The 72,089-nt window shown below is 37.4% G+C and overlaps 2 protein-coding genes and 1 long non-coding RNA gene across 4 annotated transcripts in view; 1 reads left to right on the top strand and 2 right to left on the bottom strand.

The window, feature by feature from the left end:
• Positions 1 to 4,039, bottom strand: part of LOC139146087 (uncharacterized) — a 5,843-nt gene extending 1,804 nt beyond the window's left edge. Inside the window, exons 1-2 of the long non-coding RNA XR_011555074.1 lie at positions 3,896 to 4,039; positions 25 to 93 (exon numbers count right to left, since the gene is read on the bottom strand). This is a non-coding gene — a long non-coding RNA (uncharacterized lncRNA). The remainder of the gene's footprint in view (positions 1 to 24; positions 94 to 3,895) is intronic.
• A 36,017-nt stretch (positions 4,040 to 40,056) lies between these two features.
• On the top strand, positions 40,057 to 42,771 carry LOC139146001 (Golgi-associated plant pathogenesis-related protein 1-like). The gene is made up of 4 exons (XM_070717449.1): positions 40,057 to 40,087; positions 40,944 to 41,207; positions 41,753 to 41,824; positions 42,415 to 42,771. The coding sequence occupies exons 1-4, from the start codon at positions 40,057 to 40,059 to the stop codon at positions 42,570 to 42,572; spliced, it is 525 nt and encodes a 174-aa protein (XP_070573550.1). The 3' UTR covers positions 42,573 to 42,771.
• A 538-nt stretch (positions 42,772 to 43,309) lies between these two features.
• LOC139144723 (uncharacterized) lies at positions 43,310 to 71,788 on the bottom strand. 2 transcript variants are annotated; one of them, XR_011554846.1, is made up of 6 exons: positions 71,555 to 71,788; positions 68,201 to 69,904; positions 61,761 to 61,941; positions 61,063 to 61,320; positions 54,402 to 57,368; positions 43,310 to 45,171 (listed from the first exon to the last, which is right to left on the bottom strand). XR_011554846.1 is itself a non-coding variant. In XM_070715448.1 (5 exons), exons 2-5 carry the CDS (start codon positions 69,896 to 69,898, stop codon positions 55,132 to 55,134), a joined length of 4,374 nt encoding a protein of 1,457 aa, XP_070571549.1. In that variant the 5' UTR covers positions 69,899 to 69,904; positions 71,555 to 71,788; the 3' UTR covers positions 53,730 to 55,131. The 2 variants fall into 2 exon arrangements, 1 of the variants encoding a protein (XP_070571549.1); XM_070715448.1 differs by lacking the exon at positions 43,310 to 45,171 and having other exon boundaries at positions 53,730 to 57,368.
• Between the last annotated feature and the right edge of the window lie 301 nt (positions 71,789 to 72,089).

Raw genomic sequence — 72,089 nt, 5'->3', positions numbered from 1 at the left:
TGTACTATTCTTTGAACTACTTACCTGACAAAATATACCTTTCCGATGTAATCTAACCTCCAAGCCTAGCCGAACTTTGGACACGCATTGCATCTAAAAAACAAAAAAATGCCCATTGATGTTTTATTTTAAGGGTCGTTACGCAGATGGACTAGTTACGCGGGTTACTAGTTATGGTCGTTACGCAGATGAAACGCGCATAATGTGCCATTGATCAATGCTCGAGGTAGTTTCATAGTGCAATGCAAGACTGCCACTTTGGCAACGACGTTTGTAAGAATGTGCCCAGAGTAATCAAATTGAAACTTGGTACACTGAGTAAAATACGCGATGACAAGGAGGTTTAGCAACAACCGAAATGAGCATATCTGATCAAATGCTTTCAAAATATAGGAGTTTGGCAATATGTCGTCTGCATGGACCCAATCATTCATGCATGTATAAATGATTAATCATAACATCACCGGGCCGATGACGTGTGTCCTTTATGTCTCCATTTCATGATTCATGGTACTGTTGGCAAATTTTACTTTTTGAGTGCAGTTTACGATGTAAAATAACACCATTCATATTCAACAGAATTGTACCATCATATTTTGCTGGGAAATTGATCATCCATGGATTGACTGGTGTTCTAAATTTTGACACTAATTAGTCACGAGTTTTTGACAGGATCCTGGTTAAAAATTTATACCAAATACTCTAGGTCTGTAGGTAAATAATTTCAATATATTGTACCTTAATATCGCTAATCTTTGCGATCTGGCGTCATCTTATGTGATTCGCTTGTTTCTAAGTATATCTTTAATGCAATGATAGCATGTGGTCTTTAGCACAGTTCCAACAAATGCCACGCCATTTAAGAATACATTTGTTTTCTAACTGAAAAAAGGCAGAAAGTTTAACATGTCTGGGTGTGGCCCGTAAGTGTCTTCACCTTTACCATGTAATGTGTGTGAATATAGCGGACGGTTGGTGTGAATACTGGGGATGTGGGTATTTTACTGGAATGCTGAGTTTCACGTACTTTATGCGCACGCAACAAAAGTTAGCCATTGCTTTTGTGTAACGGAAACAAACATCTTAATATTCGATTCCAAATGAAACGATGTCTACCATCGTTACCCACCATGGACTATTGGTTAAGGCTATGAAGCAGTTTCTTACGTAGACATGCGTGATATTCGTCCATACGATCGTGTTACGTGATGTTTTGGATTTCAGCACAGAACAAGGCCATGAACCATTCTGACTGACTCTATTATCCTTCATATGACATTTTCTTTTTCATTAATAATATTGATAGGCTCACAGAAAGAACGATACGATATCACAATAATCACGAAGCCAATTGTAAGTTTCGCTTTTTTTATTACACCAGCTTATGATCGTGGCTTGTTCAAGGGCTCATTTTCCTGTGTGGTTTTAGCACCACTGAGAATTCACGTATGATTAAACCTCACCCGAAAGTGGTTGTTCTGTTAAGTGAGGTTTAAAACTCAGCAATATCGAATTTGCGCCACTCGGTGTAGATAAAACATGTCGGGGCAATATCGAAACCGAAAGGTAGTTCGAGACTGATAACAGTAGATAGTTGAACATTACAGGCGCCATATGTTTGTCATTAAGAAGGCGTCTTTTGTAATTACAAATTAACACCATGTTATGGTTGTGTATACAGTGTACGCATTTTTCGAAAATTTCCCAGTTTTACTGTATGCTCAAGGGTTCATGCGCAAACTGTGGTATTTTGATGCACATTGGCAATGCATGAGAATTATCGGAAGGGATGTCTACATCGAAGAATTACACTTGTTTATTTTTATTTACCTCTTACCCATTCTTTCGATCACACAATTCTAGAAGAAAAATAAGCAATAGGTGTTTAAATTTCGCCACAACTGAATTCTTGTAATAAAAAAATTACCATACAAATATTCCCCGTTGACAGCTCAGATAATTCATAAAATTTGTCTACAATATGCCCGGTAAAATATGTGGTTAGGGATTGGTGAGTTTCTTCGGCCTGGGGTGGTAAATATGCTTTGCACCCTCCCTCCCCCTAATGAAAAAAACAAAACAAAATTAGGCTGACGGTCGAGACCAACACTCAAATTCAGGTTTACCCTTACCGAGTCAAAGGTAACATAAAGGTGATACATCTCTCTCTCTCTCTCTCTCTCTCTCTCTCTCTCTCTCTCTCTCTCTCTCTCTCTCTCTCTCTCTCTCACCTCTAAGGAGTACTTTGTAAGGCTTTGTCATTCGCCTTTTCTCACCATCATAGTGCGATCGGTTTTTTACAGCTCTCCAGTATTGTAAGTTATTTCTTCGTTCATACTGCTGTCCAGACACCAGTTTGTTGTCAATATCTCGTTTTGCCTTCACTTTTGGTACCTTGTATGAATCCCGCTTTTGATTTTACATATTTTTTACACTTGTTTCATTGATTTTACATTTCCTATGATACGTGCTAAGCCCAGCTTTACTTTTACATCTCTTGTACGCAATATCTCTCTTTTCATTTTACTGTGTTGTACCGTTGTTGTTGTTTTTAATTTTAATCCTTTTTATCCGCTCATGTTATTATTTTAAACCCTGAAGAAGACCTCCTGTGTGTGGTCGAAACGTTGGTCTTTTAATAAAGGCTTAACCGTAGACTACCGGACTTGTCTCCTTTACCAAACTCAACTATCATGCCATTTATATCTTTAACGAGGGGAAAATGTTACTGGTAGTGTAGAATATGAGCTTGTTTTTAAGCGTGTTGAATACACTGTCTTAAAATAACAACTGTTACAGAAAAGTTACCATAAATATTGGATTACCTCAGAGACTTTTTATAGCACAGATTTGATCAACCCCTGTACGTAGTACCGAGTGTATGTTTACAATCGAAAATTTAGGGACGGTGCAAAGCCTGATCTCTCACTGCGCGTGCGTACAATTCCCACGCCAGTGTAAAAAATAACGCGCAGTTCGGCCTGGTTTCGCATGGTAAAATACACTGGGAATTACAAACGTGACAACAGTGGGTGCATTTTTCGAAAACGACTCGAATAACAGATCGGTACTGAGGACGTTATAAGTATAAGTTCTAGAACTTCATGCTATTATCCTTGTCACACAAGATATGAATAAAAATTTAATAAGACAACAAGGAAATAAAGTTCAACTGAAAACACTGGACACCTTTAGAGTCAGGGACACCTTTTAGGTCTTCACACACGTCGTAGGAATCTCAAAAGAAGGAATTTGAAATAACACAAGTTTTCCATAATAGTAAAGAAAGAAGGTCTGCCTCACAATTTGAATTTGACAATACACTGAAAACAAACCGACACAAAACGAGTTTAAATTAAGAAGTCGTCACTCACTATTCCGAAATATTATTTTAACGTTCTCAGTAATATTAGAACACGATTGGAACTAAATTTGGATAATTGGATGGTGAATGATGTCGGTTTAATCCGCAAATATAACCTTATCTACTTGTCTTTGTAAGTTACACAGTTGTTTTTATATTGCAACATTCAGCTATAGGGAAACTTACTCTTTTGAGAAATTTGGAAATTATAAAGACTCAATTATCCGAAATTTTTGTTGTAAGCTTATATCACGCTGAGGACTATTTATCATAAATCAATCAATTAAATTATTTCAAGCTCTTTTCAATAATTAATTGCTATTATCCTGTCACACAGTTGTCACACCGTAGGCCAATTATTCTAAATGATGTTTTCTTACCTGTTAGAGGAAAACAGTTCAAGTCCAAGAATCAACAAAATACTGAGATTGTTGTGCCAATATTTCCTACCAAGGGACCTTACCACCACCTTTATAAAAGCTACAACAGCACTTGATGCAAAATGATTGGTCGATATACATAGTAACTTACCAGCACATCGTTTGTCGGTTCGGTATCTTAGATTTTCAGACTTCTCCTGTTAAAATAGTTATTTTGTGTGACTTTGCCTCGTCACAATCAAACTGAAAGAAATGACCATATAGGACGATATATTTATATTTGAAGCTAACGGAAGACCCGCCTCCGCTAAGGTTGTACAGCAGGCCTTCTCATTGCGGTTTCCAAAGATGAAGCTTAAATGTCTTTCTTAGGATTAACAGTGTATTGATTCGCGTGTTCAAGATTGCCATATCTTCACACGACTCAAGGGTGAGCTTTGGTGCGTTCTTTCCCTGTTTTAATGTCTAAACAGCAAAATTGACAGCCTTCGGCTGATTCAGTAAGTCATCTAGACGCGAGTCAACTAATGGTTTATTCAATTTCAGAGATTGAAATATGACGTGACACAACCTACTTCGACAATACCAGTCGTGTTTGAAAAGTTGACTTTTGGGATAAACTTACTTTGTGAATGCGGCAGTAAAGTCAAACAGGAGCTTTAAAGGTAAACTTTTCCTTCTGAAAAATTGATTAGCTGTAGGGAGACTGGCATTAATATTAACCACTGTGCGGTCACTATGTTCGGGCAGGTAAAATGATACGAGGCACGACTAAGCGGGAAAATGTTTAAAAGGTATGTTCAAATTTGATGCGAAGTAGATCTGAGGGCTGATATATACTATTCCATTTATTCTCTACACAATCGTCAAGTTTGAAAGCTTTTATAGTCTGCAAATTTCATTTACGATTTGCAAGCGTAGCGGAGAGTTCTTGTTAACACATGGAATAGAGTATTTTTTGTACTTGTATGAGTAATAATATATTTTTTACAGTTAAAGATTCGAATGCTTGGTTTACTTATTGTAAATATTTTTCGGAGACTAAAAGCAAGTCTAATTTTGTTACACTAAGACTAATTTCCATAATTCAACTGTAATCAACAACTAGTTGTTAAAGTTATCATAGAGGCAACAAAATCTCTCCCGGATTGGTGAACGGCTTTCCATGAGAGTTGTATAGTGTGTAAGTGATATTCTATGACGGAATATAGTCTGAGCAAATAATTATTCACAAGCAGTTCTTGCTCAGCGTAATCATATGCAATGACACGTGCACACTTCAACATAAATCAACAAAAGTTTGTTAGACATTCTTGTATTTAATACAAAATACTGGTAGTCAAGTCAGAAACAGCACCTGCTACCGAATAAATAGGTAAAAGCAGTACAGTCCTCTTCTTTCTTTCCAGGAATCATCATCAGGGAAAGGCCTTTATTTTAGCCATAAGGTACCCCAATCATTGAAAATGTGGGCTTCCATTCCTACTCGTATCATTGTCTGTGTAAGATGAATCGCCAAGCAAACCTGCCAAAACTTGCTCCTTCTGAAGTGAAAATAGCGAGACGTATTCGGTACTATGTCAAGAAGAAACTAGGCGTTCTGTCCATCCGGTAAAAGGACACCATTAGCCTGGCAAATGGAGACAGGGCTTGGAGTGGGAAACCGGAAAAAAAAACCCAAAGTAACGACGACAGAAATTTAATGAAAAGTTCTAAGTAGTCGAAAGTAGAGCAAAATCACAGAAGCAAAGCGGCCTTATCATCATCGACTCGTGATGACATGGTCATTACGTCACTCGTATTTTCCTCCGCTGAACAAAGAAAATCATTAGGGAATAATATCTAAATAACCTATTCTCTTCTGTCAGAAATATTGCAATGCCTTCACCTTATTCGCAATGTGAATCTACTAGCACAGCTTTATAAGATGACTTATGTCATGATAAAGAAATATAATATATTCTGAAGCAAATAATGTCTGTCAATTCTGCATGTGACTATAAGATGATTTGGGATATCTTTCGATTTTCCCTATTTTCTATTCCTGATCACCTAGCAGCCCGAAACGTGGGTATAGAAACTTTACGTTTTTAATGTGATCTAGAGCCTCGATCGTGTTTGTCTCGCTACATGCATAGTTGCCATTGTAGTTCAGCTGGTGGGGGTACAATTCTGCAGTCTTTAAAATTCATTGTGTGGTCAAGTGAAACTATACACTCTGAGAAGCTTTGTTGGATGATATGAATACCAAAACTTTAGTTTCAAACAATATAAAAAGAAAATGTACAAACTCAGTATGACAGAAGCAGTAAAAATACTGGTCAATATAGACCACCAAAAAGAGTATTTTGTTTAAGTTTATAATTTATTGACCATTTCAAACAAACGAGTTTCAATTTCTGACCAAAAAAACCATGCAATTGAATACCAAATTGTCAAGTCTGCTGGTACGCGAGTCAGCGTGTGCTGAGGACGATTATTTCACTGTCAGGCAAAACGAAATCTTCTAAAATCCTTACTCCTTTCCAATAATCGGGCTACGATGCGCATATTTGCTTGTTTCTGGTCTGTTAGTCTGCTTTCAAGCATACATTTTTCATCTTGTGCTGTATGGAATTTAAGTTATTTCAATACTTGGGAAACAGCAGTTGTAAAAACACAGCACAATCTAGCGACTTTCTCTTCTATTGATTTCTTCGTCACATCACAGACAAATATAGAAACAGACTATCAACGCGGCATACCTTTTGTTAGATGGTCGTCTCGGTAGACTATTGCCTTTTCAGATTAAAATGAGCTTCAAAAGGTGTTAAACTTTTTGGAGACTTTGTTTGTGGTTGATAATTGCACGAGATTATGCGAAAAATACGACGAGATGGCATCGTGCTGCCAGTCGCGTAGCAACCATAGTTACTTTGTGAGCTCTCAGGCCAGAAACACTGCTTCACGCCAATCAAAACATAACATGCCAGCAGTTTCATAACATGTCCTTCATTGACGTACGTGTAAAAGATGGTATGACTGACTGCAAACCATTGAGTAAAACCAGACAGTATCGTCAAAAGACTTTCAAATTTGGTTCAAATACACTCATTATATATTCATAAAAATATGAGAGGAATTTTTAAAACGGTAAAACTCACTTTCTTGAAATTCAAAACACTCCCGTTTTTGCCAGCACGCCAATTCCGCTCCACACAACACGACAACAACAACACAAACTTTGCCGAACATACTTTCGCTTAACAATTGGCGAAAATCCGAAAATTACCGAAGGATGCATGGTCGGCACTCTTCGGAAAAGAGAGGCGAGAGCAACCTGAGGCGAGGCGAACATGGATGGGTTACGTAACCGCTTCACGCCTTGAACAATACCCGTTGCTAGTTTAGATCTGTTTCGAGTTTGTCTGTGGTGACATAAACAGGAAAATAGGTTCGAAGAGGTTTTTTCAAACAAAACGACCAGATAACGACTGGCCCGCTATGATTTAGTTTGCTCGAGACTCGTTTTATAATATCTAATATGCTGACAAAGTTATATGGCACGGGGAGGACAGGGGATAACGTTGTGTTTATTTAAAGTTTATATTCAGGTAATATTGAAGTTTGCTTACGAATTATTCTGTACACTAAGAGCTCCAACATTTTGCCTAAAACTATATCCTGCAGATCTATTTTATTCTATTCTCGTCAACAGCGTCAGTTTGCAGCCACTTACAGACGAGTTAAAATATGAAATATAAAATATGTTAATAAAAGACAAAATTGAATATGAAGAAACGAAATACCTGAGACATAGCAAATTCAAATCTAGTATACAAGGTCGCATTTGATTTGTAAAGTTGCAATGAATCGCAATAGATATCAAACTTTCTGTTAAGAAAATTAAATAAGCGGGAAATGCGACAAATGAACACTCTCTTGTATCATGGACTCTATTATGAGGTACATAAATCAGGTCTCTTCTTCTGGCGCTTGGACGAGGAACGTCGAGACCAAAGAAAGAGACACCATCTGTACCATTAAGATGTGACAAGACTTCTTCGGAGGACTACACTGTCCAAAAAAACCCCTACGAAGATGTGAATATGGAATATTATAAACATTGCAGAGTACATAATCACACCATACACTGCTGTCTTTATGAATGTCACGTTAGACATGTAAAAATTGGAGACAATATTTTGGATTGATTCAATTCTCACTGTTTGTCGCTTTGAGATAGAATTAAAAATAATATTCAGTGTTATACTGTTACAAACAAGCGACAAAGAGCTGGAATATTGTCAATGAGATTACAACCATGTTTAGTGAAACAAACAGTGCGATTTGCCTTTGTAACAAGAAAGTCAACATGTATGTTAAAAGAACGTTTTGTGTCAAGTATAATACCAAAGTCTTTCTGATGATAACGCCTGGCAAGGGTTTGTTACCGATGTGATAGTCGTACAGAATGGGATTCTTTTTTAAAGAAATCGTCATTGTGCAACATTTGTCAATATTACGAGGTAATTTCCATTAGTAGTTGACCACTGTTCACGTTTGTCTAATGATGACTGCAAAGTGTAACAGTCTTCAGAATTATGAATTTTATTGCAAAGTTTGTATGTGCAAATGTACAACATACAATAGCAATAGCAGTATTACCGTAATACCTTATTTGACCATCATGAATAGAGTGAATTGCATAAAGTGAATTCCTCTGCTCATAGGTGGCTGTGCAGTTTCCTATGCCACCCAATGCCACACCAGTCTTTAAAAAAAAAATTGAACAGACTCAGCCAAAACAGTATAAATTTTGATGCTTTCCACCAAAGAAAAGCATCCAAGCATCTATTGAGTAGACCAAAGATAGTCTTACGTACATCCATGAGTACCCTCGCGCTGTTCGGACCGAAAACTGACCAGCCCAATCATTACAGAAAGAGGGCACAGTAGTTTATGGTAGAACAAAAGGATAAACAAAAATATCAGGGAATATAACTTTAAACTGGCCCAATACTCATTTCGATTCAAGGTAACACATTACCAGGTCCACGGGACATTTGTGATTTACAAATTTAAGTAGGACCATCCTGAACCACTGATAGTTAGTGGTGGTACCAGGTGTCCGGAATGGTTAAGCGTGGGAAAAGTTGCCTAACATCAACTACAATGAAATCAAAGGCTGGTTAACATTGCATAAACGAGTTCTTGCAAAAGACCCATGCCGCACATGCTCAGTGACTACGCACTTTGAAGTTTGTTTCTATATTCGGTACAGAGAGGAAGTCTGTGGATCTAAATAGAAGCATTAGTCATCTAGAAAGAGGCAAATCATGATTCATTACACTGCTAGTTCCATACTCAACTTTAAGCACGGCGTAGATAAAAATATTCAGATATATAACGCTAATCAAGAAAAGTTTTAATAATGATCTGAAGATTGGGTTATGTGCAGGACCTAGACAGTGGTTGTAAATGTTTGAACAAAATACTTAAAATGTGCTGTTACAATTAGTATTAACGTATTGCGATCATACTGTCAATCGCGCAGGTAAGTGATGTGAGGTATACAGGCACAAAATGAATACCTATGGACTTTGCAACAGGACATACAACTTGAAGCAAGAAATTTAGGGTTACAAAAGAATAGGATACAAAGTCAAAGAAACCAACGGAGATAAAGTTTGCTGTGAGATTCCTAAAATCTGATTTGCTAACAAAATTGCTAATCATGATGGTGAATTTATAAAATTCTCTAGAAGTAAAAATATAATCTAAAAAATTTTTTAAACTGCAAGATTGACACTACACTAAGCTCGAGGACATTTAAAGATTAATCTTGAACTGAAGGTTAAACTTAAACTGAAGTTTAATCAAATTAGATCGACGATTGACGAAGATTGTGTCCATGAAGAGCTCCGATATTTTAATTGAAAATACATGTAGGGCCTACCTAGACTTGGTTCAAGTCTGTGATTTGTGAATGTTTGAGTGGAGTGAACGCAATGATTTGTATTTTGCTTTCATGTGAAACGCGCGCGTGAGTGGCCGCGATGAGTGGGGTGAACGCGATGAGTGGGGTGAACGCTATACAGCGGAGTTTCACCCGGAATCACAGACTTGGCTTTCTTGCAGGGTTTGCGTTGCTATAAATTATTCATGAGATGACGTTTTCTGTACTCATATATTATTCATAAGATGACATCACTAAATTTTACACATTGGGAGGAGTTACTAATTGACCCAAACGAGACGTGCATTAAACTCACATGGCGTTGTTGACAAAATGTCGAGTGCGATCACTCCCACAAAAGTCAGCACGACCTCTGTTGTATCACCGAAAACGCGTGAAAATATCTGTGTTGTTTGTGGGGCCCATGATGCAAAATGCGAAAATCGTCGCCGGTTATTCAAGGATGGAAAAAGACACCTTCCTTACAGTTGTAGCCTGCGTGGCCAAAGCGATGTAAATCAAAACAATGTGGGCGACTTCGTATGTCACTGATTTTCCGCTGCCGGTTGGTGCGCAGACGAACACATCTTTTCCCTCAGTGTAACGCTCAACAACAAGCTTTCTTTGGAAATCTCGCATGATTAGCGATGGTCGATCGATCAGTAGTAAAACGCGGTTGATGTACGAACTTGATGCCATTATTCGCCCAGATATAAAACGTACTCGAACTCGATGTCTAGCTTTGCACGGAGATGACAACAAACTTTTTAATGCATACAGAGGTTTATTAGCAATGCGTTCTTCTTATTGGCCAGAATAACGGCGGGGGCTGTCAATCATTTTGTATTTGCTCTACGTCACTGTGTACACAGTCTCTCACCTCACCGCCTGTACTTTGCAAGAAGTCCAAGTCGGTGAATCCGGCAGAAACTAACTCACTACTGCGCAGACTCAAACGTGACACATTCAATCGCTGGGAAAACCTGGCGTGAGCTGCCCAATTCCGGATAGGTTTGTACGAAATAGGAGAGACACAAGAGAAACTATTATAAATGATTTATTTTTTTTAATTCACCGACTTGAACCAAGTCTAATGTATACCCTATAGATCTACAATTCTGGCACCTGTATTTGTTATTCAGAGTATTCTAACGTAACTCCATCAATTGCCTTATACCCTTCAGACCGTGCGCTGTCCTACCAACATTTTTTTCATTTTGCGTGGTACTTTAAGAATTCCAAGAAAAATACAAATACAAACCAGATGTGAACTGAATGTGCTCACGTGTTTTACAACAGGTTCATTAATAGTAGTACGCTTCACAGAATGTTGGATATCCAGTAAACAGACTATAAAATTTTAGCATTTACTCAACAGAACAACTTGACTTGCTAATGTGACCCCTGAATGGAAGGAATGACGTGTTATATGCAAATGACTTGTACAGATTTTGAGTTTGACAAAATTACAAACTTAATTATCAAGCATTGAAATTGACTGCTGATGACTCGACATGTATTGACATTTATCAGACACTACTGGACGCATGAAATAATACAGTATGACATGAATTACTGCATACTTTTTGACTGTTATGAAGTTGTGTAAAACAATTGTACCTTTGACCTGTCTCATTTTAAAGTGACAAACCAACGAGCAAGGAGATGTTACGCAACATTTGCAGACCTCAGGATAATCACTAACCAAAACACAAGAACAAAGACAGACATTGTATATTCTGACAGCAGTTCAATTGAGCACACGACGCTGAGTGGCGGACAGACCACTGATAAGACTAGACGTGTATACGGTCTACTGCCAGAGTAACTATCTCTGACGAGGATTTATTGTATTGTGTTTTCAATATTCCTGTCAATGAACCCAATTTATACCAATATAATCGACACCCGTGTAACGTGTAAGGCGTGTACTAGTGTAATAAGAACAATCAGATATCTGTTATATCATTATATGTAGCAGTTTTCATCAATTTTCGCACAGTACTGTCAGAGTTAAAGCACTAATTACAACACTTTATTTAATATGTGAATGAGCTTAACTTGACACGCCCAATGCTTCTCAGTATAATTAAATATTTATCAGATCAACATCTGTCGCAAGTTTCATCAAATGTAATGCTGTAATTTTGGAGTAATATCACTAATTACAAAGTTCATTAAATACGCAAATGAACCCTTAATTTACTCCACACAACTAAATGTTTTACACCACAATTATATATCTGTCGGATCAGTATCTACAGCAGAATTCATCAAAATTGATTCAGTCGTATCGGAGTTATATAACTTATAAAACTCCATAAAAACGCGCAAATGAGCTATTTATTAACTTGGCACTGCCCAATGCTTCTAAGTATAATTAGATATATATCAGATCAATATTTGTTCCACGTATCATCAAGTTTGGTGCAGGAATTTCAGAGTTATGTCACTAATAATAAAAGTTCATTAAATATGCAAATGAGCAGATAATTGACATAACACTCACAGTATCATCTGTGAAAAGTTTCATGAAATTTTGTGCAGTATTTCCTGATATATGTCTTCACTGTCATACCCTTCTCCATCGGGAAACCTTTGTACGGAAAAAATGATATTGCATAACTTCATTAATATGCAAGCCACACTAACCAAAATCTAATCAACTCTTGCAAGTAGCATATGGTACTTGTGTACCAAATCTGACGTGAATCTGTTCTGGCGTTTTTGAGTTATCGTGTAAACAGACAGACAGACAGACAGACAGACAGACAGACACTCTAACACACACACATACACACACACAAGCACAATCACGGACAGACAGACAGACAGACATCGCTATGACATTAGCTCGCGTGCGAACACGTGAGCTAAAAAGGCGGCATACCGATCGGTCGATAAAGTGGTAAATTGTTGTTCATGCATGGTGCTATTTATTGGAATCTTTGAACACGAACGACTTTACAATTATACCACTGCCGTAATAGCATCATGCAAAAGGGATTTTTGAGACAGAAGTAAATGCGTCATTATTTCTGAAAATTAAAACCACTTGAGTTAGACTGTGCCTAGGGCATAGATAATCGAATTCTAAACCTTTTGCAACACTCTTTCGCTCTTTCAACGTAGGGATGAAATTTGAAGGGACTGGAGTAAACGAAGCAAACCGGCTTATTTTTTGATTATCGAAAATTTAATTTCCTCTGCTGGCTTAACAAACACTTGGCGGCCATTTTGAATTTCAAATTTCGTTAATATTGAGCAATTCATTTCTCTAGTGCCAAAGTTTACATAGTGACCCCGTTTTTCATTCCTATTTTCCAAAGAAAAGAGTTCACGGATTTTTTACGGAAAGTTTGAGCAAAAGTTTACGTCTTCCAACCCTTAGACATGTACTACCTTAATATCGCAGTAATTTTTTACTGGTGATGATAACATTTTTCATATTTTCCAGTCACTTTCCCTCTGCTTCTCTTGTTTTGTGTTACGTGCAACGTGTACTCGACCATCCAAATGTACCCGTGACTTATAGTCCAGTCAATTTAGGGTTTAACCTAGGACTAATTGCAACAGAAATTATTTCTTCACCATGACCTTTTGAAAGGTCTCACTAATGACATATTAAAAGTATAGAAAATATAAGGGGTGCAAATTGGTTAAATTTGCATATATTCAATTAGCTATATATCGCCTTTAAAATGACTGCTATACTCACATTTTGGGCATGTAAACTGAATTCAAGTGACTTTTTTCATTGCAACACAATTTAGTAAGGTTCAATAAGTTATTTTCTAAATGTCTTGAACAATAAAGAATATGCAAATTAAGTAATTTGCATATATTCACAGTTTTTCCACTATTTCAGACAAAATGAATGTTTAAGCTCATATTTAAACAATTTTTTTTCCCTATGAAATTGTTAAGGTTTTGCAAGAATTACCTAAAACAAAAGAGGTTGACCTAATTTGCATGCATAATTTACATATTTTAATACAAAATACCTAATTTGCATAATTGACACAAACGGTCTTCTGTATACAATAAGCCTACAATAGCTTCCATTGACATTTTCTGGTTATTCAGAAATGCAATGAATAAAGAGAAGAGTTTCAGAGAATTACTGTTTAAATAAAAGGAATCAGAATTCTTTCTTTGGATATTCTTCTTTCTTTTACGACGATAAGGTTATTCATAAAAAATCATTGGACGTGCTCAAGTTTTTGACATCAATTGTCATTTTAAGTCATTTTCTCCTACAACATGTTCGATTGCCGTAAAATTTTTGAAGGAATATTTTATGCTTTTGGTCATTATCTTCAATGACGATGGAAATATTCAGTTACTAATAAATGGTTCACCACACCTAACAGTTGTGCCTGTGAATCATCCTTCTCATTATTAAACTATCATTAGTATAAATACGAACATCATTTGAATCACCATGATGGTAGTGGTGATGACAATTATTATGATGGTCATTATCATATCAAATTTCTTCCTCTTCCTCTCTGTTTACATCTTCCTCTAGGTGGTTCATTTGTTTACAGCCAGAATCCTTTCGTTGACAACAGAAAGTCTAGATTTTGCTTTCTGTCGGGGTTATTCATGCTGCTGCAGTTCATTGTAGAACCCATAAGTATGGGACGGATAACCCAATGAAAAGATGTGAAGCATAGGATGATATAATTGTACTGCGTATCATATCAGATCTTAGATGTGCAAGTATCACTCATGGGGCTGTTATGTAATGGACTTCCCACTTGCAGATTATTGGACTTTTGTATTATTACCAATAAGATCGATCACTCAAGGAATTGAGAGTCTGGCCAATCTGAGGTGAGACTTCCATAAGGTTAAAAATACAGGATGATAATTTGATGTCAAAATTTGATATCCTAATTGATAAACTCGTTAACGGCAGCTTCTGAAATGCAAATCCCTTCACATCTTGGTTTTCTTGTTTCACGGTCATGAAAATTTGAAAGAGCAGCTAGACCATGTAACATTATGAAAAGTATCTAGATTTACTTTTACAAGTGACTTAGATTATCATGATTCAGTCAACAGATTTTTTCAGTTTTTCCTCAAATGCTATGGCTGTGTACGGTAAGATTTAACAGGAAATCTCTCTCTTTAGTCCACTATATGACTTTATATTAATTTTCAATTGTTGTCTTCAAGAAATTTCAAAATTTTGAGAAATGCAGTGTCCTTTGATTATTGTAATGTCTTTCAGCTGATAAAGGAACAGCTTTCCTAATCCATATTTCATGATAATTGGCAGATAGTATAACATTGTATCAACATGATCATTATAATTTATTTATCATTATTATCATAAATTTCTGTATGTGGCATGAACAGGCAAGTTGCACACAGTCAAAAGTATATCTGATTTACCAGTGACCACACAACCTGGTCTTTAATTACATTTTATCCACACTTAATCTATATTAGTAATACGGGTAAGGGTGAAAATAAAAGAAAATAGAGCTGAAACACAAATTTTCTTCAGCCTCCCTTAGTACAAAGTGTTGGTTATTTGGCCAAGCATTTTGCTATGCATTAAGAAAATCCAAATCTTCCAGTAAGTTCCCAATGTTATTGACATTATGCAAATTCTCTAGATAATTGAAATGAACTATACGAATCAATCATTGTTTATTTTTACAGGGCTTTTCATTCTGTAGGCCCTATTAGTATATAATCATTAAAATGAGTTAAAATACACAGAAAATAAATAACCATGTCAATTTCTTTGTACTGAGCAAAATGTTCATTCAAGTTATAAAATGGACATCTTTCGATAGGAAGAATTTAAAGTATTAAATAACTTAAACAAGTAGTGTCTCTTAATGTACTTCTCATTTTACTGATACATAATTAATTAAAATAAGTTGACGTCAATTTGAAAAATTAAAGACAATTATTTTAATGATCATCATATATGATTTATGCACATGAGGAATCGTTCAAAATAGGTAAAATATATTTAGCAATGTTAGTAAAAACTTCAAATCTTTCTTTACGATATTGTAAAACCTTTCAAGTTTCAATAATTACATTTAGTACAGTGTAGGCATTTCCTATAAAATCTTTTAAAATTAGTCCTTTGCACAATGTAGATTGTATTAGGCTTTGAATATACCATTCTTGGACCTTTTAAGTATTAAGGTGAAGAAATAATTCATGTTCTAATTAGGAAAAGGAAGTGACATGGTTGACTTATTGGACAAATGCAAATAAGAATTTTTTTATCGCTGTAAGATATATTTGAAAGCATTCCCTGAACTAAAAACAAGAAAATGATGTTACATAGTCATTACAATGTCAGCTTATCTCTTAAATCACTTTCGTAAACAGATTATCAGCACCAGGTTTGTATAGCATCTATGACCCATTTAGCATTTGGGTAAATTAGCTGTCTTATGCACAACTTCGTTAAATGCACTTTTCGCGATCCCTGGTATCGCCTTTGTTCTAGTCTGTAAGAGAATGATTGAGGTGTGGTAGCCTTTTGTTTTCCATTGAAATTGTAATCTGGTGGGTAAATTTTCTGATGAGAAAATCTGGTGCCAACACAGGCCTTCAAACTTGCGATATTAAACTTCCATGACCCTACTAAAATTTAGTTGTAATGATCTCCGTTGTTTTTAACATTATTATAGTCATTTATACTATAGGTCAAAAAAGGGAAAAGTAAAGTGGTAGGGGGGCACATTGCAGTTATGTAAAATGAGGAATCTTAAATGATTTTATGCATTGCCTAGAAACACAAAAAGTACATTAAATAATGAAATTGCTTGAATTAAATATCAATTTGCTGAATATATTTTTAAGAAATCTATTAACAGCAACGATTTTGTTCCCTTTTCTAAGTTTTATATTTATTCAAATTATGCACTGTCTCCCCTCTTAACAGTCATTTTGTTTGTCATTCTATACATTCAATACAGAGTGGAAACAAAAACTACTTGTTGTGTAGATTAAATATATAATTTTTAAGTGAAATGCAGTGGCAGCCATACTTGATTTAGGCAAATTAGGAATATTTCTTGGGCAATAAAATGTATTCAAAAATATTGCCTGGACAAAAATTAAAATAAATGCATACAATACTTGAACATAATGTCGCATTTTTCTCAATTCAATATGCATATTTCTTTTATCAGTGAATGTATTGCTCCTATTATCCGTTTATATCTATACAAATAAGGTAATGTTATAAATCTTAGCTTGTATTGGACTTTTAGTATGTCATTTTAGGACCTCTCTAAAATACACAAAGAAAATTTAATTCTATTGCAGTCAGAAGTAGCTTATATAGTTATTAATTAGGGACATACAAAGAAAAACGAAGTGTTGTGGCGGCCATATTGGATTTATGCAAATGAGGAATATTTCTATGACGACAAAATATTTTAATCAACATTGCCTGAACCAAAAACAAGGCAAATAAGCCCAAAATCCGCACATATCATGTTTAGCCAATTATTTTTAGTAGCAACATTCTATTAGCACCTAGTTTGTAACCATAATCTTTTTACATATATGCAAATTAGGCATTGTTTACATTTCTAGATTGTACGAGGCTTTTAGTATGTCATTGTAGGGCTTCTCTGAAATACACAGTGGATAAATAATTCTATTGCTATCAGAAGTAGCATAAAAATTCTTATTAATTTGGAAAAATACAAAGAAAAGTGAACGTTGTGGCGGCCATATTGGATTTATGCAAATTAGGAATATTTCTATGAAGACTAGATATTTCATCAACATTACCTAAACCAAAAACAAGGCAAATAAGCCAAAAACTGCATAACATATCATGTTTAGCCAATTATTTTAGCAGAAACATTCTATTAGCACTTAGTTTGTACCCATAATCTTTTTACATATATGCAAATTAGGCATTGTTTACATTTCTAGATTGTACGAGGCTTTTAGTATGTCATAGTAGGGCTTCTCTGAAATACACAGTGGATAAATAATTCTATTGCTGTCAGAAGTAGCATAAAAATAGTTATTAATTTGGAAAAATACAAAGAAAAGTGAAGGTTGTGGCGGCCATATTGGATTTATGCAAATTAGGAATATTTCTATGAAGACTAGATATTTCCATCAACATTACCTAAACCAAAAACAAGGCAAATAAGCCAAAAACCTGCATAACATATCATGTTAAGCCAAATATTTTTAGCAGAAACATTCTATCAGCACCATGTTTGTAACCATAATCTTTTTACATCTATTTAAATTAGGCACTGTTTACAATTCTACATTGTAATAGGCTTTTAGTGTGTTATTCTAGGACTTGTCTAAAATACAATGTGAAAAAATTATTCCATTGCTGTCAGTAGTAGCTTAAAAATAGTTATTAATTAGAGAAAAACAAAGAAAAGTGAAGTGTTGTGGCGGCCATATTGGATTTATGCAAATGAGGAATATTTCTATGACGACAAAATATTTTCAACAACATTGCTTAGACCAAAAAGGAGGCAAATAAGCCAAAAAACCCTGATCAAAAGCATGTTTAGCCACATATTTTCAGTAGAAACCGTCTATCAGCGACAATTTTATACCCATGAGCCCCTTTACATTTATGCAAATTAGGCACTGTTGCACCCCTTAGATTTTATTATACTTTTAGTATGTTATTTCTAGGACCTTTCCAAAATGCATGGTGAAGAAATAATTTCTGTTGCAATTAGTCCTACGTTTACCCCTTTTTTGGCTTAGATTGACTGGACTATTACGTTATCTTGGCATATCATTATGTGCACCAAAGTCACGTTTTCGTCCTGATATATCCTGTATACTCGCCTTATGTTTCTGAACTTTTGATGCAATAATCTAAGTCAAATTGAAAATACGTATGTAGCACTGCCAGGATAATACCACCAGAGAACCTAAATAATTAAAGAGTCGATACTGTCACCATGATATATTTGACGGCAAAAGAAGCGACCCTTGTTGTGCACGCAGGACTACATCCTGGTGGTTTCCATAAAATCAGTTTTATCTTTATGAGGGTTCATAGAGTATTGATTGCACGTACAAATAAACCGGTAATGAATTCATACGAGTCACGGGTGGAAATCACATAACTCACAGGTATCCTTTGAAAGATGATACTGTATATCGGAATTCATAAGACATTTAATACCTATCGACAAGATGTTTCATATTGATTTTGAAGAAGTGTTAATTCTATAAAATGTATCCCATACTAATCCTGAAAGCGACATGGTGTTCATCTTACTTCAAAGTGATACATTATCTTGACATAGGCCTCGCCATTCGAAATGCAAATATTGCTTTGCATATAGCTGTATGAAAGTGTTACATTACAGAGTCAAAATTTTTGAAACAGGTACTCTTACCTCATATGTGACACCACCTCATGAAATTGTCATTGTGATTTATATCAAAAATGAATAAGATGCTGTGGGTTTAAATTCTAAAATTCGTGAAAATTCTTTACTTGCACTTTTGATTAATTGTTGTTATTCAGCATAACATTTTATTTACAGTTTAAAAATTACGCGGACAGCACTCAATTCCGCAATTATCGTTGGTAGTACTAAAATAGCCCTTGACTTCAACTTTTGGTGATCTTGATCGACTGATCCAAAAATGTTGCATTTTCACGGATGAAACGACATACCAGTGATGGTTTCCTAGATCTCTAATTGAAATAAGGTCACTTTACAGTCTCACAATGTCGGGCCGATGTGATCTCTCTATAAACAAAACGGCGACAGTCATCAGGAAAGCGACGTGTTTCAGATTGAACACATTGAGGAAGGTCATTGAAGAAAATTATAAAATCAATATAGGACTAAGTACACTGCCCGAGGAACACCACCCACAACAGGCACAGTATCAGATGTTGTCCCATCAACAACGACTTGTTGAGTTCTGTCAGTCCGCTTATCCATTCGAAGTTCTAATGCCATACAAATCTAGCTTTCGAAGAAGTCCTTTGTGATGAACCCTATCAAAGGCCTTACTAAAGTCAAGGATAACAATTAAGGTCATGTTGTTTACCTCTGTCTATAGATACCAGTTTAGATATCTGTCAATCTATAAATAATATACTATTTGCTTCGATTGTTTTTTCGTAAAACAAAGAACAAAATGGGGCAGATAGTACAGTATATTTACAGGCATCAAGTCGTAAAGAACAAAATGGAATAAATGGTACCGTACATTTACTCTGTCAGGCATCAAGTCGTTTTAAGTAAACTGTTCCGCAATGTAGTGGTAGTTACAGACGACGCGGTACATATCAAAGTTAACTGAATTTGGCGACGAACGAGTTTGACATTTTCTATCCTTATTTACGAGACGAGCCATAAGGGAAACTTGTTATTCAATCTCCCCTTCGTTCTCTCTCAAAACTAGTTGCCGACGTCATACTCAAATTTTATCATTTTCCATAGACGTCTCACAGATCGTTCAACCTCGACAGATATCGAAAGTACTGTTAAAGTCGAAGTTTGATTCAAATTTAAATCCATTCACAGACAACATAGACAATGACATGGCAGGCTAAACTCTGACATTGTTTACGATAAGAACAACATATTTCATGTCAATAAGCCGAAAACTTGCAAAGAATCTGCAAACCCTTGTTTGAAGTATAGCACTCGGATTCATAAATGTTTATGTTTCACACCAACCATTATAAGAAGATTGATTTATGAAATGTATTTTCCTTTTCGATGTTATTGTCTCATGAATTACAAGCGATTTGACGGAATCAAATTTGTAATTCTTATTAGCAGCCAGTTTTCAGTGCGCTATTGTATGAATCAAAGAAGTGGTTAGTTGAAAAGTATGTATATTTTAAAGCCCCGCTGCATTACAAATCTCACCAGCCACTAGAGCTAGTGCTGATATTTATTTGCCCGGGAGAAAGTCTTTATCGACTGAAAACGAGAAGGGTTGCAATGCAAAGGGTTGCAATGCTGTGTTTTTAACTAACTTTGGATTGCTTGACCACAATGTGAGAACGTTTTGAATTTCTTGAAAAATGGCGATGCATGTTGAGCTGGATCACGAAAAAGAATGGAAAAATATCGAGTAATGCCTTTGATCATACGTCATAACGGATTTGGATCATATCTTGGCAAATATAGAGAAGAAAGCCAAAGTTAAGAACACGTGGGTGATTTAAAAATGTACTTGAAAGAGAGATATCTTTTTTAATCGTTACTGATAATACAAATGTTCTAAATCATTTCGATATTCTGTACTTCTATAGAAACAGTGTTTCATTAGCTAGACAACGCGATTTTGTCAACGAGGTAACATAGAAAAATAATATCATTTTCTCTTAGTGTGCCTATCGTGCCAAGACACACGTCAAACATCTGTACCATCTCAATAAATCAAAAAGTAAACTTTATATCCGAAATGAACTCTGACCACAATGTGAGAACGTTTTGAATTTTGAACTCTGATCTTGTAATGCTCTTAAAATCAGAACCTCTACCGCTAAATTGCAATATTCTGTGTGATTCAACAGCTAAATTATAGTTTTTCTCTCTGCCTCTACATACCAAACCATACCACGGTAGTTGCAACGTAGTCATCAGTGCACACCCTGCATGTTGAGCGAAGGCTGTGAATTGCAAATAAATGTGCACAATAATTTATTTGCATCAATCAATCAATCAATCAATCAATCAATCAATCAATCAATCAATCAATCAATCAATCAGTCAGTCAGTCAAGCCTCCTTTGAAAAATTCAAACAAACATTTATAGCAACAATTCACCCTACTTTACACAAAATTTATGACTTTAGGGTTTAATAATACAAAATCAAAATCAGTAATCAAAACGGAAGTCGGGCATTTAATATGAAATGTGAACTTTGTAACGGGCCGGTCGTAGTAGGACAGACCTAAATACCGAAGCCACTTGGTGCATATTCCATCCAACGCGGCAATGAATTTCCCTTAGCAACGATCTCAAACAACTTGTTGAAGCTCAATGTTCGTCATTTGACGCGGACTCACCAGACGGTAAGTGTTCGGAGCGATTCGTGATTTTTAGATATAAAAATATGACGAATGTTTTCACATGCATTTGTCCTAAGCGCAAGACCTTATAATGTATGAGATAACAGAGGGCCGTTGCGGTATAGTGTAAGGATTAAGAAACGTACAGTAGCAGTTCATACATACACCATTTTCTTTATTCGTTCTCAGATAAGCCTTTGTCCAATTAGCTAGGGGAGCCTTCAGTTTTTACAGGAGGAATGAAATAATTGACCATTGAATTATTTTTTGAAAACCTGACCTCCTTAACGCATCAATTGTAGAATGACCCACTTCCCATGGAAACCTTTTATAACAAACTTATAATGGTCGAATCCAATCCAATAGATAGTATCCTTGCATAAACAATGAATCACTTACATCATGTATAATAAACTGCAGCTGTCTATTGTAAGATTTTGTGTTGCTGTTTACTACCAACCACCGAATCTACCACAAGCTTCAGGAATTTATGGTTATAGGAATATAGTCAGAACTATCACTCAATTCAATTGTTAAACAGCCGGGAAAGCTTGTGGGAGATTCGGTGGTTAGTAGTAAACAGCAACACAAAATCTTACAATAGACAGTTTATTATAGTGGACAGTTTATTATAAGTGATTCAACGTGTATGCAAAGATACTCAGTATAAACAATAATTATGTAAATACGCACAGCCTGGTTTAAGTGTGGGTGAGTGGACAATGCTATTACCATCGGAAGATGGTCCCTTCCATATAACATGATGCAAGCTCCAAGTCTGTGGAGCTTTTTTCCCATGATTCAAATTACATGGCAACTTCCTGTACTATTTTTATTGGTTTTTGTGAAAAATCACACGAGTTATAAGTAGTGAATAGCTTTTCCGGGGTAAATGACCACAAAGCTAGCACATCCTTGGTGAACTTCCCCTTTAACTAGGAGAACTCGCTACGTATCCTAATCCTTTATGAGCCTGGTTTTTGAAAATTACTTGGCGAACAAAAACGCATCCTTTTCAGTGATTTTGAAAACTAGCATGGATACCTATTTTCCCTGATAGTTCCAACACCGGGAGTTGACATCGATGAACCTGACATTCAAAATGTCTTGTCAGAATCGACTGATCAATCGACTTTCAACCATAAATGTATATGCCATTATGTACAGAACTGGTTTTAAACTGATGTAGTTCGTTCTGTTAATAGAACGCTGATGAACTGCTACAGCTGCATTGCATTGCAGTTATTGCCATATATTGAAATAGTAATTTAAACAGTAATATCATTTATCATCAAAGAGATTTTAAAGTGCGAAAGGTTGTTCATATCGATTCAAACCGACACCGATTTATGTAGAGTGCATAAGTGTGGTATTCACCCCAGGCCTTTTTCAGGGTCAAGAGTGTCACGGTAACACCGGTAGACAATATTTAAGATCTTATTAATTATGTTAAAGGCTGGCATTTGTACAGTTTGCCGCTTGTTTATCGTTACAACCGGCACTAACATGGGCAGATTCCTGTTTGTGTAATTTATGTTTTTTACACAATAAAACTATGCTCCCTTTCTCTTGTGTTATACTTTTTGAGGGCTATGATTCTTTCAACGTTTCGTTCAATTTTATTGTTACTGGCATACAACTCTACGTACAAAATGACCCTCATCGAACGGAATACTGAAAATGTTACTATCTCGACAACCGTTTCGTAAATTCAACCCTATCCTGGTTTCAAACGCCCCCGTGAAAATGAAGTATCCCTGAATCTGCAGTATAGCTTTCAACATTAACATTTTGGTCACGTTTACTCTCAGACATGTGTGCAAAGTATTTCAAGTCGTATGTTGGCTGTACAACTTTGCTGATGGTAATGTTCACCGATGCCAGTGCCCGGAGACAAGACGTCCTGCCATCATATTCGCCCCGTTACTCCCCAACCATCTGTGTTCTCTCAGAATGGACAGAATGGACGCAGTGCTCAAAGTCATGTGACGGATTACGTCACCGAAATAGAAATGAATTGGTTCCACCTAGCTGCGGTGGGACGTGTGAGTTCGAGAGAAGCCAATCGGAGCAGTGTAATAACTGCAATGATGGTAATTACTTCACCTCATTTTTCTATTTAACTTATATACGTGAAAAGTTTGCTACTTACATCAGTCATTACTTCATCTGACATGTTTTAAATGATAATCCAAATTTATTGTTCTTCAGTCAATTTCTGCTTTATAACTTTGATTATCAAAATTTATTTGCGTAATACTCGATAATTGTTATTACCCAATATCAAATTAAAACTTTCTCAGGGCAGTGACTGTTAAAGCAAGAGGATATTTTGGTGAGTAGCATCATGTACGCTGCAAGGTGAATTATGCAATTATGAAATCATATCACTATACTTTCTCGTTTCAGAGACGTTGACGACATCGGATTCGATGACACTGGTTATCGCTATGACTGTCGGGATAGGAGTAGGAGGTCCAATTCTCGTGATGGTGTCGTACTTTTTGTGCAAATATTGTAATTCTAACAAGACGTCAAACTGAATGAAGAATCTGCAATGGTGCTTATATCATTTTGGTTGCAAATGACTTCACAAACGTCACGTGATAAGGGTTGTGGGGGAGAACGTTGCGAGAGAGCAGAAAGTTACGCTTTCTCGCAGTCGGTGTGAATCTCTTGTTATTGTCATCGTCGTTGGACGGAAAATTGTCTGGCAATGTGCAGCTTCTCATAAGCTATTAGCAAATTGATAGGCTGAAACTTATCATTTATATTGAATTATTTCCAAAGTAAAGTGACAATCAATTATCACCACCTTATTCTAACCGCTGAGGCTATCAATGTCTATCAACGGAGTGGAACTTTTCGCCATTTCTTGGTGAGAATGTATCATTTTCACCACAAAGCAAGTAAGGAGAATTTCCCGCTTCGGATTATCACCACAAAATTAGTAAGGAGTAAAAACGTCAGCTAAGTGAATGGACCCTATGAGAACAGCCGTTGTATAATCACCTTGAACTCTTGTATAATTGTGGATGGACTTTCTACGTGCGCTGGAAATACGTTTCCAGTAACACTACTATCAGTTCAATCATTGTAGACTAGTGTTTATTTTTAGTTCCTTTATTATTATCATTAACAGTAGAATTTTTAGTTGAAGTGAAATAAACTTCAATATTAACTGCAACGCAAATTGTACGATAATCATTCTTTCCTTTGTTTGTTTTTAGGATAATATGAAACAGGGTCCGGGTTTAGTTGGCTTGCAAATTAAAAGACAGTCGAACTACCCGGGTTACACATATTTTATGAAGTTTTGTTATTAGTCATATAACCCCGAAATAACTGCACCAATTTTGATGAAATTTGCTGAAGAAAAAAATCTTTTGCAATTTGTGGTGGGTTGAGTGCCAAAATGTAGTTGATTAATATGATTACTTCAAAGTTAGCCTTGTGAGTGGTGTTTTGTGATGAATTATATGTACATTGCATATCAATATGAGAGGCGTAGCGCAAATGCGATGGTACTGTCCCTGCCAATCAGAGACTGTCAGTGTACACGGTTCTTATAATAGATTTTATAAGTTTAAATAAAGGCTGCATTGGGAAATCCAAGGAGATACATTAAATGTAGGCGTTAAGGCTTGTACACACTTTTTGTAACATAGACATAGAGACACCAGGGCTACGTTTGACACTCCGAACAAGGCTGTTGTGCAAGAAACGTGTGTCGTGTACATTAAGCACGACAGTGTCATAATTGTAGTCGATGCGTAGAAGCAAAAAAATGTCACCGAATCGTGAAAAAGTATTGGTGCTATTGTCAGTTTTAGTCAACGTAGTAACATTTACCTGATAACCCGTCTCCGTAGACAGCTATATAATAATATGAATTTTGATATTCGAGTAGCGAAATAAAATTTTGAAATCACAGGAAGAAAATATGACAACTTTACTGCACTATGTTCAACATGGAACTGTATTACTTCACCCAGTGCATTTTTGCAAAAAGTAGTCTGCACCTCGAAAGTGAAAGACTTCAACTTTCGCTCAAACTTTCCTCATTGAAACTTTTGACCATCCTCTCACCAAATCAAATAAAAAGCAAGGGCCTTCGTGCAAGTTTGGCACTGAAGATTATCCAGTACCAAATTTTGCATGAAGGCCCTGATTTTTATTTGATTTGGCGAGAGGACATTCAAATTACCTAACATTTACCTATGTTTGAAATTCAAAATGGCCGCCATCCCAAGCTGTGTTAACTGTATGAGGAAAATAAAATTTTCGATTTCTGAAAAAAAAATAAAAAAAAATAAGATGGTGGAATTAATTCTAATTCCAAGAGCTGTAATGATCGCTCACAAGTGGTAGACCATAGACCCTAAAAGACCGTTTTTAGGGTCTATGGGTAGACCAAAACAGTTTTGAAAAGATTTGAATGTCTGAATATTTCCTGAGGCCCATCGATCGATCCTAAGAGTAAAGAAACCAATGAAAACCAATAAAACTGTTAATTTTGCTTGGTATTCTGACGCGTTATAGATTGGTTGCAAAGCAAGCTGCTTACATAAGTTATGTCTCCGTTGCAAATTTCAGTAGGGTGTGTATACGATGTCTTACATTACTATAAAGAGATTAGCAAATGAAAGAAAGTTCAAAGAGGTTATAGATTGACCTTACATTTATCAGTCCCTGGAATGTTGAATGCATTTCGCAATGTTTGTTATGTGTTTGTATTTTTGAATTTGTATTTACGCATGTGTGTATTCATGTTGTAACACAGTTTGCGCATAAGCTGAAAAGAAAGACGCAGCTACACAATATATGTCGCTGTGTCTCCTTGCAACAGTTCATTATGACGACTGTTTCGGTTTATTTCACGTTATCGCTCATATGATTCAAAGACTTAAGCCAACGAAAAAAAATTCCACCAGGTTTGCATCGGCACAATGCGCTTCCAATGCTTTATCACTGCTTTTCTCGAATTCTTTTCTCAAACAAAGATAATGTAGATATCACTTTATGAATTCAATAAAAATACGGTAAAAGCGGCGGTATGCCGATGTTCAAACGAATATAGTTTTAGAGTAGGCAATTGAGATGAGTTATGCTGGTAGCAAAATGACATATTTAACAGAATTACATCATAAATCTTGCTTAACGTCTGTCGACGTCCCATATGCATAAACAGGTTTTTCTGCCTAATGTACAAAATGAGGAATGAACTCTTGACAGTTTGCTGCCCAAGGCAGAAATTGTACGACTAATTCGTTTTCTGGAGCGTGTTCCCTGTATAACAGCATTACAAATACATGAACGCACCAGTTGATAAAAGTGTTTTTAAAATGCATATGGCTCATTCTCATGTTCCATATGTCCTAAATCAATCCAGCTTTGTCTAGGGTTGGTCAACATTGGAAAGATAGAGATGTAAATGAAAAAAGAAATTTTAGTAACCTTTCCTATCTTTCGCGATGTTGACCAACACATAAAATCCCTGATAAGTCCATAGATTAGCATAATTAGTTGTGTTGACCAATTAATTACAAGTTGTGTGTGTATATGAGAGATAAACGTCCTTTTAATGGGGTTTAAAATAAATAAAGAGTCAATAGTCAAGAGCTAGGTTAGACTATATAATCATTTACTTTTTTTCCTACAATCAGTCAGAGCACGAAGAAAAGGAGAGGAACTGATAGAGAAAACTGAGAAACACTCAATAATAAGCTTATTAATAGTGTCTGGGCCGCCTGTGGTCTGTCTGTCTACAATTCTCTCTCTCTCTCTCTCTCTCTCTCTCTCTCTCTCTCTCTCTCTCTCTCTCTCTCTCTCTCTCTCTCTCTCTGGTTTCAAATTTTCATAACTTCTGTTAAAAACACAGTCATGGCTATTTCTACGGTAGTAAAGCCACAGACAAATATAGACACAGACTGGCAACGCGGCATGCCTTTTGTTCCATGGTCGTCTCGGTAGACTATTGCCTTATCATATGAAAATGAGCTTCAAAGGTGTTAAACTTTTTGGAGACTTTGTTTGTGGTTGATAATTGCACGAGATTATGCGAAAAATACGACGAGATGGCATCGTGCTGCCAGTCGCGTAGCAACCATAGTTACTTCGTGAGCTCTCAGAGCAGAAACAGTGCTTCAGGCCAATCAAAACATAACACGCCAGCAGTTTCATAAACATATCCTTCCTTGACGAACGTGTAAAAGACGGTATGACTAACCGTAAACCATTGAGTAAAACCAGACAGTATCGATAAAAGACTTTCAAATTTGGTTCAAACACACTCATTATATATTCATAAAAATATGAGAGGAATTTTTAAAACGGTAAAACTCACTTTCCTGAAGCTCAAAACACTCCCGTTTTCGCCAGCACGTCAATTCCACTCAGCACCACACGACAACAACAACACAAACTTTGCCGAACATACTTTCGCTTAACAATTGGCGAAAATCCGAAAATTACTGAAGGATGCATGGTCGGCACTCTTCGGAAAAGAGAGGCGAGAGCAACCTGAGGCGAGGCGAACATGGATGGGTTACGTAACCGCTTCACGCCTTAAACAATACCCGTTGCGAGTCTGTGTCTATATTTGTCTGTGGTAAAGCTGAACAACTCCAGGGTTTTCATGCTTACGGCTAAAGGACCGCACAATCTCACCCCGGCAGACGTTCACGCGTGTGATGTTATCATGCCGAATACATACATAAGTCGCCGATAACTGAACCATTGCGATGACCTCACAAGACTACGCTATTCCCATGTAGATGGACATATATATATATATATATATATATATATATATATATATATATATATATATATATATATATATATATATATATATATATATATATTATAGCCGTATTCTTCATACAGCAGTCGCCGATAACTGAACCATTGCGATGACCTCACAAGACTACGCTATTCCCATGTAGATGGACATATATATATATATATATATATATATATATATATATATATATATATATATATATATATATATATATTATATATTATATATATATATATATATATATATACTCTTAATTATTATAGCCGTATTCTTCATACAGCAGTCGCCGATAACTGAACCTCACAAGACTACGCTTTTCCCATGTAGATGGACATATATATATATATATATATATATATATATTATACCATATTATTCATACAGCTGTCGCATAATAATAAGAGAGTAGTCACTGGAGGCCAGCGTAAAGATCAACCAGCTGATTACAGTTGTCGCATAAATATAAGAGGGGAATCACAGGAGGCCAGCGTAAAGATCGACCAATCGCATTGCATTTGCCGTGACAAGTCTGCATGCCCCTTGAAAAGTAACTGTCAAGTCAAAGGTGTCGTTTACAAGGCAAAGGTATCAACGGGAGTCAGCAAGGAGAAGGTTTACATTGGCCTTACTGGTGACACCTTCAAGATGCACAACGCCAATCACGTGCAATCGATACATAACAACTTGAACAAATACAGGAATAGCATAACGCCGTAAAAGTTTATTTGGCCTTTAAATAACAAGGACCAGGTCTTTGACGTCTCATGGGTAATTATTGACAAGGATGGAGTTACTCTGACATCAGCAAGTGGTGTAATATTTGTGTATCAGAAAAGTTACACATTTTCAATGCTGAAAAGTCTTAAACAAACGCTCTGAGTTGGTTTCAAATATTATTAAAGGCACATGTTTACACCACCTAGAAACAGAATGGTACGCCTCGCCATATAAATAAAAGTGAAGAGCTAAGAATAATTTCTTTTTTGTTTGAAGATAAAAAAAATGCTTGAAACTTAAGTAACATTTATTATTACTTTGAACTTGAATTTGTGTAATATTACGCTGTACGGTAAAAATTGATAATAAGTATAACAAGTAGAAAACAGGACTTAGGCATTACTCAGGCGTTAGGAGTTCTACATGCGTCCTATGTAGCGATAATACATACATACATACATACATACATACATACATACATACATACATACATACATACATACATACATACATACATACATACATACATACATATATATATATATATATATACATATATATAATATATATATATATATATATATATATATATATATATATATATATATATATATATATATATAAATTATTACACCGACGTTTCGTGGGAGTAATCCCACTTTATCAAGGTTAAAACGATAAAAAGGCGAGCAGGAAACTGCCCCGCTTTCCTTCGAACCCAGAAGTCGAATGGTCAAAGTGTGGGTATAGATACGTACATAGATACGTACATAGATACATATATATATATATATATATATATATATATATTATATATATATATATATATATATATATATATATATATATATATATATATATATATATATATATATATTGTTTCAAGGAATCTGGTACTAAGAGAAGTTGTAATTTATCTATTGCACAAAAATGTTAAAAGCACTTATGTAGTGAAAGTTGTACGGTAATTCCATTTTCCACCAAATTTTGCATGCGCTTTAAAATGATAGCAATGAGTCATGAGAGCGACATATTGTTTATTGAATGGTACTAATGGAATATTCTCCACTTGCTTATATATGAGGTTGTCCTGCTCGGATCACAGATTTACATTTTGGAGCAGTAACTGCTGTTGAAACCACCGCACGATGAGACTGCTTTGTGTATTTACAGTGTCGCTTTTAGCAAGCGTGGTTCAAGGCGCTGTGATTGAAAAGGACGTAAGTTTTAGGAACTGTTTATGTTTCAAATTTCTTACGTTAAAATTGTATTAATATCCCGAAAACGTTAATAATCTAGAGTAATCTGCTGATGAGAGAGAGAGAGAGAGAGAGAGAGAGAGAGAGAGAGAGAGAGAGAGAGAGAGAGAGAGAGAGAGAGAGAGAGAGAGAGAGAGAGACTCTGTGTGAAATCCTTTTTTTATGGTACTTTTCTAGTCTATCGGCTTTTGTTATCTCGATTTGAAGCTTTTAACTTTGAGTAATAAAAAAATGAAACGTCACACAGAAAATGGAGAAAATAATTTTCCTCCAGCGATCAAAGATCACAATCACTTTGAATTTAAAGTATTGGTATTGATATATCAGTTAGTTTCTCTGGTACTGAAGTTTGTACGGTGACCACGTTTTGGAATGTTGATTTCGAAAGGGAATATGTTTTTATTCAATCCATTATCCAAAGAGCGAGCGCCCGATTACAGGTTGAGGAGTAAAGTGCCTTGCTCAAGGGCCGCTCAACACCTTTCATGAGACTCGAACTCACCGTCCGCCGACAGAGAGTCCGGTACCCTAACCACTGCTGCACGGTGCCTAACCAATATTGACAGAGTTTCAAAAAAGTCAAGTGTTTCAATTTGTCGGCGCGTACTACATATTGCAATCTCGCGTTAGAGCCCGCTGGTTGCGGCCACCAGCTATGACTCTCTTTACAAATTCTAGTCTAACCATATATGTTATATGCAACGTGACGTGTTTTTCTCACATTTTAGAGCAGCATCTGATTTTGGCTATATCAAATGCACTGAGTGAGTCTTTGGCTAGTTGATAAGAAGTTATTCACAAGCAAACACCGGGATTTTCATCTTCGAACTTGCTGACTGCATAATAGCAGAAGTATTTACCGCCCAGAGCATTATAGGCGAGCGGCGAATCCACAAAAAGGGCCTTATTTTAGGAGTTTAATGTACCCACCTTACATACGGCCACATCATACGTCATTTGAAAGCTTATTATCTCTACTTTAAGAAAATTGACGATGTGGAGCTGCCAAGTAGGGCCATAACCTCCTAATTTGCATAATTAACAAGGGTACCCAATTTGCATAAATGCGATATAATATTTGAAATTTATTGTTAACTTCTCTGACGATACGTTTAAACTATCGAGTGATATATCAAATGAAAGGTCTTTCCATGTAGAATACAAAATGGATATTCAAAGAGATATTGAAATTGATTATACTGGAATATTTTCATGTTTATATGGAAAACAATATTTTCCCCTATTGAATAACAATATTTTAAAAATTTTAACACATAAAGCAACAACACACAGCCACACCATACGTCATTTGAAAGCTTATTATCTCTACTTTACGAATATTGACAATTTAGAGCTACCAAATCGGGCCATAACCCCCTAATTTGCATAATAAACACGCATACCCAATTTGCATAAATGCGATATAGTATTATAAATTTATAGTTAACTTTTCTAAACACGAGTGATATATCAAATGAAAGGTAGTTACATGTAGAATACAAAATGAATATTCAAAGAGATATTGAAATGGATTTCACTGAAATATTTTCATATTTATATGGAAAAAATATTTTCCCCTTTAGAATAACAGTATTTTAAAAATGTTAACACATAGAGTCCTATTATACAGCCACATCATACGTCATTTGAAAGCTTATCATATCTACTTGAAGAAAATTGACAATGTGGAGCTATCAAGGAAGACCGTACCCCTTTATGTCCATAAATTACACTGGTAAGCAATTTGCAGAAATGAGATATGAAATTAGAAAATTCATTGTTAACTATTCTAAACACACTTTTAAACTATCGAGTGATATATGGTCTGTGGTGATGGTATTTGCATGTAAAACACAAAATTGATATCAAAAGTGATATTTAAATTAATTTACGGAAATATTTTCATATTTCTGTCGAAATAAATATTTCCTCTTTTTAATAATGGTATTTAAAAAAATTAATTTAAGTATCAATGCAACAAAAAGATCCACACGAAAGACACTATTGTAGTTGTTGAAATGTAGCTCTGTAGCTGAAACAATGTGTCAGAGTAAGCTACAGTCAAAGTAATGGCATGATTCATGATCCAAAACATTCATGTCATTTCCAGTAAATCTAGTAATTGTAGGAATTCATCATCCTCTTCTTCACCAGCATTGTCATGAGTAAAAGGGTTGCCACAGTTATCGCTGCCTTGGCAGGAACAAAGGTCTGTGCAGGGAAGATTAATTCGACAGCAGACACAATTGGTGACATGTAATAAGAGAAAGCAGCTCCGCAAATCGTTCATATCTTAGTTGTTTGAATTTTGTGTACGGTACATGTGTATATTGTAAGTGTATATTATGTTATGTTTGGCCGTTTTATGTATAGTGTTGATTTGCCATGGCGAGACGCAACCCTAATCTACGTGTTCTGCCCTATGGGGTAGCAAGACTAATGTGACACTGCAATCCTTTGATGCTACCTTTTGAGAGTACTGAGTTGTCTTCATCAGCCCTTCATTTTCTTTTGGTGGAACATGTGCAGTGATTGAATGATTGTAGGTGTTACCAATCGAGTTGTTCCAGTGAAAGTTCAGTTTGTTCAAGTACGGAAGCTAGGATGTCTACTGTTCGTTCAGGCTGTATTTGTGTACGCTCATTTGAATCGGAGATCGGACTGTTGTAGGTTTTGTGAAGTTTGGCATCATCGTAACGCTTATATTTCCGTTTCTTATGTATGTGATTAGGCTACGCTCACAAATAACGGTGAGAGGCAGAGGAATTCGGGTTGGATTCGAAAATTTTGGGAGATTGTAGAGGGGTACTTGGAGATTTTGATCAGCATATAGGGGACCTGAAAATGTTTTGGTTCCCTTTTACTATTTACGATTCCAAGGAAATTTGAAATTAATTTAATGAACATATAATAACATTTAAATGTCATCCGATTGTCCAAAGTTAGTAATAATTTAACAAGATTTAGAATCGTTTGGTCGCATTTCATTACTTTTATCTCGAAAATATCTTGTATTCTCTATTGCCTTGTCGTTGCATGATTGTTCTAATGTATCGTAATGTTTCGCGTTTAACAAGGCCCTTGAATGTTGCCGTTTGGTTTCGTGAACCGCAATGTATCTGTTGGTTTTGTGTGTGTTTTGCAGTCGAGAATGTCCTCTTTGTTCCGCCGATGACCTTTATAGATAATTAGGTCTAACGATATGATTTCTTGAGAAGAGCTTTCGAAAATTTGAAAGTATGATGCATTTTTTCATGTTTGATATGAATTCATTAAGCTCGTGTTGAGTTCCAATGAGAATCATACATCGTTTCTGAATCTCAGTCAGAGCGATATTTGTTCAGTGTGTTGCTGAATTATTCTCATTTTGTCTTGTGAAATGTAATGTCGGGAATTTCTGGTAAAACTGGAGATCTCGTACCGCACCCAAATACATGACGGTAAAATTCACTGTTGACTTGAAAGTGTTGTTTTTCAAGATTATTTTCAGCATAGCTATCATGTATTTTGTTGTTGGTTGTTTGATTATGCAATCATTTGATGATCTTTCCTGATTTAATGCTCTGTCGACTGATTCCATTGGTTCATTGTGCGTTGTATTAGTGTACATTGAAACAATGTCTAGTGTTACCAATGTCGCATTGGCCGGAACTTTTATTGTCTCAATTTTCCGTTTAAAATCAGTCGTATCTTTGATGTTTGTTGTTTATTTCTTCACGATTTATTTGAGAAAATAGTCAATGAATTTTGATCTGTGAAAGGATGGACTGCATCATCCACTTATAATTGGGCGGCCAACGAACTTTCCTCGTGGGCGTCATTTTGTTCACTTGTATTTTTAGCATAAGGTACCAACTTGTAAGTTGGGCTAGTGTTTTACTCTTAACTAGAATAATCGCCATGGCTAATTAACACTTTATATAAAACAGCCAAACATAATATACACTGACAATATACACAATATCATACACAAAATGCAAACAACGAAGAAATGAACGGTGTGTTGAGTTGCAATTGCTTTTCCTTCATTATATGACAATAAATACGATAAATGAAATATGGTGCCTTCCGTCTACATATTCCACATAACTGAACTAAAAATACAGATGTAACACAGATGTAGTAACCAATGATGTCTCCATCAAACAAGATTCCTAGAGAAATTGAAACAAAAATGACATCAATAATACAAAAGGGTCATTCAACACACAGCTATTTATAACAAGATTGGAACTAATTTGGGATAATTGGATGGTGAAGTAATGTCGGTTTAATTTGCAAATTTAAGCTCATCTGCTTTTCTTTTTACTTGTAAAGTTTTTAAGAGTAACTTGTAATATTTCAACACTCAACTATAGAGCACAAAACACGCTTTAGAAAATTTGCAAAATATGAAGACCCAATTATCCCAAATTAGTTCCAATTGGTTTTATGTATTCTTGTTGTTCAGCTATAAGGGAATTAGACAGGAAAATATTCCAGTTTTCGTATCCTTAATAAACAAAAAATCAATTTCAAAACAAATTCAGATATTTATCCCCAAAACTTTAGCATTATTCGTTATTAGTACACAATATTTTGAATATTATAAACTAGTCAAAACGTTTACGATTTAATTGAAAATATTCAATAAGAATATTTTGAATACACGTTTGGAGTTCATGATTCTATTCTACATGCAAATACCTATCATTTGATATATCACTTGATAGTTGAAAAGTAAGTTTAGAGTACTTTACAATTGATTTTTGTAATTTTATATTGTATTCATGAAAATTAGGTACCCATTTGCATTATGCAAATTTAATCATTACAGCCCTATTTGTCAGCTGCATATCGTCTTTTATCATGAGGCAGAGATAATAGGCTTTCAAATAACGTTTGATGTGGTTGTGTGATGCGGTTCTATGTGTTAAAATTATTATAATATCGTTATTAAAAAGGGGAAAGTATATTGTTCTACATTAGTACGAAAAAATTTTAGTATAATCATTTTAATATCTCTTTGGATATCCATTTTGTATTCTCCGTGCAAATACCTTTAATTTGATATATCACTCGATAGTTTAAAGTATGTTTATAGTAGTTAATAAATTTCTAATTTTATATCGCATTTATTCAAATAGGGTACCCATGTAAATTATGCAAATTAAGGGCCACGTCCGTACCTGACAGCTCCACATTGTCAATTTTCTTGAAGTAGAGATAGTAAGCTTTTAAATAACGTATGATGATGCTGTAAGATTTGGCTTTTTGTATTAAATTTTTTTAAATATTGTTATTGAAAAGGGGAAAATATTTTTTCAATATAAATATGACAATATTTCAGTAAAATGAATTTAAATATATTTTTGGATGTCTTTTTAGTATTCTACATGCAAATACCTTTCATTTGATATATCACTCGATAGTTTAAAAGTATTTTTCGAGTAGTGAATAATAAATATCTAATATTAATCGCATTTATGCAAATTGGGTACCCGTAAGACTTATGCAAATTAGGGGCTACGGCCGTACTTGACAACTAAATGTTGTCTATTTTCTTCAAGTAGAGATAGTAATCTTTCAAATGATGTATAATGTGGCTGTATGATATGGCTGTATGTGTTCAAATTTTTAAGATATTGTTATTCAAAAGGGTTAAATATTTTTTTCTGTATTAATATGAAAATATTTCAGTAAAACCATTTTAAATATCTTTTTGGATATCAATTTTGTATTCTACATGCAAATACCTTTCATTTGATATATCACTCAATAGTTTAAAAGTATGTTTAGAGTAGTTAACAATGAATTTCCTAATTTTATATCACATTTATGCAAATTGGGTACCCATGTGAATTATGCAAATTAGGGGGTTATGGCCCTACTTAGCAGCTCCACATCGTCAATTTTCTTGAAGTACAGATAATAAGCTTTCAAATGATGTATGATGTGGCCGTATGTAAGGTGGGTACATTAAGTGTGAAAAATGGGTGTGTCTGCCGCTCGCCTATTAGGAGCAACAGCGAATCGTACTTTGTGCGCGTATCAGAACATAGCGTCAACCCCGGTATTTCGCGAATAGCCGTAAATAACTCTACTCCTTCAATACTGCCTTGTTTTATTTGAATTCAAGAGTCGAAAACATATTTCAACAATGTCTCTCATGTGAACGTACTCTTGATCACGATAGGGCGTGCTCACTTCAAACAGAATTTAATCATGTGATTTGGACAATTTTGTTCACAAATTGCCGTCTGTATGTATGTATGTATGTATGTATGTATGTATGTATGTATGTATGTATGTATGTATGTATGTATGTATGTATGTATGTATGTATGTATGTATGTATGTATGTATGTATGTATGTATGTACGTACGTACCTATGTATGTATGTAATACTTTTTATTTGTATGCATATTCAGGTTTATCTTTTTGTCAGGGTGAAACCCAGTGTAAACTAAGCGCATACTGATCATCTCCGTTCTTTAAAAAGTATAATCATAGACACCCGAGGGTCGTGAGGGTCTATAGTGTAATCAAGTCAAGTGCGATCGCGTGATGTTACATGAGTCAAGCCGTCAGCCATCACGATCGCTCAGCTTCAATTAAATGGCGATTTCATCAGTTGACGGGGTTGCAAAAATTCACTCAAGGTCATAATATTTCTTTAAATCGAATTTTTTCTGATGATCGTATCTTGCTGCCGATTAAAAGTATTTGATGACAGTTTAAGACCTAACGTAGACTTGCTCCAAGTTTATGGGCATATAGGTATCAAAAAATAACAGATTGAAGGATTAAACATCAGTAGACCGTCGCGCTAAGGGACCGTCTCAGATTGTCGCAGAAGTTCAAAAAGCGAATTTATTCGTTTAGGGGGGGAGGGGGTTTGACCTCCATTCAATTAGTGAACTTCACTTTCGCACTTTTATTTTGTGATCACAAGTTTTCGTGTGTTTATTTTAAATTAAAGAAAAACTGCACACTCGTGCCAACAAATTTGTCACTGTTTCCATCTCGTTGTGCCCCAAACACAATTTACCGATAGGAACATTGTATCCTAAACATTTCATTCATCAAATTATACAAAGACAAAAAGTATCATTTTCTTTTAAATGTGCTATTTATAAGCGTCTGCTCTAACCACTAGATGTCTTTATTCTCACTTGTTATGCACCTGGTCATAGTCGTTTTGAATATGATTGAACATGCCTGGGCCCCTTGTCAAAGTTTCTCGCTTATTTACCGCCCCTATACCAAGTACAAATTGCGTGTTCACAAAGACAAAGAACAGCACAAGAGATGCAAAAAGGGAAAGTAAAATAAAATGAATTTTTTATGCGGTAAAATGCCCTGTTAGTACTCAAATCTGATCGATTACTTTAATTGTAATGTGGCAAGGGATATACGTCTTTAGTAGCTATAGCAAAATGCAACATTGTACTCGCAGGCAGACATGAACATTTCGCGCTTTTGAAGATTCGTTTAGGGGGAGGGGGTTTTGATCTAAACGAAGAAATTCGTTTCTTGAACTTCTGCGACAATCTGAGACGGTCCCTAAGTGGTAGGCTGTTACGTAGATCGTAGGGTGAACGCCGCTTGGTCAGCTAATAAGGGAGCTGTCATTATTTATGGCCTGGGGATGGTCGGAGGAATCTGCAGGGGAGGGATCACTAAAAAAACCGAAAGGGGCTACTCAATTTTGTTGATATGTACTGAAGCATTTTGTGAAGCTATGAATTAATACAACAATAATAGTAAAGAACAGCAATATGTATGCTTGAAATATAATAAAAATAATAATAATATTGGGTTCTTATATAGCGCACATATCCACAATACTACATGTGATCAAGGCGCTTTTTGATACCACTCAACTCCCTGGGGAGCAAGCAACAGCTCACATGTGCAGCCAATAGCGCAGCAGAGCTAAACACACACATTACAACCTCTGTACTACCAGGTACCCATCACTCTGGGTGGGGAGAAGCAATGAGGAATAAAGTGCCTTGCCCAAGGACACAACACCACAGCCATGCCGGGGCTCGAACTCGCCATCCTTTGATCGTGAGTCCACTGCTCTAGCCACTGGCCCATGATGCCTCAGTATATGTACACACACACACACACATACATATAATAGATATATATATATATATATATATATATATATATATATATATATATATATATATATATATATATATATATTAAAACTATAATAGAAACTATAATGAGATTATAGTTTCTACTTGAAACCACCATTATTATGATTTATATATATATATATATATATATATATATATATATATATATATATATATATATATATATATATATAATCATAATAATGGTGGTTTCAAGTAGAAACTATAATCTCATTACACTATGTGTTTCACGTTATTGTGATCTTCAGACGACACACATACATAATATATATAAATATATATATATATACATATATCTTTATATATATATATATATAAAGATATATATATATATAAATATATAAAGATAGATATATATATATATATATATATATATATATATATATATATATATTATATATATAAATCATAATACAGGTTGTTTCAAGTAGAAACTAAAATCTCATAACACTATGTGTTTCACCTTATTGTGATCTTCGGACGAGAATGATCAGCTATTCGACGTGGCAAGCCTTATGTTAGAGGCTAGTACTGAGTACATTTTTCAGTATCCTGATTAAAGATTGATATACTTGCCTGATCATTCAAGAGAAACGTCTGCTTTCCATATTCTACATTGTATAGGTTACCGATAGGGGAAAATGTGTAAAGCAAGCTAATTCTGATTCTATAAAGTTTACAACCAGTGGAAAGCCTTGACAACAAACCCATCTTTTATTGCAGGAAAATAATAATAAATAATAAATGTGAATGTATTTCTGTCGCTACTTTTTCGATTTCAAAAATGTAATCTTCATTGAAATCAGTGAACTGGAATATAAATTCTGGAATACTGTCTCAGATTTCTGTTCCTTTGAGTTTTTTATACAAAAAAATCTGAAAAATACTCCTAAAGTGCCACCAAATAACAAATAACACCATTTAAATCTCTATTTTTCAAAAGCTCAAACGAAGGGGGGGGGCATCCCCTCCTGACCTCCCACAATTGCGCGATCGCTTGTGATGCTTTTGCACCGCATCTTCGCCCTCTTGTAAAAAATCCTACGGAGAACACTGCATGTCATCAGAGCACTGGATACAGACCTGTACATCAGCCCCTGTCACATTAGGACCTGTCACAGCAGCAATCCATTTTACTGTATAGGTATTTAACTTTCCCAATTTTTGGGGGGTCACTCAAAATTTCTGTAGCAGAGAGGGGGGTTACTCGAAATTTTGGAGTTTCTAAAGCAATTCCTCCGACCCCCAGGCCGTAAATAATGACGGCTCCCTAACTCAGCTGCCAAGAAATGCCAAGCAACTGGGGGCCAGTCTAGACATAACGCTGTTCTTCTTCATCCGGTCAGTCTCAATCTCTTTGTTGGTATTTGTACATTGCCATGAGAGTTCTACAGGTGAAAAATGTCGTCACTAACAATCCACAACTGGATGCGTAATCTCTTTTGCGGGAAAACTATACTCATTTGGTGATCATAATTAATGATAGTGCACAAATTTTTATCTCCAAAACTCTGCAGAAATGTATTTTGATTATACTTGTCATTTCTTATATAAGGTATACGGGTCCGAGCGCGCTCACTGGCCCTTTCCGCCGAAAAACCCCGTCCCGCTTAACCTGTTCCAGGGCCTCGGAGATTATTGCCGGTTAATGCAAGCTATGAGTGGGCAAACATACACAGGCAGTATTTGTCACCAACAGGTGGGAACACGTGGAGTTGAATAATTCAGCGGGCAGCTTGAACGGTCGTATTGCTTCAGACACGAGGGAGCAGCAATGAGCTCTTGTGAAAAGGGTTGGCCAGGAGAAGTCGGGATATGTAGAGAATTTAGAGACATTTGTTTAGATGCATCAGAAGGACATGTGGAAATGCAACAGCTTTTAGTTTTCTCTAACGGTCAAAAAGTTCAAGTCCTTCACGCAGTAAAGAACAAGACATGTATATGTAAGAAGCACAACAGAGTTTAATATTGTGGCATTTGCTTAGATTCCGTACTTGGTCCTAAAACAATATGGGACACATAGGCGTGCTGTTACTGGTACAAGCAAACCCGGCATGGCCGCACATACGCCATTCGTCAGTTTTTCATTCACTGTTACTCTAGTGCACAGTACAATAAATTCTCCGAGGATACAAATCGCAATGAATTAAGGGAAATCTACAGTACTGTGACTCTAGTGGGTGATCGTGGTTTGCTTTATATAAGTACACGTGGTGTGCTTTTACGAAAACATCTGTTCACATGTCTCTTTCATTCATCATTGACAACTTCTTGTCGTTTTGTTACAGAACAGTACAGCACAGCCAATGGGCAGTGTCCAGTCCCTTCTCAAAGTAAACTCGGCGAGGACGCCACCTCTTTCGACTCGCAGATGCTTGAAGCTCACAACTACTTCAGATGTCTTCATGGCTCTCCTTCGATGACGACAACTGCAGAAATGAAAACACGAGCGACAACTGCTGTTGGAAACAGCGCCGTCACCGGCTCACTCCAGTACACCTTCAGGGGACAGAATTTGGCCATGATTTCAATGCCAATAGCTGATGCTACAGGTATTTCAAAGAAACGAACGCCCGTTTTGATTGGTCGTATTAAGTACATAGGATCTCCTCGTACTGTACGAGGAAATTGTACTTTTAATTTCTATTTTCAATATTTCTCTTTGGTGGCAACGTTTCAAAATTAATACTGAGGTACCATATCGTGGTCGACACCATTAAACATTAAAGGATATCACCCAGTTATCTTTTTTTCTCTTTTATCACGATAATGGACCAAGTATACTCACATTCAATCATCAAACAACTTTAACTTCAATTTCCAGGCTTCAAAACGCAAGCTGCTGTCTAAATTTATAAAAAATTACTGTCGATCGGGTGCTGAACGGAGTGTTGAACCGCAAAAACGCTGCAATACCCGGTGGATTACGGACGACTTACTCGATGATTGCGTTTGGTCATTTTGCCAAACGTTTGTGACTTAAATGTCCGAATATTGGACGTTAGTCTCCTTACAAGTCAAGCGATTATATGACAGATACTCTTTGATGAAAGAAATGTTGAAATTGTCAGTGTCGTTTTGTAAATTGTCTTTCTAGGGTTCGGCCTGACAAAGCTGTGGTATAATGAGATCAAAGAGTACAATTACGACGACTTCACACACAGCGCAGGTGAGTTCTTGTGACCTGCAATAAACCGCAACGCAAAATGCTTACGTCTCAATCGATTTCTGGCCATGTGTACTACCACGATCACATTCTTGGCGCTCAATCTGAACCCATCTCATGGGCACAAACGTCATGATTTACAGTCCAAATCTGATGAAAAAAGAAAGAGATGCTGAAATTTTCGAAGCTCTCTTCTTTCATAGTAATTGTATATTGATTCCGATTGTCGTCTTCATAAAAATTTAGCTGCTCCACATTCCATAGGAAAATTCTTCAAACTTTCGGACATACCCCATCCAGACATAACAGCAGACTTACTATCAGCCTCGAGGTTTGACTTCACGGTCTGGATTGTCTCACTCTCAATCTGTGTTACTACAATTGTCCTGACAACAGTGCCATTAACAGAAACAATTGGTTGTACCGGTAAACGACATCACAAACACAATCTAACACTTACAAGTCCTGCTTAAAACTATTTGACGGTGACTCGTTAAATGATCGTTGAACAAAAATTATGTTAAGTACCAACTTGCCCTTATCGTCGCAGTTACTTACAGGTAAACAATTTACTTTCTTTAATTCGTCACCAGGTCATTTTACCCAGGTGGTGTGGTCTGCGAGTGTCAACCTTGGCTGTGCCCACGCTGAGGACATTAACGGCAACACACAGGTAACGTGCGTGTACGATCCTCCCGGAAACATCGCCACTGTCGAAGCTCACCAGGAGAATGTGAAACGACCAATCTAGATATATTTCCATTCACAGCTCAATGTTCTGTTTTCATAGATTTTAATCAGTTGTTTGAACTTTTCAGCCAAAGAATTATGCTATGACGCAGCAACGAAGGTTAGCATTAATATCGTGACAACGATTTCATATGGCGTGGTAAATCTAAATCACAAGCGTTCAAATTTGCTGTTATAAAAACCTTCCAATTGCTAAAACGTTATTTAAATTTCAGATTCTAAATCTTGCGTTATTGTAAAAGTAATCCATCGTTTGCACGGTTCTAGACTCTATGAAAGAATAAATATGCTGTAGTTAGCAAAATAATCGTTTGTCCTGTTCTTTCTTGGAAAGAACATTCTCTATATGAGTTCCATCTTTGTGCTTCCACCTTTCCTTAAACACTGAGAAGATGTCTTGCATTAGACAAATACAAAACATGTACAGCTACATGTATAGATACATTTATACCACATTTAAACATATGTTTATATACAAACATACATACATACATACATACATACATACATACATACATACATACATACATACATACATACATACATACATACATACATACATACATACATACATACATACATACATACATACATACACACACATACACATACATACATACATACGTGACAGTAGAGCAGTTCCTTTAGATAGAGGGGTTAAATCCTGATTTCGCAGTCAACTTGTGGAATAATTTTTGATGTAAATTTCTTGATTTTTTTTTACTGAGAAGTCATTAATTATTTCGTATATAATTATTTATTAATCATGAATAAAACCCCAACAGTAGAACCACCTCGGTGTCGGTGGTTCTCTACAACCTACAGCCAGGTAGCAAGACACATTATCAGGATATCTATTAATAAAAAAAGATCGCGTTCCTGAAGAGATTTATGGGATACGTCGGGACATGTCGGTCACCCGTACAATGAACAGATTGAGGGAACTAGGGTGGATAATTAAAAAGTTGACAGTTTTCTTTGAAATACTTTACACAGACTGTAGAGAGGCTGAATAAATAAACAATTAACGTGTCTAGATTCTACTTCCAGCGAGCAGGCGTAATTTTAGGAGACTCAATTTTCCGCAGAAGAAATTAGGGGCTGGGTCTTGTAAAACACCACAGCCTTGCGCGACATGTAAATAAAATAAGGATTGTTCGGGTGTCATAAATTTTTCCATGATTCCTTCCGGTACAATGAAAAAAAAACACTGGAAAATGAAAAATTCTCCGCCCACCTCTGGGAGTAAAATCTGTGATAGAAACGTACACAGTTTGACAGGGAGCTGTGAGCAATTTTGGCGGTCATCTGGGCCACAGTTTAACAACTGAGAGAGCCGCAACGTATTCACCAAAGAACCACTATACTGATTTTTTATTTTTTACTACAATATACCCTTCAAAACGATACCCAAGCTTTTTGATAATTTTTAATCACTATAATTGTGTTTACGATCACCGTGGTACAATAGAAATAGGTAATCTGATTTGTGATGTATATTCACCTCAGGGAACATGTCGGGCGTCCCACATTAAAAAAACTATGGTATCTTTTTGTGAAAACAACAGGTAGTATAGCTAAACATAACTAAGCCAAACTTAATATCAGCATTGGGTGTTACACAGTTCAAAAACTTGATGCAAAGATATGAATGAGAAAAATCTTTGGACTGCTTGAAAATCAAGTTCAACTAAAAAGTTGCGGGGGGGGGGTCACCTTTGAAGTCAGGGACACCTTAGAGATCTTAACAGACGTGCAAAATTACAACCGTAATGACTGAGATGGGTTAACAATTTAAAAATATTTAATCTGATACGCCTGTGAAAAAATTAATAAAAAAATTAAAAGAAACCGGAAATCCAGAATGTAGCCTTTGAAGTAGAACTTGTTGATCCCTGCTTGTCTTGTTTTAAAATTATACTAAGTTTAGGAACTCTTTAAATGTAGCAGTTGGATACTTCATTAGCATTTAGCCATGAAAGTGTTATTTGCAGTTGTAACAAAATGTTGACACTTCATAAAAATCACATTAGAAGCTTATTACTACATATAATTTACATGTATGTGTATGCCTCAAGGCCTTTTTGACAGGAATAACAAAATCAGGCAATTTCATTGAAATTTTCATGACACAAGTGGGCGGTAATTGTGAAAATACGACGTTGTAGCACGGGATACTATGCCTGATTAATTTGCAGAACTCCAATATATGTCCTTCATAGGTAAAGGGTAACGAAGTTCAAAGCCCCAAAACACGAGAATCAGTCACCTTAAAACGCTACAAGGTAGTTCACTAAAAACAAATATATTTCACACTTTCCAATTTGTATTTGATGGAATGACCATTTTTGACATTTTAGAAAGAGCCTGGGGGTCACATACATGACCGAACATAGCTATTTTCATCCGGCCTACCCCACATAATACCCGAAAGCGCTCTCACAGGGAAAATGTCAGTTGGATACACGGATTGTTTTGTAGATGTGACAAGTTCGATACTTTCTGTTTTGGTGTTCAAATAGATAACTTCCTCTCGCATGTGTTCACGTTGTTATGTAGGTCATTTCCCCCACACTCATCATGACCTGAGTTCAATTAGTCTAGAACATTCCCAAGGTCACTGCCCTTAATGACCTCACAACCTTGAATTCAATTAGTCATGTTTGGAATGTTCTGGAAAGTTGATTAGTTGTGTAAGGGAGATAATTTTAGAACAGTAATTAGCATGTCAATGTGAACAATAATACTTGTTTTATTGTAGTTTAAATGGGCCGGGTTCGAGGCTGTGAGTGGGACGGTCTCCGGACGAGGCCACTTAATAGTTAATCAGTATTGGCTTCGCCCTCAGAGCGTTCCCCCACCCTCCCTCCCTATCCTACTAGCTTGCAATTGAATTTTTTTTCTTTTCCTTTCTTTCTGCTTTCGTCTTTGAATATGTATCTTATTACGCTAGAGTGGCGGAAATCGGCTCATAGCCTGTCAACATCGGAATAAAGTTGTTGACCTTGACCCCAAACACTTGTGTCTGTCTGTATGTTGTCAGTATAGGCATCATTTAAAAAAGTTCTAGATTGTTCTTATATGCCTTTATAAAAGGGACGCGCTCAGCTTCCAGTCAGACTTTTGGATCGTGTCTCTTGTACATGTGTGTTACTAAACTCCAGCAGTAGTCATTCTCAAGACTTTTCAAGACCTTCACTGTCAACGCTGGATTTATACTGTGGACTTTGTGCAGCTTCAAGCCTGCAAGCCAAAGGACTGTTCATTCATCCGACTGACTGTTACAACTCTGAGACTGGAGCTTTGCCGTCCCAGCTGAGATAAGTAGTCTGTACACTTTTAAAGCTTGTACTCTATCCCTGACTTAGCAATTAGTTTTATTTTCGTAATAAATTTTGTTTAAACGGAAACTGCTGAGTTCACCCTTTTGTTCGTTTTCTCTGCACGTAACAAATTGGGGGCTCGTCCGGGAGACGAATATTTTGAGCCGTTTGACAACATTTTGACAGCCTTTTCAAAACTACTGTACACTGTGAACTCAGTAAAATTCAATCATGGCGGCATTCAAGCCAGACGAATTTATGGATGACCTTGATCAGAACACATTTAATTCCCTTAGAAAGACAACCTCATAGCACTGGCCAATTTCCTTAAAGTAGATGTCAAAAGATCTATGCGCAAGCGGGAAATACAGTACCACATTGCAAAACATTTAGTTAATTTAGGCCAATTTGAGGAATCCGTCTTACATGATTATGAGCCTGAGTCTTCCTTTGAACTTAGAAAATTAGAATTGGAAATACAGGCAGATTTCGAGTTAAAAAAATTGGCATTAGAAAAAGAAAAAGAATTACAAATGAAAGAAAAAGAATTACAAATGGAAAAAGAGAGACAGGCATTAGAAAAGGAAAGATTGCAAATGGAAGAAAGACAGAAAGAAAAAGAAAGGCAGGAAAGATTAGAAATGGAAGAAAGACAGAGAGAAAAAGAATTGTGATTAGAAGAACAGCGACTACAGGTAGAAATAAAACGTTTAGAGCTTGGACAGTCAGGAAAATTCTTCCCTTCAGACAAGTTTGACATCACTAAGCATTTCAGGTTAGTTCCCCCTTTCCAAGAAAAGGATGTTGATAAATATTTCCTTCATTTTGAGAAAATTGCTCAGAGTCTGAATTGGCCTAAGGAGTCCTGGTCTATGCTTTTGCAGAGTGCTTTGGTGGGTAAAGCCAGAGAAATTTACATTCAGTTGTCAGTAGAGCAGGCTTCAAATTATGATTCTGTGAAGGAATTAATTCTCAAGGGCTATGAGTTGGTGCCTGAAGCTTACCGTCAGAAATTTAGGGATTGCGAGAAGGTGAAGGATCAAACTTATGTTGAATTCGCTCGGACAAAAGAACAACTGTTCGACCGTTGGTGTTCTTCGGAAAAGGTCAGTCAGAATTATGACAAATTACGACAACTTGTTTTGATTGAGGAATTTAAAAGGTGCATCCGGAGTGACATCAAGACGTTTATCAATGAACAAAAGGCAGATACATTGGAGGTTGCTGCACGTTTGGCCGATGATTATTCATTGACCCACAAATCTTCATTTCTCAGCAAACCATCCCAGTCCTTTTCCTACAGAAACAATGCAGGTAAATTTAACTCCTCCTTTTCATCCAAGAATTTCTCAAAGGAGAGTAGGAAATCAAATGACAACAGTTCACAGAGTTCAAGTAACACTCCCACATCATCAGATCCCAAGTCTCAATCTCCTTCTGACAAACAGTTCGGTACACTTTCTTGTAATTATTGTAAGAAAGACGGCCATTTAATGTCAGATTGTTTCAAATTGAAAAGAAAACGTGAAGGTCAAAGTGGTCAAAGTGGATCTAAGCCCACCGGCTTTATTTCTTCATCAACTCAATTAGAGTCTAATAATGTGTGCAACACATTTTCTGAGGTTAAACCCCTCTCATCCCCAATTAATGAGGTCAAGGTCAATTCTCAAGATAGCATTATGGGTATTTTCGAACCATTTATTCATGATGGTTTTATATCACTTTCTAGTGATTTTTCTTCCGCTACCCCTGTCAAAATTTTAAGAGATACCGGGGCTTCCCAGTCTCTTTTGTTGGCAGATACCCTGCCGTTTTCTGAAAAGTCATTTTCAGGTTCTAAAGTTCTTATTAAGGGGGTAGATTGCAATGACTTCATTCCTGTTCCTCTCCATAATGTCTATTTGTCTTCGGACTTTGTTTCTGGACCTGTGACTTTAGGTATTAGGCCCTTTTTGCCTTTCGAAGGGATTCACCTCCTTATATTCGTATATTCGTATATTGCGCCTGGCCATGAAACCCCCTGGGCTGGTCACTTAGGGGTCAGGAAAACTTATCAAAAAATTCTCAGTCACTTTTATTGGCCTAATCTCAGGCAGGATGTAGCACATTTCTGTAAAACTTGTCACACATGTCAAATGGTAGGAAAGCCGAATCAGACCATTCCAAAAGCCCCTTTACAGCCAATTCCTGCATTTCAAGAACCATTTAGTAGGATACTCATAGACTGTGTTGGGCCCCTACCAAAAACAAGATCAGGAAATGAGTACATGTTGACAATTATGTGTACATCAACTCGGTTCCCAGAAGCCATACCACTGAGAAACATAAAGACAAAGACTATAGTGAGAGCTTTAGTCAAATTTTTCACTTTATTTGGCCTCCCTAAATGTGTCCAGTCCGATCAAGGCTCCAACTTTATGTCTGGTATTTTTCAACAAGTAATGGATCAGCTAGGCATTAAACAGTATAGGTCATCCGCCTATCATCCAGAAAGTCAGGGTGCTCTTGAGCGATTTCATCAAACTTTGAAAAACATGATTAGGACCTACTGTTTTGACACAGAGAAGCAGTGGGATGAAGGAATTCATTTTCTGCTCTTTGCTGTTAGAGAGTCAATTCAAGAGTCTCTTGGTTTTAGCCCCTTTGAGCTTGTATTTGGACATACAGTCCGTGGCCCACTTAAGCTTGTTAAAGAGAAATTCCCATCAGACGATGATGATTGTCTGAATATTTTGCAATATGTGTCAGATTTTCGTACAAAACTCTCTAAAGCATGTGAATTAGCCAGAGAAAATCTTGAGTCATCTCAGCAGTCAATGAAACCAAATACGATAAAAACACCTCAAACGGAAGTTTGAACCAGGTCAAAAAGTTCTTGTTCTACTTCCAATCCTGGCAAACCACTCCATGCTCGATACTTTGGGCCATACCTAATTGATAAGAAATTGAGTGATTTAAATTACATCATAATAACACCTGACAGGAGAAAACAAAAACAGCTATGTCACATAAATATGCTTAAGCCATATTTGGATAGGGATAATCCTACTATAACTCAGCCTGTCAGTGCAGTCAGTTCAAACCATTATGAAGATAGTGATACTGAAACTGACTTGAGTGAAAATACTCTAAACTCAAAGCTGGGCTCGGTCAAGCTTCAGAACTCAGAAATCCTGGAGAAGCTGGAGTCTACAAAGTTGGCACACCTCCAGCCAGAACAACAACAACAGGTGAAAGAACTGCTCCACGAATATAAACACCTGTTTCAAGATGTTCCAACGAGGACAAACGTCATCTACCACGACGTTGATGTCGGTTACAGTAAGCCTTTAAAACAACATCCGAACTGAGTGAATCCAACGAAAGCGAAATACCTCCAGGAAGGAGTCAAAGACCTGTTGGACAACGACTTTATTGAAACTATAAACAGTAACTGGAGTTCGCCGTGCATACTTGTTCCCAAATCAGACCCACCCGTAGGAAACGTGCAGATCTTCATTTATCTGCAGCAGATCGGTTTCAGAGCTGTGACAGCTCAAACCAGCTTTAATGCAGATCTGCAGAGAGCGTTTGGAGCTGTCATTTGTCTGCTGCAGATTCGAGTGTCTCTGGAAGACGAAATGCAGACTTGTGCAGCTCTTGGCCGATCGGTCAACAGCCGTTATGCAGCTCAAAATCGTTCGAAGTAAAACTTTGTTGACACAACAATTGTCACAGCTCTATGGCAGCTCGAAACAGTTCACTGGCAGCAAAACATGAGCCAGTCAAGGTATATATATATAAAAGGCACCACCGTAGTTGAGTTTTCGTTTCTAGTAGAGTGAAGTTATAAGGACGGTCAGGTATTTAATGAGTTCAGTCCATTTCAAATTAAAGTTTGCGTGCGTCCGTTTTGCGATCTCGGCTCAGAAAATTGATCGAGTACGCGTGTACGTGTACATGTAGTCTATCAGCGTAATCCTATGGGCATATGCACACATATAAAAACGCCGGGAAAGCCCTGTGCATCAATGAGAAGTTGCCTTATAATTATCAACGTGTCTTCCTCAGAATCATTGTTCATTCGATGTTAAGCTGTGCTCCGTTTTACCTTTGATATTTGTAGGTCCGAGCACCGCTACTTTTGCTACTCCCCACAGGTCCGAACATCAAATCATAGACCCTTGCTTGAGAAAAACGTGTACGTTGCATGTTGTTGTTGGTTAGGCTGCATCACGCATGATGACGTCATTTATCATGTGAAAAGTTGTCCGCGATTGGTCAGATTCGCTAAATGACCCAGGTCACGCAGGTCAAAGTGTTAGCGGCAAGACACATCGACCGTTAATCTACACGTATTGAATTAGCTTCAGGGTTACTCTGTCATGTTTCTTTGCTAAACTTTGGATGAAATTTCGCCGAAAACGGTATCCAAACTTTGATAAAATGGTAGCAAATTGAACGAGTATACTTGACGACATATTCAACGTACCAATAGGTCTCGCCGTCAGGAGAAATGACGTCAAACCATGGATATATTGCCTGCAATTGCAAACGGCATTGCAAACCGCATACCGATCCCAATAATACTACAGGTAAGTTACTTTGACATATCTCCTTCATATGCGTTTTTTATTTGTACAGACTTTTCTGAAGATTACATTCGGTATATCGAGGATACACTAGTTGCTTCAAAGTTCAAGCCAGGCATCAGTAAAACTGCCGATTTGCGATTGTACGGTTCAAGAAGACAGGGTGCTGAAATAATATACACAGTCAATCCAACACAATTGTCATCAATAAAATTGCCGATTTTCGATCACCATGTAATCAGTGTTTCATCTAGGCTTTTGATCTGCTTCATGAAAATGCTGTTGAAACAATATACCACGCGTAAATTTTCCGTACGCTGATTTTGCATATGAAAGCCTGCCAGTTGAGAGTTACGTGCACGTTCACAAAGTTCATTGCCCTAGCCCGATACGGTTTCTGTGTCACATCTCTGTACGATTGAGAAAAGGAGACAAACTGAAGTTTTATGCATTGTATGGATGTCCATAACACTCTGAAAATAATTCTGATAGCAAAATCGACACGAACAATCGGACTTCATTGTCACAGAAACGTGTTCAGTGCAGACGGCATGCAATGAAAGTCACAACACAAGCAAACTGTGGTGTCAATGGCCCACACAATGGGTCCTGTTTTTGAATTCAGTGAACAGACAAACTTATTTTTCGGGGCAAAACCAGTTACAGTTCCCCAAAATTTTAAAATCCCCTCGAAATTCCAGTGGAAGGGGACCAATCCCCCCACCCTGGTGTAGTATCCTAGATGAAACACATATGGTTCAGTCTTTGCCAGCCTGCAGCCTTGCTTCACTTTTTTTTCATCGACAGCCTTAACTGGCTTATTGATAAGTTCGCTGATGTAAATTCTCACTGGATTTTAAAAGCTACGTGAACCTTTTGTCTGCACTTAGCACTGTAAATCATATATTTTCACATTTCAGTAACTTGTGTTTCTCATTCTTCTATCATTTCAGAGTTCATCTGTGACTGGTATTAAGGCTTCACGTTGAAGGAAAACTTCACAGTTTTACACTATAAAGTATCAAAAACGCGAGCGATTAAATTTAGAGCGTAGCCCTACATGTAGCATTGTGTCGTTTCAGCATGGAAATCCCTGGTTTGAGTGAGTAAACAGAATTTGTAAACATGTTTGCTGCAAAGTGATTTACATAAAGTAACACTTTTATTTCCCATGGTCCATCAGGTGAATTGTATCTATTTAAATTACACCCTCGCGATTCTTCTTTCTCATTAAATGCCAAAACAAATGTGTATTGCTTGATATATAGTTTGATGTCCTTTCCATATAGAGGATCTCAATTTCATTACTTCCTATATTTATTCTATACATCAGAATAACTTTTGTTGGAATTGATAAGTACTGGAAATATTTGGATAAACTACAAGAACTTTGATCTATTTTACAATGCTGAGATTAACTCTTCACAATTTCTCAGAAGAAGTTTGATTCATCGAACAATGCTGAGGTAAACATCTCAAAATATCTCCAACATCAGTTGTTCATGACAGTAAACTTGGACTAGTTTGTACTAGTTTTGATATAACATTATGCTAGCTTCATAAAGGTTTTAGACTTTTTTCCTTTGTTGTATTCAATGCAATTTTTCCCGTAACCTTTAGTAATAAATGAGTGTTTCTTCATCCTACATCAGGTGTTATCTTTTTTTACTCACGTGTGAGCTAGTTCACTGGTATGGTAACTTTGATGAGGTGTGTCACATTTATCTAACAGGGTGACGAGGATCTCCAGCTGCTTGTGTTGTATTGTTGTGAGCCATTGAAGTGAGCATGACATGAGGTAGAAATAAATATATTTTTGTGTGTACAAATAAAATATGACCCATTACATGCAGTATGATAATGGTGAATGAGCAATGTCCATTTTGAGCTGTTATATGTCTTCAAGTGGTCTAATATGAGCTGCTGTATGTCTGCAGGTCAAAGTCATGGGCTGAAAGTTGTCTGCAATGAGCTGTGGCATGTCTGCAGGTCAAAAGTCATGGGCTGAAAGTTGTCTGCTATGAGCTGCTGTATGTCTGCAGGTCAAAAGTCACGGGCTGCATTTGAGCTGTCATGTGTATGTCATTGATCTGCATACCATGCCCCATGAGCTGCAATTTGCAGCTCAAAGCTAATTATATATGCACAAAATCAGACCATTTGCAGATATCTGCAAGTGATCTGCTACAGCCGAGCTGCGAAGATCTGCAACAGCCATCTGGCAGGTCTGCAGGTTTGGTAAGGGCAGTTATCGTATGTGCACGGACTTTAGAAAAGTCAACACTTTAACAAAGACAGACACTTTCCCAATCCCGAGGATTGATGACTGCATCGACCGAGTGGGAAAAGCCAAGTATGTGACGAAATTTGACTACTGAAGGGATTTTGGCAAGTCCCTCTGACGGATCGTGCTCGTGAAATATCCGCCTTTGTTACACCAGACGGATTGTTCCAGTACAAGGTGATGCCATTCGGAATGAAGAACTCTCCGGCACATTCCAACGGATGATCAACGACGCCATATCCGGGCTAGACGGGTGTGCAGCTTACGTTGACGACGTCGTCCTGTATAGTGACACCTGGGAGGAACACATCAAGCTCATGCGGACGTTCTTTGAGAGACTGAGTAAAGCAATGTTGACTGTCAACCTCGCCAAATCTGAGTTTGGTTGGGCGAGGGTGACTTACCTCGGACATACTGTAGGACAGGGCGAGGTAAAACCTGTTGATGCCAAAATCAGTGCCATTTCAAGTTTTCCCATACCAAACTGCAAACGACAACTGATGCGCTTTCTCGGTATGGCTGGTTACTACAGAAAATTCTGTCCAAATTTCTCCACAATTACTGAGCCTTTGACTAACTTACTTAAAAGAAAGTAAAGTTTGTTTGGTCAGAGCAATGCCAACAGGCATTTGATACACTTAAAGCCATACTGCAAAGTGCTCCAGTGTTGTCTGCACCAGATTTCACTTTGCCATTCAAATTAGCTGTGGATGCTAGTGATACGGCTGCTGGCGCTGTGTTATTGCAAGAGGATAGTCATGGGATAGATCATCCTGTTTGCTATTTTTCACGCAAATTTAACAAATCCCAGGGAAACTACTCTACAATTGAAAAAGAGTGTTTATCTTTGATATTAGCTTTACAGCATTTTGAAGTTTATGTTACTTCTTCAAATCAGCCAATAGTGGTTTACATTGATCACAACCCTCTTGTTTTCTGCAGAAATTTAAAGGCAAAAATCAGAGATTGCTAAGATGGAGTTTAATGTTACAGGAGTTTAATCTTGACATTCGACATATCAAAGGCAGAGACAATTTAATTGCAGACTGTCTCTCTCGTATTTAGAGTTTATTGTTGTTCACTTTCAAGACATTTTACTTTAGAGTAAAAAAAAAAATTGAGTACTTAAATCTTTTTCAAGATTACATATGCAAAAGAAAGATTTTTCTTTGAAAAATTTCTTTTTTGAAGAGGGGGTGTTTATGTAGGTCATTTCCCCCACACTCATCATGACCTGAGTTCAATTAGTCTAGAACATTCCCAAGGTCACTGCCTTAATGACCTCACAACCTTGAATTCAATTAGTCATGTTTGGAATGTTCTGGAAAGTTGATTAGTTGTGTAAGGGAGATAATTTTAGAACAGTAATTAGCATGTCAATAAAAGTTCTAGATTGTTCTTATATGCCTTTATAAAAGGGAGGCGCTCAGCTTCCAGTCAGACTTTTGGGATCGTGTCTCTTGTGTGTTACTAAACTCCAGCAGTAGTCATTCTCAAGACTTTTCAAGACCTTCACTGTCAACGCTGGATTTACTCTGTGGACTTTGTGCAGCTTCAAGCCTGCAAGCCAAAGGACTGTTCATTCATCCGACTGACTGTTACAACTCTGAGACTGGAGCTTTGCCGTCCCAGCTGAGATAAGTAGTCTGTACACTTTTAAAGCTTGTACTCTATTCCCTGACTTAGCAATTAGTTTTATTTTCGTAATAAATTTTGTTTAAACAGAAACTGCTGAGTTCACCCTTTTGTTCGTTTTCTCTGCACGTAACGAAATGCTCTTTTGCATTCCGTCTGTGCGGTTGTTCGAACTATATTAACCCTACGAATCGAAAGGTTTGTAAGGGAATATTTCGTAAAGTCAGCCACGCTGGGTCTTTAATATAATAGATGTTATTCATAAGTTTCCGAAATTCCAAGTCTTCAACTATACGTCTGTGCATAGGTGCAGCACCAACATCCTCGAAGTCGGTTTATGCTTTTTGGTGAACCAGGTCTTGCCAATTGCATATTGATACAGTTTGTAAATTCCTTGCTTCCCACTTGAAGACTGTATTTTTCTATGTAGGCACTCTTGAATTTCAGCTTGTTGATGTTGTTGGTTTTATTGTATGGTATGGCGGAAACTAGACCATGTGTTGATGAATTCTCTCAAAAAAGTCCTTTCTGTGGCACATTCAGGCTATCCGATTAGATCTATAGGTGTAATCGGCCAGTCCTTATGTATATTTTCTTTAAGTATTTGTAAAATGTCTTTTGTTACAAAACTTCAAAATAACGATCCGATACACGGCGAATACGCATGATGATTGCGATCACGTTTACATCATAAAATTTACATGGCGTACAGTGAGGTGTTTTGCGTTTTTGAATCTGATGTAAAAGTTACTGCATCACCTTGAAATACAGATGATTTTGATGCGTGTATTGATTATTGGGAAAGAAGAAACTGTCAGTGAAAAAGTTGGGAGGAAGTTTGCACCCACGGAGATAGCGAAATCTTTTGTTGCCAAACGTATGCTCTAAGTAGTAGACTCTGTCAGCGATCTTTTCAAGGGATTTCACTGTGCCATATGCAGTGATCTTGCCACGTTCTGGACCTTTGACGTGGATTCCGAATAGTCTTCTCAGTGTAACGGTTGCTCCAGTATAATCTTCAAAGTCTCGCATGATTTTTGTCACAGACAACTGTTTATTAAGCAGAAACCAACAGCTTGGAGATAGTTCGTGGTTCCATTCCTCTTGATATTCAAACAACCAACCTTTGGTTAGAGTGTTGGCATCTCCTGTCTGTGCTAAGTGATGAAATGAGCTAAGCGCCTTTTCGCCAAGACTGTAAATTTGTTCGTTGATCAAATGCTCGCTGTTGAAAACGTCATATACGTTTGTGGTAAGCAATGTGTTGTCATACTGGAGTTGGCTACAAAAGTCAAGGAAATTAACCAATAGATGGCCAGGAGTTTCCCTCTCTAGCGTTGACCCAGCAAGATAAGTCGAGGGATCCCGTGTTAATTTGTGGAAGAGTCGCTGCCATTTATTTTCAGTTGTATATCCTGTGTGATCTTCATATTTTATGTAGTGATTTTGAACAGCAAAATTAAGCATCATCCCAATTAAATCATTTCTAGTCATTTTCCCCATTGAAAGAGAACCTCCGTGTGTCAGATCATGTGCTTCAGCCCATTTCAATATTATGTCTACAACAGGCAGAAGAATGGGATAAGCAACAAGGGTATTCTTAATATGGACAGATTCAATGCTACCATCTTGCACATTCAGATATCGTATCGCGAGTTCTTTCGAAGAACCGACAAAACCGGCAATCAACTGTTCATCTATCTTCGTCACGGGTCCGTGTGACGATGCCGCGAAAGATTTTGATTTTATCTTGCCCAGAAGATCAGACACAACCCACGGAAAACTGACATATTTAGGATTCTTTTGAGAATACGTGACGTAATACCATGCTGACGCCTTGGCCAAAATTTCACTCTCCCTTTGAACGATATCGTCGTCGTCCGCACTGTCCTGTGTATCGACGTCTTCATTTTGGAATTCATCATAGAATTCGTCCCTTGTAACCTTCCTCAAGCGTTTGATCTTTTCTCGTATGACATTCTCCGAGTCATACCGTTCATTTCTTTCCATTATTCTCTTATCAAGTGAAGCAACACAGCCGGAAAGGGCCTCAGCCTCGCTTTTAACACCATACTGTGACATCAGCAATTCCAGTTGGTGATTGTAGCGATCACGTGATGTGGTGGCAGATTTAAGGTACTTCTTTGCGGTCGAATAGGAATACAACAGAGAATGGTCTGGTTCAACTTCTACGATACCGATGCTGTCGTCAGCTTTGCCATCGCCCTGTCGCAATTTATGTATGGTTGCTCTTTCAACCGCTTGGCACTGTCTGAAGAGTTTGCCGAGACATCGATCAGATCTGTATGTGGTTTTGTCAGTTTTAGCCATAAAATCAGGATATCGCATTGGGATATGTTCTTTCTCCAGTTTTGGGCAGTGCCCAGTCTTTGCAAAGTCAACAGCTTCGGCTAATAGCTCTGCCATTTCAATACAGATCGGTGAAAATATACCCTCACTTTCACTGTCTGCCTTCACCAGGTGTGCGTTCGACATAAATCCTAAATTATCATTTTGTATGTATTCGGCCACGAATTTAATCATATCATCTAATTCGACCTCTCTGTCCAAATATGTCTTGCATGGTGTTGGGAAATGCATTGGAGGGTAGTTCTTTCGTGGAAAGATCAACTTTGGATGCCATGTCACGAAATATTCGTCTCCATCCAAGTCGGAGCCAGCCATTTCGTTCGGATGAGAACGTGACCCTTGACACGGAAACACAATACAATCAACCATGTGGTGTAACTCTGCAACATCAACGGCTTCAAACTTTCTGACGTCACCAGGGTGATGACACGGAAACTTCGTTACAACAACAGTGCCGGTGTGAATATGTAGTGCTTTCCCAACTCGACTGAGATTTTCCGAATACTGCACGAATACCTGACCATACTTGAGTTTTCTTGTCTCGTCCAGGACACCGAGCATATTTCGACCATACTCTGGTGGAATCTCAATCCTCGCTCGTCGTCGTATTTCACCTGACAGACGTAAATAAAAATAGAGATAAAAACCTAAACCGATGTTCAACATGGCGCGTAGTAGCTGAAGAATGTAACCGTACGGAGCCAGGAACACATAGTTTTAAATGATTCGTCAATATATTATGTAGGATTCGCTGACTTGTGAACAGCTAGTAAGCATAACTTTGAAGAGCACAGTGTACAACATTACAGTTATAGAAATAAATCAAGAGTTAATCAGCTGTGGTACTTTTATAATAGACACACCGGTAAGTGTACATGGAAACGTCCATATCACTTGCTTACGAAAGTAACCTTACAATGTACTTACAAAGGCAATAGCTCTACCACAGACAAATAGAATGAAAGTTTCCTCCAGGAAACATCTTTCTGAGCATACTCCTACTTACCTGTCACTGTTACTTTGGGTTATCTCATTGCTGCTTTCCAGAACGAGGCAAAAATTTAAATACACGTGATCTAATCCCAGGCGGAAACCGCCATGAGATTCCATACTCAAACAGTTCTCAACCTCCATAACAGACTATCAAAATAGAGGGGAGGAGGCAGGGAGGAGTGACAGGTAAGTAGGAGTTCTCACAGAAAGATGTAGACGCCAGACCAAAGGCAGTGTCCGAAACTGAAACACCCTGCCCCGCACTGCAAACCTGAGAAAATGTCTGTAGTCCGGGCGAGTAAGGATATGTTGATAAGCGACTGTTAAATCGATTGAAACTGCATAATCCCCTTTTGACAGATCTGATAAAACTTAACATCCATCTTGAAGTGTTTCTTTTTGAGAAAATGGTTTTACGGGCGGAGATTTAAAACTGGTCTACAACCCCCTGATCTCTTTTGAATTAGAAACATTGAGCTGTAAAAACCTTTTGATCTGTCAGTGACAGGCTCTTTAACCCTCTTTGAGATCAATGATTCTATTTCCTGAAGGATTGCATTTCTCTTCCCTAAATCCGCTGGAAGAGGAAAATTTATAACCTTGCTTGTAAGTGGGGGGACTTGAAGAAATTTCAAGCGATAACCTTCTGAAACCACCCTTAAACCCCACGGGTCGTCGGTTATCTTGGCCCAATGCTGACTGAAAAGAGATAATCTTCCCCCTACTGGCACCTCCGGGAAAGGAATTTAAATATTTAATAGTGCTAGATTTACACACTGAGCCCTTGGCAAACCATCATTGCTTAAAGAAACGGTCTCCGGGTTTATCCGGAAAGGACGGCACTGGTGGTCTAAAGCTCTTTTTATCCGTTTTACCCTTAAAGTAATTACTAGGTGTAGTAGAAACAAAACTTTTTGCGGAAAGTCTGTTAAGGCTTCGACTTGGGCTGAAATAAAGCAGGTCGCCTAACTCCCTGACGTGGTCAAGAAAGGGAGACTATTTCCCTAACATCTCTAGCTGCTTCAGCTTCCTGGTGAAAAATATCTGAGACTTCTCCATGGAAAAGTTTATCACCACGAATAGGAAGCTTAGTCAAGCGATTCCGAATTGATCTTGTAGGAAACCCAGGAATAATTCCCTTCTGGCAGAAACTGACAAGCAATGGCATGGAAAAGTTCATCTGCCGAAGAAGTTAGAGAAAACTGCAAAAATTCCAAACCCTTAGACAATTGGTCATCAGAAATATTAGAACCTGGTGAAACTGCCGTATGTACAAAAGCGGTTGCCAACTAGGAATGTGAAATGCATCTCAGTAAAACTCTGAGAGCTTTATCTACCATAAGATGTCCAAGATAAGCCTTAGGGGTAAAACTTCTCAAATTCTTAGCTGAAAAATGTTTCTTATCAGCTGCCAATTTAGCGTGGAAGAAACTTTCTAAATTTGGCACTCTGGCAAACTCCTCAAAGTCTTTTTCAAGGAACCTGAATTTCTTGTCTACAGATTGTGTGTACTTGGACACTCTGGGCAAACTCTTCTCAATAGCTGTCCATCTTTGTGAAATCAGTCCCTCAATGGACAAACGAGGAGCACCTGAAACTAACTCCACCAAGTAAAAAAGACTGGCGTTGACTCTGATTGCTATCATCTTTTGTACAGCCAAGCACATTGCCAATAATGTTAATAATGTCATGCCATTTCCCAGACAAAGTTTCTGACATGTCAGCATCAGTAGTAGAAATTTCTGAATAAGTCTCAGAATGAGCAATGTCTCTTTGCACATAATCCTGTGACCTACACACAGAATGACTGTCTCCATCTGCGCTCTCATCAAGATCACTCGGAGCAAACAAAGAAACAGAATCAGGATCTCTATACTTGTAGGACGGCTGTTGAACAACTCCCGACACAGCTGCCGTCTCCTGATTACTTATCACCTCTGTAGGGTCCACATGTAAATCCCTATTCAGACCACAGGGGGTTGTCTACATGTCCGTCCCCAGGGGTGGGCAGGTGTTTCGTTGTATCGCTAATAAAGATATATTCTACCAACCTTTGGTGTTTTGGTCTTACTTAGCACTGCCCTTGACAATTTTGCGTATACGTTTTATCAACATGCAAGGTTGCCGGTGCGTTCGTTATTGACTTTGTCAAATTTAATCCGGTGATAATCTGGTGAGAGCGTCCACAGATTAGTAATTTACCCCTGATTACTTTGGCTAATTAGGCACTCAAACTCATCAGATAATAGACGCAGCATGTTGATAAAACGTAAAAAAGATTGTCAAGGGCAGTGCTAAGTAAGACCGAAACACCAAAGGTTGGTAGAATATATCTTTATTAGCGATACAACGAAACACCTACCCACCCCAGGGGACGGACATGTAGACAACCCCCTGTGTTCAGACTGTGCTTTTGGTGTTGGGGCTCCACTTGATTGCCCTCTGTTACGCCAGCACTCTGAGATTGAGCAAGAAAACCAGCATTAATCAACATGCTGTCAAAAAATGTTTCAACATTTGATTGGGCATGTAGCTATCTGAAACGCTACCTATTTGAACTAGTTCATCATTGTTGCTGTCTAGCTGTGATATCGCAGCGGCACTTGTGGCGTATATCGAACGCGCTCGGGTCATTCGGGTCATCGCCACAGTCTGCGCTGGCGGAAACCATTTTTATTGTGGGGCCGAAGCGAACGCTAATGTGAGTACGGTTGGCTTGTAATTGCACAGATATTTATAATATTTGCGATTCAATTACTTAGTAGGAGTTTCAGATAGATTAGCAGCTGAGAAAGTGAGAAATAATATAGTTTAGAAGCATTTAATAATTTTTTTTGGATCACACGTAAATGGCAATATCCCCCTTCCATAGTGAGAAGTACCATGCATGTGTCATTGCTTTAGATCCAATCAAATTGCTGGTACCGGACACACCCCCAAATCAGGGGTTCTGTGGCAGACTGCAAAGTCAAGAAGAAAAAATGTGGTCTCGTGCAATTATCAACCACGCATGAAATCTTCAAAAGTTTGACACCTGTGAAGCTCATTTTAATATGAAAAGGCCATAGTTTATCGAGACGACCATGAATCAAACGGCATGCCGCGTTGCTACTCTGGCTTTCTATTTGTCTATGGCTCTACGGACTTTGACTGTACAAGGGTCAATTTTGCATGGCTGATAAACGACCGCATGGCTGTGTAGAAAGTAACGTATTGTCAAGCACTTTCGCTAGAAACACTGATAAAATTGTTTAGCATAACGTTGAGAAACAAGATAGGTTTAACTGTTAAGGCTAATAATTGCGCATCATTTACCGAGATAGGTTTTATAGACAGCTTGCAACATCCCCTGGAAAAATGGCTCTGTTGTCAGGTTTACGCCGCATCTGTGCAATTCCTTGAAGTTTATGCTTACATGAGACCGTTTTGTGAGTGACTTTACAGCGGCTTCCTTTGAGAGAAACATCTGTGCAAGCTGTCTGAGTAAATCGTGTTGCAGCTCTAGGAAGACTTTGTCCGGAACACCCATACCAGATAGTAACGTGATAGCTTGTCTGTTCAAAAACAGGCGGCCTGTGAAAACGAATGCGGTATGCATATAACATCTTTGAGGAAAGATGTGTGGTTTTATGTTGCGTGGATAAAATATTGCTAGTACCTTCAGGTACGTGTCTTGAGACATGTTCCTGATGAAAGAGTTAAATATCCAGTCGAGATGAAGTTTACTTTTTAGTTCACTACCTAAGACCTGTTATTGGGAAAGAGTTAAGAAAATTATGACTGCTACTCAGAAAGTCGTCACCAATGTAAGAGGGAGCTGAATTGAATTAAGATATGTAAAAACAGCTTGCTAAAATGACTACGTCCCGTGTCACTTCTATGAAGGAACTTGAAGCGAAGTAGGGCGACAGTCAGTAATCAATAATTTGCCATATGAATGAAAACATAACCATAGGTGAGAAAATTCCTGGATTATAGTGCATTGCAATGTTCGTACAACTGAACTCACTCACCTGGTGACGCCGTTTTCATAATTTCAATTTTGCTGTGGTCACTTGCAAATTTACTCATGCTTTCTCTGATCTCCATCTTATCGCCCTCAAGCGTTGTATCTATGGCAACAACTCCTTTGCAGCCTCCGTATCGAATTTGATAGGCCGATGGAATGACAGATCTCTTTAACTGCTCACATATCTGCATATATAAAGAACACGTACGATCAATGCAGACAGCATAAGACCTAACTTCTTTCCACTTAAGATAACATGCGCCTCAGGGACAGATATTCGGTCTCGCAAACTTTTACAATATTCTTTTCGCCTACCAATAGATGAGGCTCATTTTCAAGCTCTATGGAGTAAACAAAGTTTAGTTTTTTGAAAATCGGGTATTTTATATTTTGCCACAGAGTTAACACAGGGATGGCAGCCATTTTGAATTTCAAATATCGGTAAATGTTAGGTATTTTTTCTGGTAAGAAACTTTGCACGTTGACCTCCGATTGTTGTACTTGGGCCTCAGCCCAAGTACATTTGTTTTCATTCCGTGGGAAAAAAACTCTGTAAGGTATAACCATTTCTGGCTGAGACCAGGGAGGGCAAAATGTCTTGGCTTCATCTTTCTTGGCATAATAAATGGCGTAATGACGTTAACTGAATGGAAGTGCTGCTCTCAGCCAGTCTTGAATAAGTGAGATGTGAATATTTATGCTTCTCTATCTGAGTTTTTGCCACAAAATGTCTTGGCTTGGCTTCTGAATATAATCAAGATGTGCATCGAAATGTAACAATTAATGCACCCTCCATTTCTTGGGCGATGGCACGACCCTTGCTGCACCCACTGGACGAGCCAAAGTGGGAGGGGTAATTTCAGTTTGGTCGAACAGGAGGGCTCGAGACCAGAATTTAACATTTAAACTTGAAACATGTTTAATCACTGACAAGATGTGGATTAGTGTTAATCAAAGTGAAAGTGTGAAAAGGAAAGGTTTTATATCCCGGACACAATGAAAAACAATACGACTGGAAACTGTACCCCCAGTTGAGAATAGTAATGCCCACAGCGACGGAAAACACTTATCCTTGAGCTGAGAAAACCAGACCATCATTTCGAAATAGAGCTGCAGATTCGAGAAGCTCGTTCAAAATAGCTAGGTACACCCAATAAAGGGGTGGTTTCGAGTCTTGAGGGCAAATTTCGCCTCCTTCATTTAGAAGTCGTACGTTTGTTTTTCCAGGGGAACACATCATTTGACACAAAATTTGCATGTAAAGGGGTCGCCAGTAAGCACGTGGTTAAATCTGGCATAAGAAACAATATGAAATGTTGGGTAAAGACAGTCCAAAATAAACTGATTTGAACTTTTGTGTTTTGTAATTTATACCACTGCAGTAACATTACCTTTTTTGACAACATCACACAATGTAATACGTTTTGAAACTGAATACTCTGACGTACTCTGTGTCTCCTTAGCTAAAAAATACGGTATGCCGATTACCATGTAAGGAGATGATGACATCAAGACAGATATGTAGTGCGTTTGGTCTTGGATGGTGCACGAAGTTTTGTCGAGGTAGCTTGTGTATTTATTTCCTAAATGGGAGAAATTAGGGTCGATCTAAAAGAATGCCGAGAATGTTATGATACTCTAAGCGAGCTGAATTCCAATGTGAATGGTTGGATAATTTGGAGGATGTCTAGAATGATCTCGTCTCATTAAGATTATTTGGCGGTCAGTATTGAATTTCAACTGCGTCACAAGTTTGCGAAATGAGTATTTCGTCGAACGGTCAACGAACGATATTTTAGAAATCTGGAGACATGGCACATCGCATTTTTATTTTAGTATTTTATATTTTACAAAAGATGTAAGAAGCATTGATTTTTTCGAAAATTCTTAAAAAAATATAGGAAGATTTGATCGCGAACACATTTTCACTTGGGGTCAACATAGGGTCGCAGCCATGTTGCCTCAAAACTTATGTCTGTCTGCACTCAAAACTCAAAAATGTCGTAGATGAACCTGAAAATCGATGTAATTTTGCCAAACTTTGGCGAAATTTCAGCCTATAGGCAAGATTTCATCTAGGTTAAAGGTAAATTTACTGAAATTTGATCAACAAATAATCCTGAGCTTGAACGTGACAGCTCGCCTTCTCCGGGAAGTCAAGCATCCAGCTGCCCATACACAGCTGCCCATATGGCCAGGTTTATGAGATTGTTTTCAAGCGACGGCGGCAGACCGTACGGGGCTCTGGATATGAACCTACCGCCGGTGTAGCTGTAATAACTGTTGCGTTGTTTTTAATCCCCATGGACGAAGTCCGGGGGGACTTATAGGTTTGGTCATGTCTGTGCGTCCGTCCGTCCGTTCACGCAGATATCTCAGACATGCCCTTGTCAATTTCTTTCAAACTTTGCACAAGAATAGTACCCAACCCCATATAGATGCACGTCGATTTGTTTCACAATGCGATCAAATTTGGCCATGTTAGAGGACTTTTTAGTTTACACCTCCATAGACTCCCATGTATAAGGCAGTTCTCCATAGACTCCCATGTATAAGGCCAAGAAAAATAAAAATTTAGTTTCTCATCGTATTCATATCGCCTAAAGGATGCAGTGACAGTTTTTTATCCCCACGGATAAAGTCCAGGGGGCTTATAGATTGGGTCATGTCCGTCCGTGAGTCCATCAGTGAGTCCATCGGTTCACGCAGATATCTCAGACATTTTGACAAAATATCATGTGACCTTGGTGACCTTTGACCTCAAATATACATTATTGTCCATAACTCAGTAACCACAAGTGCTAAACCTTTCATATTTGGTATGATGGGACACCTTATGAGACCACATATTGTACCTCATTAATTATGCGCATATCTAATTTTAAGCGAGCCAATACAGCTGGAGGTCTTATTTTTGGTATATAGGGATAATTTAACAATACAATTTGTTTGACGAAACGTCACGTGACCTCAATGACCTTTGACCTCAAATATACATATTTGTCCACAACTCAGTAACCACAAGTGCTACACCCTTCATATTTGGTATGTCTAGCCAATAGAGCCGGATGTCCGATTTTTGATATATAGGGAGAACTATAGGGTAGAAATTTTTTGACAAAATGTCATGTGACCTCGATGACCTTTTACCTTAAATATACGTTTATGCCAATGAATAAGTAACCACAAGTGCTATGTTTTTTATATTTAGTAGGGTGGGTGACCTTATGACAGCACACGCTTTACCTCATTAATTATGCACATATCTAATTCTGGGCAAGCGAATAACTAGAGGTCTGATTCTTGGCATATAGGGATTAATTAGCAATACAATTTTTTTTGAACATGTCACGTGACCTTGCACTGGGCAAAATGCTTGATATACAACAATATATACACATATACTGATTCTGTACATGTGTCAAATACATTAAGCATACAGTACGTATGCTAATGAAATGCAAAACTACAGTGTACACTTAGTGTACAAAGATCTGCATTACGTATACTCATGATCTTCATAGAAATGTTACGCATATCAATGTATTGGAATGTTCCATATACAAAGATATATGCTGCATATGCAATTAGTATTGTGTTCCATGTACGTCAATATACGTAAATATGCTAAGCGCATATCAAGCATTTTGTCCAGTGTTGATGACCTTTCACCTTGATTATACATATATATGCATAACTCAGTAACCACAAATTCTATACCCTTCAATTTTGATAAGATATTAGACCCTAAGATGTCACATCTTGTACCTCATTTATTATGCATATATGTATTTCTTGGCTGGCCAGTACAGCTAGAGGTCTGATCTTTTTTCCCGATTTAGAACCAGAACTTAGACATGCCTCATGTTTCAAATTGCTTCGCTCGGTGATTATTTCCCGCCAAATATGCTAATTTTCAGCCCATAGGTCTTATATCCGCAACCAAATACCCTCGCTTGCCGTTTATAACCTCTAAATAAAGAACCCCTGCTTCAAACTCCACAAAAGTTGCTAGACATATTTTGCCATTGCCATGCCATTGCTTCATTTAATAACCAGTTAATCAAATGCCTAATTGACAGGAGGAAATTCGAGACCATATTTGAATACTAGTATATATTGTCCTCAAAATTACTATATCACGGCCCAAGTACTCATTGCCTTCAGCAATACTGCCTTGTTATTCTTGATTTCAAGTTGGGAGAGAATGGTTGAAAGTTTCTTTGAGCAAAATTTAAGTCTTTCACTTTCGAGATGCATACTACCTTAGGACGAAACAGCAATTACAATCTCACCAGAACTATATATATATTTGCAAATGTGTTCGAATTTTTGACTTCTAAAACATAATTTTTCTCATTATTGTGGTGGTCAGTATGTATAATAACTCAAATTTTTCTTCAATGTTACTGCAAATGTAAATGTTGACGTATATACTTTGCATGGTAAACTTAAAGATTAAACGTGTATGGACTCAACGTTCGGCTGCGTTCACCAATAACGATTGGGGGGGGGGGGGGGGCTGGAGGAATCGCAATTGAAATCTATTTTTTTTCAGATCCCCTCTCATTACCCCCAAAAATTTCAAATGCCCCCTCTATGTAATCAATTTTTTTCAAGTCCCCCAAACTATCACAAGCCCGCATATTTGTAAAGGATGTACCCGCAGAATAAATAAACATGTATTGTGCCGTTCCGCTCGCAGGTGTTCATCACTAACTGTTATTAGCAGTTTGTAAAGTAATATTCCTAAGGCAAGTTTTTAAATTGATACATTTTCAAAGGTATCGGTGAACTTTTTGGATTTATCGGTCTAAGCCAACTTGAGTCAATCCAACTCTGGCCAGGTCAATTGCTCCTACCGAAGAGCACACAAAATGACGATCATGAGAGAGTATGCAAATTGTGAATTCTGGCTAATTGCCATATTGTAAAAAAAAAAAACTGAGCACAATGACCCACCAAAAATTTGTTTCAAAAGTACAGGACATATATGAATTAGATGCTACTCAATTGACAATACTGGAATGTAAAAATATTCCATCAGATAAATGTTTTAATCTCTGAAATTTTGGGTGTAATAATGACAAATTTAGTCACATATTTTTTCATTCAGTCTTTACCATTAAAAGTTTTACTTTTGTATTATTTTATGACAAGAATGGGAAAATCAAGCATGTTGACCCCATCTTTTTTCTTTAAGATTTGATTATTCTCATATGCCAGAATTCAAACATTTCCAATAATTTTTCAAGTCTTATTGTCTTCCATGTGTATCTGGCATGAAATGTGTACAAGTATGTTTCACTGTCATGAGCGTCATTTGATCCAAACTCTTTCTTCAACTACCAAGTACATTAGGGTCAGAGCTATCTCTGTCACTGCTTAGGTATGCAGTGACAGTGACACTGCAGTAGCAGGGTGTTACCTGATTGTGACACAGCCCGTAGGGAGTAGCTGTATTAACTTTGATAATTTTTGCAATACTTTTTTTCAGTTATACAATTCTACTCCCTACAGCGTGTTGAACTGTCCAGTATTCAGCTTGCTATCACAGCCTGTGTATGTGTACCATGCATTTGAATCACTGATAACTGTTCGTTTGTTTGTTTCTGTCAGTCTGGACTGTAATTGTAAATTATCACCTAATACATATTTATATAGGCTTTGTCGACAAACTGAATATTGTGTGTTTGAGCATGGTGTAGGGAGACAGCAAGAAACTGTAGTTGATAAATTGCATAGAAATATTGCAAAAGCCATCAACAGTTGCAGCTTCTGCCCTATTACTACGCTCAAGTTTGTTTTTTACAACAAATCACACATGAGATTTCAGAGATAAAAGTAATGAAATGTGGCAAAATGTTTCTAGATTTTTTAAATTATTACTAACATTACAACAATTGGATGGCATAAAAATTGTATTCATTTTTTCACTGAATTACCTACAAAAACTTGGAATTGGAAAATGTAAAGCAAAACAAAGGAACCACAAAAATGTTTAAGTCCCCCCAACAGGTAGAGCAAAATTTTCAAGTCCCCCCTCTACTACTCCAAACATTTTCGAATCCCCCTGAATTTCTCCAGTCCCCTAACCATTTTTTGTGAACGCAGCCTAACTTCAACTCCAACCTTTAATCATTTGTGTTCGTTGGAGTTGGCGGAGACCCTTGCAAAAGTGAATCTTTCAGTCTATTCGCAAGGCAGGCTGCATGATTGAAAATGTTTTATCTCTTGGCAATAGACCCATATGAATCCCTCTATGTATGTTAGGTTAGATGCTGTGGGTTTAGCATTAATAAGCCACCAGTTGTGTCTTTGCATTTTTTACTACTGACAAACGTCGGGTTGGAGACAAAAATAGTCACAGAAATATGAGCTAAACAAATCAAAACAAAAATAGGAAAATAATAACATGATTGTATCCATAGCACGCATATTTACCTTCTTTGCCAACGACTTTGAAATCTTCCCTACGCCATCAGAGAAGCAATATGGCTTCCCCTTGTTGTCTAACCCTCCCTTGATATCCTCAATGTGTGAAACTGTACCCTCTTCTATCGTTACCGCAATGCTTTCCTCTGTTTTGGAGAAACACTGTCCCATTCGAGCGATATACGTAGCCACACATTTTAATCGGCTGAAATCACCCATCCATTGACGTATATCTGCAGCTTTGTTTCCATCTTCATCGGCTGCGTATAGCCAACAACCATGGTCCTTGAGTTGGCTATTTGAACACGCAAGGAATTCGTACTTTCGACCGCTGACTTTGACACCCGAACGCAATATGGATATAATTCTTCTTTCGATTTCCTCTTCTGAGGAGACCTGACATGTCAACTTTTGGTAATTTTCGTCGCGGAAGACGACTCTCAAGCAATACTCCTCGCCAAATTCGCGAAGAATGCGATTCTCAAACATAAGCTGAGATTGCAGAAATATCTGTCGAGAGGGTGTGACGACTAGACGTCGCACGTAACGACATGTATCCGGAACGTACCTGCCTTCGTCTGAATCTGATTCGGAGCCGAGGCGCACCGCGTAATCGCGAAACGAAGTTTCGAATGCCCTGTTGATGTCGATAAAGAGATTTCGGTCAATGTCAGTTGCGACTTGATATAACGCTTTTGAAATGAGTGTTTCAGATCGGTACTTGTTCAGCGTCGGAAAGAATTCACCTAACTGGTCATCGACACGAAAATCGCGACTCAGGAGACACTCCAAGGCATAATTACATTCAAAGCTGTCGAACGTTGGTTTCCTGCTGTCGTTGAAATTTAGAGAAGACGCAAGCAAAACACGAATGGGACAGTAATGCACTTTGAAGCGATATCGTTGGTGGAGTCGAGACAAAGCAGAATGGATGGTAACCCTCGATTTCGTATCGCTGAAGGTAAGCCTTATCACGGAAGATTTACCAATCACGTGAGATGTACATCCTGGAAAGTTTATCGTTCTCTGCCAGGAGATGCGGATGTCGTCTTCTGATTGATTTAGTCGAGGTGGACACTTTAACCAAATGTGAAGATAGAGAGCGCTCTCTTTATCATCAACAAGGAGAATATTTTCTAAGTCACTGTAGGCGACCGTAAACTTGTAGGAATTACTCTGCCCACGGACATGGGCCTGACCGTTCGCTAAGGTGATATTCAGCTCTCGTCTGTCGTGCTCGATTGTTAAATCAATATCAGTTTGGTCATCTGATTCGAAATGACTGACATATGTGCCCCTATTCAGAAGTACGCCGAACGACAATTTTTTCACGTCAATATCTGAGTGAACTGCTTCTTTACTGTCTTTCCCTGGGAGTAGCCGGCTATCTGCGCTAAGCCAAGGTTGACTGAAATCAGCCCTTGGAGGTTGCCGACACCATAGACGTCGAATATTTGTAAAGTCTTCGACTTGAGAATGATTTTGTGATTTATTTGACGACGAAATCAACTTAAATCGCATGGTTATCATTCGTTCTGAGTAAATTGTGGGTACACTGTTGACCACCTTCCGAGAGTGTACGGTACCGCAGTGTCTTAAACGTTGTGAAACCAGTTGCATCACTTTATCGTCATCGGTAAGTGAAGTTGTCATAGTGATTGTCAGAGGAATTCCCATCTCTTGGATTGTTACCTTTGATGTCGCCATTTTTGTCTTAAAGAAAAATCAGACACCCAATTAATCATTAGGTCATCTCAGTTTCAGGCCAACTAACGGTGTAAACTAGTCAAATAAATTAGGACTATTTTCCATGATAAGTTGAGCAAAGATTTTTTGCAAACGCCTTATGTTCATATTAAAGAATGATTTTGTATATAGATCTACGTGTATGTACTGTAGAGTTTCTCTAGGGTCTATGGTTTGCATGGTAAATTGCATGACGGGATAACATATCCCCACTTTTGCTTATCATGTTGGTGAAATAATGATCGATTCTTGTTGGAACCGCGTAATGACTGTGAGGTTGCATTCTGTCCAGTAAAGATCAATTGATTTTTCAATACAGTGTGAAAGCAAAAACAGCGTAACCAGTTCTGGTACTGTCAAAAATTCAGTATCCGACATTCGATGACAATTCAATCGTGTACATTCTTCTATCACACTGTTCATGTGAACTATGACTTTTGACCTACTGCTGCCGACTATACGAGTACAGTCCACAGCATATTATAACGAAGTGTAAGGTGATATATTTCAGCTTACAACGCTGTAAACGCTAGTTGAATATGGCAAAGTGATCAATACCGATTGCAAATATTCGTAGTACTGAGTAAGTCTGAGTTTCTAAATGCTGGATTTTCGCGGAATTTCTGTCAAGAACATTTTACCTGTTGGATGCATTACGCGGAAATTAAACCGAAAGTTTCCATAAACAACCCCATTGCGGCATAGCTCCAACAAACTGTTCACCTCGAAGCAACTGTAGCTCTATCAAGGCCTGCCAGGCGATTTTTTTCCGACAAGGGAACAGACATATTTGTTTAACAATACACACTTTCGAAATCGGGTCCTAGTTATTATGGTTTGCGGAAATATCAAAGTTCACCATTCACCACAGCAGAGCCAGTCTGATAGAGCTTTTAGTGTCTAAGGTCCGCTTTTATGTCAATGAGGTAAAATATTCTGATTATACAGTGAAGAACACTTAGTGTGTATATGGGTAATATAGCTTTTTTTCTCTGAACTAGTCCGTGTTTTCAGAGAATAAGGCCAAAGTAAGTAAATTCTTTGTTTTGCGTCCACTCAAAATGGGAAAAGGTACGCGTCTAAGCGGCTGAAAAACACACACAAGAAAATTAACACAATGTAATTTGATTGCAGCAAATAAAAAATTGTCACAAAATTGTAGTTCATAAAAGCTAAGCGGTCATGTCCTAAAATTTCCTATTCAAATGCGTTGTGTGTGTTTTTCATGAAAACCTTAAAAACCTACGCGGTGGGGACGCAAAACAAAGAATTTAATTACTTTGGCCTAACATGTTTCATCATATAATTGTCCTACTGTTGAAATTTAAGAGTCAACACGTTATAAGATTTCATCACATTCAGAAATCATTTTCTAAAACAACAATTATAGGTTATTTCAAGTAGGAAGTCTGGGTTTTTTTCCTGTTTCAATGATTGTTAAACCGTCTGCCGCTTGTGACTGGTGTCACGTACATAAACGAGGCGGTAGTCAACTGTTGCGAAAAGGGTTTCGGGACAATGACCGACAGGCACGCATATATCAACTCAGGTCTGACTAAAGAAAAATGCAGTCACTCAAAACTGAAAACACGGACTTAAGTCAAGTGCAATACCTACCTTGTTAATAGCTGCCAGTAATTGCCTGAATATTGACGGAATAAACCGTAATGGCTCCGCGTTCAATTAATGGTACGTGCAGCGCAGCGCCGTCAACGTCGATTTTAGCCCAAAGTAGGTAACATATTACCATAGTAATGCAAAGGCGTTCAATCAGGACCAGAAGAAAGATTCCGATATGTTTCACTATTGCTTACATTGAGAGTTTTGTTGTATTCTGCAAAGTCAATGCAATAATTCTTCGTTTACACAAAACATATGACGCCCTATTTCATAGAATTTCTTTGTTATCCTGGGTGTCGTCATATCTAAATATAGCTGTATCAGAGTTCACGCAGAGGTCAGACACTGGTTCAAACGAGGAATTTAAATGTTAACTCATACGTACTTGCGTACTTTGACCGATGCAATTCCTTGATCTGTTGAGGTGTGTGACATTATCTGACATTTGGAGAAGGAACAAACTCTTGCAAAACGAGAATCAACAAGTGTCATGTAATGAAAACACACTTGCCTTTGTAATCGACCCTGTCCG

The sequence above is a fragment of the Ptychodera flava genome, chromosome 12 (genome assembly GCF_041260155.1).
Source record: "Ptychodera flava strain L36383 chromosome 12, AS_Pfla_20210202, whole genome shotgun sequence".
Classification (NCBI taxonomy): Eukaryota; Metazoa; Hemichordata; class Enteropneusta; family Ptychoderidae; genus Ptychodera; species Ptychodera flava.
The sequence above is the reverse complement of the archived record's forward strand: the minus strand, read 5'-3'. Positions and strand labels throughout refer to the sequence as shown.

What these genes read in the sequence shown, in the direction of transcription:
- LOC139146001 (XM_070717449.1), top strand. Translation starts at nt 40,057, where the DNA reads ATGTCGTCACTAACAATCCACAACTGGATGC. An exon ending in AACAATCCACAACTGGATGC is followed by an intron (nt 40,088 to 40,943) that starts GTAATCTCTTTT and finishes GTTTTGTTACAG; the next exon opens with AACAGTACAGCACAGCCAAT. An exon ending in GCCAATAGCTGATGCTACAG is followed by an intron (nt 41,208 to 41,752) that starts GTATTTCAAAGA and finishes TTGTCTTTCTAG; the next exon opens with GGTTCGGCCTGACAAAGCTG.
- LOC139144723 (XM_070715448.1), bottom strand. Translation starts at nt 69,898, where the DNA reads ATGGCGACATCAAAGGTAACAATCCAAGAGATGGGAATTCCTCTGACA. An exon ending in CAAAGTCGTTGGCAAAGAAG is followed by an intron (nt 61,942 to 68,200) that starts GTAAATATGCGT and finishes TTATATATGCAG; the next exon opens with ATATGTGAGCAGTTAAAGAG. An exon ending in TGTCTATAAAACCTATCTCG is followed by an intron (nt 57,369 to 61,062) that starts GTAAATGATGCG and finishes TACGTCTGTCAG; the next exon opens with GTGAAATACGACGACGAGCG.